Consider the following 72,089-nt stretch of genomic DNA (forward strand, 5'->3'; position numbering starts at 1 on the left):
CATTCGTTTGTGTCCCTCCATTCCCAGTCTGCTCATGTGACTATCCAGATAAGTCTTAAACAATCCCAGCGTGTCCATCCCCACCACCCTCTGTGTAAAAAACGTCCCTCTGATATCTGAGTTATACCTCGCCCCTCTCATCTTGAGGCCGTGACCCCTCATGATTGTCAAAGACCTAGAATTATTTTACAGAAACAGATTTAGGGAACGTCACCTAGTGAAAAAGAACAGCAAAAAACCCTCGCAATTCTGGGCTTATACTTGCGGACGAAGGGAGGGGGAGGAAACCTACGTGCCTGTCAGAGTGAAGCAAAAGGAAAGATTGGCGAGAAAGAGTTAACGTTTCGAGTTGAACGGAGCCACCAGTTCTGAAGTCATATTCAATTGAAACATTGAATTGAATTTTTTCGATAGGGCGAGATTTTACAGCCTCGCTTGACCCAAGACTGGAAAGTCCCGTTACAGCTCAACGGCCATTTCCATTGTCCACCCCTCACCTGCTCACGTTCCGCGGTGGTAGAATTCCAGGGATTGACCGTTTCTCTCTCCACAGATGCTCCGAGACCCACTGAGTATTTCCAACACTTTGTTTCTCTTTCACATCTCCAGCATTCATGGTATTTTTGCTTTTCTTTTAACAAGGAAATTGAGAGACTGGCCTGTGATGTAATCAGGTCAAGACTCTTTGGCTCAACAACTCTGCTGCAGATGGAGACACAAAAGTTGCTCCTTTCACTTGCAAGTATAAGCTCACTACAATTTGGGCCTGTAATTTCGTTACTTGGGAAAGACAGCCTGTTCTTCAAAGTTAAATGTAAGGACCAGCTTCAGTGTATCTGCAAATGCACTTTTTTTGTCGGGAAAAAGATACAAACGTCTGAGGTCACATGCCAACCGACTGCAGAACAGCTTCTTCCCGGCTCCCGTCAGTCTTTCGAATGGACCTACCTCGCATTAAGTTGACGTTTTTCTGCACCCTAGCTATTACCGTAACACTACATACTGGACTCTCTCCTTTCCTTCTCAATGAACAGTACGCTTTGTCAGCACAGTGCACAAGAAACAATGCTTTTCACTCTGTACTAATACGTGATAAAAAAAATCAAATCAGAAACACAGGACTGCAGTGAAATCTGATGCAAAGTGTTCACTATATATTGTAGGGAGACTGCAGTAGGGGTTGATTTTCTTTGGAGGACAAGCAAGTCTAATACAACATTTTCAAAGCAGTGCTGGTGCTGATTGAAAAGCTTCAGAAGGTTAAAGGCTCCTTTACACAATGTCGCTCTCCTATAACGAAAGATAGGATCTGGGAGACATCAAGTGAAAAGCAACTACCATGATATCAACATTTAAAAACATAGGGATTTAGATGCAAATAAACATGGTAAAAATGTATAAAAATGGTACCAAGAATAAAAAAAGGAGTAGAAAAAGGTGAATTATTTAACTCGATTTCTATTCAAACTCATTTGCATTTTAAAAAGTATTTAAAAAAAACAAAGAACAAAGAACAACCCAGCACGGGAAACAGGCCGTTCGGCCCAACGAGCCCGCGCCGCCATCTTAACAAAGCATTTTCCTACACCTACCTTGACCCGTGTGTATGCGTACGGTACCCCTATTGTAACCAGATTCAGGGGAGAATAGTTTAGGGACAATTTGTTACACCAATCAGCCTAAGAGCACATCTTTGGGGTGTGGGAGGAAACCGGAGCACCCGGAGGAAACCCACGCAACCACAGGGAGAATGTGCAAACTCCCACAGACACTGGCCCAAATCCATGCTTCTGCACAGCTAGCAGTGATAGCTGTTGTGGTGCCCATCTGCTGGTCCAGTTTTAAGCACACACCACAACGCGAAGTACTAGGCCACTCTCGAAACATCCAAGAGCAGCCCACGCACGACCCCTGAGTGCGTGCCCCTCGTTTGACAACAAGGTGGACCGACACACCTGTGGATTAAAAGAGACAAAACATTAACGTGTAGCATTACATTTCCAGTATCATCCCGAGGCTCTGACCGTTTTTAAAACTGTCTCCTGTAACCCTCCATCCCTGTTTCACTCATGTGCCTATCTGAAGAAACCTTAAACAAGTCCAGCGTGCCTGCCTCCACCACCTTACTTGGTAGTGCATTTCATATCCCCACGACCCTCTGTGTGAAAAAACCTCCCTCTAGTATTCAAATTATACTTCTCCCCCCTCACCCTTACCTCGTGACCCCTCGTGATATTTGTCTCCAATCTAGGAAAAAGCCAGCCACTGTTGACTCTATCTATACCCTTCATTATTTTATACACCTCAATCAGATCCCCCCTTAATCTCCGTCTTTCTGAGAAGAGCCCCAGTTTACTCAATCTTTCCTCATAACCGAGTCCTTCCATACCAGGCAGCATCCTCTTTCAATGAAAAGAGACACCACAGATCAGTTTCAATTGACGATAAAAGCTATTCTCGTGGTCAGACTGAAAAATACGCACTTGCAGCTGCACTTGTCGATCACGTACGTAAACTCAAGCTTCAAAGACCAGAATTTACCTGCCGTTCGTGCCGGTGGGATTCTCCGGTCCCGCTGAAGTGAACGGAGATTTGGCCGAGCGTCAAATTCTCCATCCTCGCTTTCAGTGACGGCGGGGTGCAAATGGCCAGAAAGTTCCAACTACAAATATTTAACGCCATAAATGAAATGAAACCACTTGACGGGCAAAGAACACAGCTCGAAATAAGTTTACAGTGTGAAAGGTGCACTGGAGTTCTCGTGAACATACAATGGAAAACTGGCTCAACGTTCAGACTGCATGCAAGAGTAGCTGGCTGGAGCTCTCTAAAATGGTAATACAAAATTTAGAACCACAGAAAATTTACAGCTCAGAAACAGGCCTTTTGGCCCTTCTTGTCTGTGTCTTGGCACTGCGATAACCATATGTTTGGTATTTAAATAATGAGTTCGTACTGACTCACTATTTTGGACTAACGAAAGTGTGAATGCAAATGTTTTGCAGAAAAAAACATACAGATAACATCAGAACAGATTTTACTGACTTTATTAATCATTTTTCATACATTTGGCCTTCTATAAAAATCCTAGTTGCACAATTTCCAATGAACAAAATTGTGAGGAGAAGAAAGGGGAACTTTATCGACCACATTGTCTAGAGTTGACGCTGGTCTTGTCGTGAACTATGCCGATGATTCCCGGGAATCTCACGGGACCAGCATGTAGTAACCAGAAACCGGCATAAACAATTGGGGCCAATGACAAGTGCCAATCTCGGATCATTATTTCCTCTTCAAGTCCCTCTTTAAACGTGAAAATTACAAAGTGTGAAAGCACTGTACTATCCATTCAAATTTGGCACAGAATGCTAGAAAAAGGAAGCAATTGCAGAATTTTTCGAATTGTAATGCAACTTATTCTGATATCATGAAGATGCATTCACAGATACAGAAAACATAGCGCTGGGCTCCGTGAGGGAAATAATACAAAAAGGAGTTGCCATTAAACATTGTAAAAATGACTGAGTCTAGTGTTCAAAACTTCTGTGTAAATTTACAGTCATTCAGAACTGTTAAAATTCAGGAACCGAATGACTATTTTTGTGACCTGGGGGTGGGGGAAGGGGGAGAAGTGGGATTATGTTAATGAGTAGCTGAGGTTCAGCCAAACTGGAGCAAAAAGATTCATAAAATTCAAGCGTACAATATGTGCGAAAACCTGGCATCCTGGTGTACTTCTGCTGTCGCAATGTCCGTTTTTGGGAAGATTCTGGGGAATGTGATTTTTAGTATTATGATTTGCTGGACACCCTACAAGATCGAATGTGGATTTAGCCCTCTTCTTCATATTTCAAAGACCAGGCTGCACGTACAACCTGCAGGCAGATGGGTGAGAAATATGGATAGTCTGCCTGGTTCTTCCTCCATACAATGTATTCTAGAAAGAGTAACATGGTAATAGTGTTGGACAAATACGCTCCTAAAACATGGGCGTTTTTAAAAATGACAAAAGCACAGTTTAGAGGCACGTGGGAAACTATACTGTCAATTATGGCAGTGAAGAAGATGCTAAGTATTTAACGAGATTGTTCCACTGCACAGTGTGTTCTGGACATTTGACAGAAAAGCTGGAGTTTCTCCTTTAGATTTCTCTCTAATTGACAAAAATAGTATTTCTACAATTTAGAGCTCATTGCATCAAGTTGACTAAGTATGAAAAAGATGCAAATGATTACTGAAAATGGGCATTCTATTAGGAAACTACTATTAAAGTACTAATGTACAGGGAAGATATGACCAAATACAAATAGAAAATGCTTGCCGTTAAAGTATAAATAGCGATTTGTCTAAAAACAGTGCAATTATGTTTCCAGCTGACAGCAAATAGAAGTGCATCCTTCGAGAACTTGAAAACTGCACCCAATATATGGGGAAAAGTGCATCTGTTGTAATAAGAGAGGTAAAGTATGAAATTTTATTTGAGACATGGATACTTCGTATCCCAAAGGACACTTTAAGCTTTCTCAATTTTATAATTTAAAAAAAATTGGAGTATTACGTCAATCTGATACTTTTACAGCATAATTTTGGCAATAGCAATAATCACTGATTTTAAAGTTATAACTTTTTTTGAAAAAATACATTATTTCAACATTTCACCATTTGAAAACAGAGCGACTCAAACCTATTCTAAAAGAAAAACTTTGCATCTTTTAAACAAACAGCAATGCAGACGTAATACAGGAAATTAGACATAGAAATATTCATTAAGACTGCAGCTTTTTCTCAGTCTTGTTTCTCAGTTTTGCGTTTCCAGGGATAAATCAGTTCCCCGAGGAACAGTTTCTGACACAGGGTTGTCCACGAATCCTTTGGATAACAGCTGTAGGTTGGCAGTCTGTAATGTCTGATTATCATCCCATAGGTCAGGGGATTAATCTGTCATGAGAACAGCACCGATTAATGGAAAAAAAACGCTTTTCCATTTGGTTATTTTGAAAAGTCTGTTTTTTCTAACATTTAATACTCTTTGTCCAGTTTAAAGCTTTGGGGAATGCAAAAATGCAAGTGTCGAGTGATGAAATCAAAAACTCCATCCAATAATTTCATATCCATTTCGGTACAAATGACAGCTTGATGTGAGCAAATAACATGAACATTAAGAAGCTACCACTTCTATTGTTCTTGAATTAACATACTTATCCAAAGTGGTTTCTCGATGACTAATGAGCTTTCAAGGTTTTAACGAACCAATTTGTGGATAAGAGCACTGAAGGGCACCCTAACCTACAATATTTCCTAAGTCTTGGAAGTTTTCGTAACATGCACAGCAACAAAAAAAATTAATATATTGAATTTTTTGAAGTGATTCATAGACATACAATTGACCACACTGTCCAGAAAAGGGTGAGTCGTGGTGCCTGCCTGTGTCAAGAAAGGTGTATGTTTTGGGCAAAGAATTGTGGGGGGCGGGGGGATGCGGGGTTAGACTAAGCACTACGGATGATAAATATGCAGCTGAAGGTACTTTTGAAGTAGAGGGCTCGAGGTAAAGAATGATATGAATACTGAGCCAGAACAGATTGCAGAAGCAGAGGAGACTAAGCCATGGAGGAATAAGGAGGTGAAGACAGCGATGAATACACTGGAGGCTCAGTTCCGAGGGTAAAGCTGTGCAGAGGTGGGATTTAGTGTGGGTAGTAAAGCCTTTGATGTGTTGACATTGTGAAGAGTGAGGCTCAGGAGGAGTCCATTAAATAATCAAGTTTGGGAGGTGACAAAGGATAAACATTTCAGCAGCAAATGGGAGTGAGGTGGGGGAAAAGGCAGGGATTGGGAGAATTGACCTCGGAGAAGTCAGATTAGAAAACGTATAAAACAGATAATTCCTCTGTAAAATTCATGAAACTTCAATTTTAAACAAACAAGCACTGTGGCCTTACTACAATCCTAAAAGGCTGAACCATCTGCCTTGTAGAAAACCAAATTAAGTTGTTTATTGTGGATAAAGTCAGTCACGATAAAACTATTGATATCTGTACCTGCATTAACAAGTGAAGAGGCTTGCCAGCAACCTTCTCAAAAACTTTAAACTTAACACCAGCTGTGGATAAAGTAGACAAAGACAAAATACTGCTGAAATTCATATTTTCAATTCCAAATGATAAAAGTATACAGCAAGTATTTTGATGTGGCACGAAGCTTTCTAGGAAAATTTGACTACTGCCCAATTTCTTAGACAAATTATGAACAATATAACAAGCTCTGAGAAGGAAGAATCCATTGGATTTCATCAAATATCAATCCAGTCATCTGGCAGGGTGGCACAGTGGTTAGCATTGCTGCCTTACAGCGCCAGGAACCCAGGTTCAATTCTGGCCTCGGAACACCGTATGTGTGAAGTTTGCACGTTCTCCCCGTCTCTGCGTGGATTTCCTCCAGTTTCCTTCCACAGCCCAAAAGACATGTGGTTAAGTGCATCGGTCATGCTAAATTCTCCCTCAGTGTATCTGAGCAGGCGCCGGAGTGTGGCGACGAGGGGATTTTTCACAGTCGCTTCATTGCAGTGTTAATGTAAGCCGACTGTGACTAATAAAAACTTCAAAATACATTAAAAAAATCATCAGCATTTCAAAGTAGATTGATGAATTGTGAACATAAGAACATAAGAAATAGGAGCAGGAGTAGGCCATCTAGCCCTTCGAGCCTGCCCCGCCATTCAATAAGATCATGGCTGATCTGTCGTGGCTCAGTTCCACTTTCCCACCCTCTCCCCATAACCCTTAATCCCCTCTCTTATCAAGAACCCATCAGCCCGCTTCTTAAAAATATTTAGCGAGGCAGCCTCCACCACTTCAACGGGCAGAGAATTCCAGAGATTCACCACCCTTTGAGTGAAGAAGTTCCTCCTCAACTCCGTTCTAAACCGCGTCCCCTTTATTTTGAGGCTGTGCCCCCTAGTCCTACTGTCTTTTTTGAGTGGCAAGAGTCTCTCCACCTCTATTCTATCCATCCCATTCATCATCTTATACGTCTCAATGAGATCTCCCCTCATTCTTCTAAACTCTAACGAGTACAAGCCTAGTTTAGTCAGCCTCTCCTCATAGCTCAACCCCCTCAACTCCGTTATCAGCCGAGTAAACCTCCTCTGCACTCCCTCCAAGGCCAAAATATCCTTGCGCGGGTGCGGCGCCCAAAACTGCACACAGTACTCCAGCTGCGGCCTCACCAATGCCCTATACAGCTGCAGCAAGACCTCCCTACTTTTATATTCAATCCCCCTCGCTATGACGGCCAGCATCCCATTCGCCTTCCTGACCACCTGCTGCACCTGCAAGCTGGGTTTTTGCGACTCATGCACAAGGACCCCGAGGTCCCTCTGCACCATCGCCTGCTGCAGTTTTTCGCCACGTAAGTAATGCTTGTGCTTGGTTTAAAATGTGGATTCAGACTTTAACCACCCCCAGCAATAATACCAAACTTCAAAGAAATGACACTTGGCAGAGCTAAGCATTAATCAAAATATCATGCGTAGAAATTTCGAAATAGAAATTAATTTCCACAGAAAGATTAGAAAATGAATAGAGATGTGTAAAATTCTGTTTGTACAAATACTAATGGAACAAAAATGCCAACAGCTGAAAAATCTCAGGATGACCCTTTGTCTGCTCAGATCATCCGGATTCGAAAGATTGGCTCTATTCTCTCTCCACAGATGCTGTCAGACCTGCTGAGATTTCTCAGCATTTGCTGTTTTTGTTTCAGGTTCCAGCATCTGCAGTAATTTGCTTTTATCAGAGTATGAATGGACTTGTGTTTACAACAATAGAGATATCGTGTTGTTCCTGAAACCAAATGAGCTAATGGCCCACGTTTTGTAAATAATGACGGCGAAAGGAACAATCCTCATTGTTATCATGGATTACATTGCACTGCAATTAGTGGAATCCGCAGATGTGCAGTTAAATATACAGATCTGGAAGTTGCTGTCTGCCTTGCTTTTCCAAGAAGCTACACTTGGCAAATCACCTAAAGGCGTGAAGTTGTTCTACTTCATTATTTAATTATTTAATGAAATGTGGACATCGCTGGCTAAGCAAGTATTTATTGTCCATCCCCAATTATTCTTAGGTGACGATGGCGATGTGCTCACCCCCTACCTGCTGCAGTCCGTAATACACCCACAACATCATCAGAGTGGGAGCTCCATGATTTTGACCAAGTGGCAGCGAAGGAAGGGTAACTGGTTCCAAGCCGAGATGGTGTGGGGCTGGAAAGGGAACTTGCAAGTGGTGGCATTCCTACTTCTGTACTAGTTATCCACCAAGTGACTCAGATAAGGATAGGATTGGTGCATTCAGAAATAGATTAACAACATGACACATCTAAGTTATTGCTAAACAATGTCCAGCAATGAAAAATTATTTTTCCAAATCTGCAATTAAGGTATGAGATTATACTATTTAAATATAAAGGGTTACGCATTTAAAATGGATATGAGGCAAATTTTTTTCATTCATAGGGTGGAGAGTCTTTGGAACTCTCTTCGTGTAAAGGAGATGGAAGCAGATTTTGTTTTTAAGGCAGAAGTTTGGATCTCATGTATCGTTCCTCGTTGTCTTCTTTACTAAGTACATATCTCAGAATTAGAGAGATCAGCTATGCAAAGTAGTTAATCCGGATTGGGAAAAATTTCCCTAACTGCTTTTGGATACGTCCTAGTCATAAGATAGCTCCAGTGTGCCAACGATTCTACTTGTGTGAAAATAACAACTTGTCTAAATTCATGCAAAAGCAACATATTATAGATTCTTAGTAAGCAATGAGGTGATACGTTTTTGCGGGGGGGGGGCGGGGAGGTGGGATGCAGGTTTGAGGTCACTATCAGATCAGCATGATCTCATAAATATGGAGCAGGCTTGAGGGGCTGAATGGACTATTCTATTCCTTGATCAGAAAAATTGATTATTTTAGTTTTTAACTTCTGTTTCTTTCATCTCTCAATACCATTTTCTTTCCCTCTCTCCATTTGGTTTTTTGCATACAATTTTACAATGATTTTTCCAATTTATATTCTCGGTTTAGATTCTACTTGCCTCACTGTTGCTTTCCTTAGCCACACACATCACAGATCCCCTTTACAGGGCATTACACTGAGAAAGCTCTGTAAAGGCTGTGGAAATTTCACGGGCAGCTGAAAGTGCGGTGAAAGTGAGCACATTCCTCTATGACTAACTGCAGAATCTAGACCATTGCTTCCCGAAAAACAAAACCACACTTATTCTGCTTTTACCTGCAAGGATGTAAGGCCGGCACAGTCTAAGTCCTAACGCGTACAACGGGAGAGAGTTAATGAAGTCCACGAGCAAGTGAATGAAACCCTGCACGACAACCACCACCAATCTTAACTGTTGAAAAATCAAACAAAAAAGTGTCAGTGGCAGGCAATGAAATCCAAACAAAATACCGGAACAAAAAATTCATCAATTCACATCACAATATGATCAAAACACACAACACTACAAAAAAATTAATCTCTAATCATGCTCAAATACAGAAATATAGTGAAGCATAAACTACAGCAGCTTAAGAGATCCACTATGTAAAAACACAGAAGGCGATTTATTATAGATTATGTGCACTAATGATGTGCATCGCGGTCATGCTCGCTGAAGTACAACCAAAGCTCATTACCAGTGTAAATACAAGGTAGTAGAGTGCTGCAGTTGGCAAGAGGAAGAGGAGAATGGTGAACAGCAGTGTTCCAATAAACAGCTGGAAGTAAAAACAGAAGACGTGACTGTCATACAAAAGACGATTATTTAGCTTCAAAAACAAAAAGGTATTCACTATTAAACATTAGATAAGTTAATAAGTCGAACATAAGCAACTAGAGAGAACTGGTTATTGCAGTAGTTTTACAGTTTCTATATTTAAGTTCTTTATAATACTAAACTTTCTGACAAAAGAACAACAGATCATCTGAATGGGATAACTATGGAATGAGGACAGGTTACAATTTTTCTATACTTAACATTATTCAGATCACGTGAAAGTTTTATCTTCTGATAAAGTCTGATAAAGTTTACAGTTAATACTAAAATTACTGCTAATTTGAAAAATCAATGAATAACTGACAATTGATTGTTATGAAAAGTTTATGTCCCATACTTAGATAGTTGCAAACTTCTGAACTTGGTGCAGTGACTTACTTTTTCAGCTGTCAATGTATTAAAAATCCATTGAAGAAATATAATTCAGTGAAATCAAACAACAACAAACTGACCAAAGAAAGACATAGGCATCAGTGTCAGTGACAAAAACATCAGCTTAACATTGACGGTTCAGAAGATACTGGACTCTTTATTTAAAGGTGCATTAGCAAACCACCTGAAAACTGGGAAAATAATAAAGAATGAATTTTAAGCGGAGGTCACTTTTCTCAACATTCCCAATTCTTTAAAGTAGCCAAAAGACTAAATCTGGGTCATGTACTGGATAGAATCCCTACAATGCAGGACACCGCCCACTGAGTCTGCACCGACCACAACCCAAGCCCTATTCCAGTAACCCCACACATTTATCCTGCAAATCCCCTGACATTAGGATCAATTGAGCATGGCCAATCCGCCTAACCTGCACATTTTTGGAGAATGGGAGGAAACCTGAGCACCTGGAGGAAAACCACGCAGGCACGGGGAGAACGTGCAGACTCCACACAGGCAGTGACCCGAGCCAGAATTAAACTGGATCCCTGGGGCTGTGAGGCAGCAGTGCTGACCAGTGTGCCGCCCTACAATACAACGCAATATACATCGACACACTGATGAAAATACATGAACGTATGCCTTCGATATAATATGCCAGATTTGTGGCTAATTTCAAAGCACGTGGAGTCATTGGCCAGGTAGCAGACTAAGAGCCGCATAGAGACTAACAGTAGTTGTGCAGACGTGGGGAAGGCAATAAATGGTATTCCGTAGGCATCAGCATTAGGACCAATTTACCTTTTTTAAAAATAGTGCACAGATGATTTGTTTAAGTAATTAACACTTTAAATCTTGTTGTGCGGCAGTGCACACTTGGTAACTTAAAGAGGCTGACTTGTGCAGAAATTTATATTGTTGTGCAACCCCACGATCACACAGCTTAGAGGAATCACTGGTTAGGCCGGCTTCCATAAACAATTTGGCAACCGGACGTATTATATCGAAATTTGCACATGGCACCAAATTGAGAAGCATAGTTAAAATGGAAGATTGCGAGAGAATGTAAGAGCATATTGATAAACCTGGAGAATGGACATTCAAATTAAATTAAATAGATACATGTGAGGTGGTACATTTTGGTTAGGTGCTTGCGGAGGCCATCTACTCCACGTGGGCACAGATTTGCAGATTCTTAAAATAGCAACACAGGTGAATGAAGGTATAAAAAAAATGAAAAGCAAAGCAAAACATTGGGGCCCGTTCTCAGGAGAGTAGAATTTAAAAGCAGCGAAGTCATGTTAAATCATATAAAACCTTTGTTTGATTGCAGAATGCTGTACACAGTCTAGTCTCTGTCATTACCCAGCACTCAATGGGAGTGGGGGCATAAAAGGATCGAATTTGACCACACCCTTAAATTGTAGGCAAATTAGATACTCTAGTTCAAAAACCAGCAACTAACCATTTCACTGGGAAAAAAAGTTTCAAATCATTAATTTTATCATACGTGTGCAGCATCAAAGGTCCTGCTATCCTTCCAGACTGAGGTCATGGCTAGATTAATAATTTGTCTAGAACAGTCATACACATGACTACTTTGTTGCCCAACATGCGGACCTGTGCGGTTCTCATTATCCACAGGGAGATATATATTCTATATATTCTCGTTGTGTAGCAACTCATGCACACAAGATATGTGAAATAAACTGCTCACTTCAGACCCATATCCTCTATTTGACTGCACCTGCTTAAACTGCTGCCAACTCGTTGTGAAGTTAATGTTTGTAAAATTATAAAAAAATTAAAAATACTTGTAAAAATGCCAAGTTGTAGAATTGTTTGTTTAAAAGGTGGTTTAATTTTTTACTGTGTAAAAGAGCTGCACGTGCAAAAATCCAGTACAGACTGAAACAGTCCATCAGGCAAAAACAACAGGATTGCTTCAGTTACAGACTTGAGACGTTTGAATCGGAACATGTTTTTGAATTTTAATAATTTAAAATAGGCATTTGAATCACAGCGGCCTATCAAATTTGAATTTTATGTTTTGATAATCTGTAAACCAATCCTAGTATGCAAATTTTAGTACGTAATAGGAGGAATAAAACCAGCTTCAGAAAGTGGCCAGAAAGATAGCGACTGCCACGGTTTGCAGCTCTCTCAAAGAGGGAGAGAGAGAGAGACAGACAGAAAGACAGCAACTTTCTGCCAGTGTAACAGCCACATTTGTGTCTAAAGAAAAAGCCTCATTTCATCTCAGAAGAACAAACCAACGGAGCACAGGAGAAGTCAACAATGAAGAAGGAACATTCTGGAAGGTGATAAACCTGATTGCGTTTGAGTGTGACTAAAAACTCTATTTTCTTTTTGTTAATAAGGGGGAGTTATAGTTATTCCGTTTGTTAATAGTTTAGTTAACCTGTTCACTGTTAATTAGATAAAATAAAGTGTTACTTGGTCCTTTTAAAAAGAGTGTGTCTCAGCTAGTTATTTTGATTTAACCATGAAAAATTGCTGTAGGTAGACCGTACTGTTTCTCACATACTCTTTAAATGGATTATGAAAGGGAGATATTTCTCTTTGAGTGGTTGAGTCTTAGCTCTCAGAGTTCACCCTCCCCTTCATAAGGCTGTGCATAATCATCTGTTTGCACAACACTTGTTTCCACATAGTCATGAATGCTTCTATGCACTCCATGAATGAAATGCACTTTAATATACTTTAAGCCTGTACCCAATATCTTCTCTAAGCTGTCTACGTGCGCAACTGTAAAGTTGCCGTGCAAGTCCATCACAAACTGTCCTCTTTAAGATGTCATGCCAAACATGCATAGCTGCACAACAAGATTTAAAGATTCTGTGCATTGGAATAAAAAGGCCATAAACTTAAAGATTAACGGTCGTACAGTAAATAATCTAATAGATACATCAACCCTGCAGTTTCCCGATCAGTCGAGGATGACAGCAAAACAAAAACTCCACCTGATCTAAGTCGTATGAGCAGGAGTCAACGCGTTGTCTCAGAACATTCCACTTCTTTCCTCTGAACAATCGCCAAAGAGATGATAGGCCATAAATCATCAAACAATAGAGTCTACGTAACAAGAAATGTATTAAAATAGTGTCTTACAAATAACAGACTTAACAATAGCACGTCAATATCTTCATGGAATGCAAGTAGTTTTCAAGAATCAGTTTACCAGCTCAAAACGTTTAAGCATCAAATATCCACAGTTTTCACACAATACATTTATTGCGACACTGTCATGAGAAGGAAACACCTGTCTTATGAGTTCTATTCAAAGCTTTTAAATATTTAGCTTCTCTTTCGATGGACTAACAGATTGCAAGATTAAAGAAATGAGCTGGAATGTGCCAGCTTGTAGGGAGGCCTGTTATTCTCTTGAAAAAACAAATCAATTATTTGATGCTAACATCTTCTACATTCGTTCTATCTTCTGTTTCATTACGTTCCCATGATTTTGCCCTTGAGGTTCAAATGGTTCTTTCCTGCGCAGCATGTTTTCCCCCTTTGAATCAGTTCCAATCATAGCATGTTGACTTGAAACTTAACTCTGTTCCTCTCCCCACAGCTGCTGCCTGACCTGCTGAATGTTTCTATCAGTACTTGTTTTTATTTCTCATTTTTTAACAAAAATGTCCAAAGACGTGCAGGTTAAGCTTCAGGGATAGGGCCTGGGTGAGATTGCTGTCGGTGCAGGCTCGATGGGCCAAATGACCACCTCCTGCACTGTAAGGATTCTACGATTCTTTTAGCTCTCGCACTTGATTTTAATTCCTCGAAATCTCCAGGAGTTTTTGCTTTCTGACTTTACTCATATATAGGAACAGGGGTGAGGAATCGAGTCCCTCGATGAGATCGTGCCATCTAGTCGTAAACATCCACATCAGTGGAAACAGTTTTTATCTACGTTATTTAGTTCATTGTGAAAAACATAGATAAAGTCACCCCTTGAGCCTTTAAGTCACAGGGAACACAACCCTAGTTTCCTTGTAAATTTAGCCTTGAAATCCAGCTATCATTCTGATAAACTTGTGCTGCACTCCCTCCAAGACCTTCTCGTGCATCCTTCTTAAGGCATGGTGGCCAAAACTGCTCAGTTACTCCAGGTATGATCTAATGGTCTATTCCTCTCAATGTTGTCAGTTCTAACATGGACAACTCAATTCTTCCTTTCCCACTCCAATATCCTTTTAAGATGTTCCTGGCACCAGACACACAACATACTATGTGAAACTCTCAAACCTCTTTACAAAGAATGCTACCTCACCCATAATTATTGAACCCCCTACGACCATATTTTGTCTCCACTGTAAATTGCTAATGGTCAGTCTATCTGTCCATCTGACAATCTTTATCCTCACCCTCACAGCTAACAAATACACTTTGCCTGGTGGGCAGCATCATCAGTTTCTGCAGATCCTCACTTTGGTTCCCCTTATACTGTCAGTCACACCAATCCCCATTCTGAACCCGCACTTCTCTACAAAGGCGTGACTGAAGTTTGGAGCAAACTGTTGACTTATTGCTTCCCTTCCTTTACATTGAGAGTCTCCAGCTCCATCTAGCTCAACAACTCTGAAGAGGAGACATCTAGAACGGATGTGTTCACTCTGGTTAGTTGCATTGTCAACACATTTCCACGTACAGATTTCTGATCTACAAGGAAGTCAAGGGCGAAGCATGCACACATACAAGTGGAGTTAAGGCCATAATTAGACCAACCATGATCTCATTAATCAAAGAGCAGGCTCGAGGGGCTGAATGGTTTCCTACTGCTTCTATTTCTTATAGCCTCCTCTTCATATTTTAATCCAGATTATTTATACAGTTTATTGTAACTTTTTCTCTTTTCTACACATTAACTTGCACTAACCACTAAGTTACTGGACTTTTAAAAAAAATACTTACAGCCTCAAAGTTACATGAACGACTACAAGTGCGAGGCACAAAAATTTTCTTCACTGCGTTGAATTCCTTCTTGTGTCAATCTCAACATATACACTCTGTGCCAAACATTCCAACAGTTGTTGCTACTTCCACCTAAAGCACTATTGTACTCACTGTTGTGTTTGTTAAAAATAGATTAAGTGACCAATTTAGCGAATTCCAAACTCTTAACATTCCCCTTACAGACAAAGGGTTCTAAGTCAGCTGTTAATATTGCCCTTTGCTTGTAAAGGTTTCAAAGCTGATCAAGACCCAAGTGTTGAAGTCTAAACATTACTCTATTACATAACCTTTCTAACTGTTAAGACATCTGCAAAACAGAACAATTAGATTCTTTCAAACAGTGGCAGACAGAAGCTATGACATTTCAATTTATAATATTTTCTAAATCTTTATAATGAGGTTTATTGTGTCAGCTGAGTGCCTGTACTCTGCCTCCTCACTTCAAATATGCTTCAACTGCACAAGAACTGGGAGGAATTTGGTGAATTGGATCCACAATATAGTAAAATGTACAGTGAAGCTTGCACAGAAAGGAGGTGGGAGTTTCAGATAGAACACAAAATGACAACACACACACACACACACAAACACAAAGCAAAAAAAAAAGAGAAGCAGAGAGGGAGAGCACAAGAGAGCGAGAATGAGTGAATGGGAAAACAACCAGAGGTTGATTGTTGCAAAAGTTTTATTTTTGAAAAACACATTCACAAGCAATGACACATGAAAATCAATAATAAAACATTGTGACTTTTCACTGCACACTGAAAGCTGAAGTGATGAACATACTGGCTTGCAGCCTGCTTCAGATCAAAATTGGGATGTGATCAAGTGCCCATATGTTTCATGTAGCACACCTCATTAAGAAATGCAAATTGGAATATATTGTATCATTGGACAAAGTGTCACCATACACAATCTTCCCATTGAAGAGCAGCACAATCAGTGATCCTTAAGGTGGTCACTATAGACCGCTCAGAGGCCTAGGAAAGAGGCCATCGATTAATTTCCGGAGTGCTGGGGGAGCATATATATTCCTCGTAGCCACCCCCAAAAATCTTTTGCTCGTTAATGGTCCTTTTGCGCTCCCCACCTCACCTCCATAATTTCTTCCCTACCTCATTACTGCCAAATTCTGATTGAGTGGATCTTCTTCCCCCTTGATCAGTGAGCTTATGATTCAGTACCCCACAGTTTACTAATCACACATGAGGCCCAACCATTGAAATGGACAGCCATCTCAAGGAGGACATCTTACAGTGGCATAGTGGTTAGCACTGTTGCCTCACTGCACCAGGTTCAATTCTGGCCTCAGGTCACAGTGTGGAGTTTGCACATTCTCCCCATGTCTGCATGGGTTTCCTCAGGATGCTCTGGTTTCCTCCAAAGATGTGCAGGTTGGGTGTATTGGTCATGAGAAATGCCCCTTTGTGTTGGGGTATTAGCAAGATAAACATGTGGGGATACAGGAATTGTGCCTGGGTGAGGTTGTGGTCGGTGCAGACTCAATGGGCCAAATGGCCTCCTTCTGTACTGTAAGGATTCAATGATTCTATGACATCAGGCTGTCGCTCTATCCTTCAACTGTCTGTTGTTGGTGCAAATTTAGAATCGGCCCCAACGTTTTATTTGGTGCAAACAAATTATTGTAGCTATTAAAGGGTTAAGTCTGCAAGATTTATTTAACAGATTCTGTGCAATTCTTCAGCATGCAATAGGATGGGTTTGTCAAGCTAAAATTATCAATTTTTTCAGGTATATGATTGGAATATTGCCCCTCACCCATTTTAAGCAAAAATAGTTGGATTTGATGATGCTCGAGAACAAATTCTATGAAGAACTAAAACAGAAACAATGAGGGAACGAAATACATTTTCCTAGTTTTGCTCGTAAGGTTTAAAGTTTATTTCTTAGTGTCACACAAGTAGGTTCACATTAACACTGCAATGAAGTTACTGTGAAAATCCCCCAGTCGCCACACTCCAGCACCTGTTCAGATACACTGAGGGAGAATTTAGCACAGCCAATGCACCTAACCAGCATGTTTTTCGGACTGTGGAAGGAAACCGGAGCTCCAGGAGGAAACCCATGTGGGGAGCGTGTGCAAACTCCGCACAGACTGTGACTCAAGCAGCAATTGAACCTGGGTCCCTGAAGCAGTGAGGCAGCAGTGCTAACCACTGTGCCACCGTGCTGCCCTTTCACAAGTACACAAAGTGGGGGAAAATATTTGCACTGCTCACAATTCATACTTCTAATACACCCACAGTGGAGGCAGACCACAGTCACAAGCTGAATCAAGAAGAAAAGTACAGACAGGAACAGGCCCTTTGGCCATCCAAGCCTATACGATCATGATGCTCCAGTTAAACTAAAGAAAAAAACCTTCTGCCTTTACTTGGTCCACATCCCTCTATTCATGTATCCATCCAGATGCCTCTTAAATGTTGCTAATGTGCCTGCTTTCACCACCTCCTCTGGCAGCTTGTTTCAGGCAACCACCACTCTCTGCATGAAAAACCTCCCCTGCACATCTCCCTTAAACTTTTCCCCTCTTCGCCTTGAACCTGTGCCTCCTTGTAATTAACACTTCCACCCTGCAAAAAAGACTGACTACCCACCTATCTGTGCCTCTCATTATTTTGTAGACCTCTATCAGCCAAGGTTTTATATAGCTGCAACATGATTTGCCAACTCCTGTATTCAATACCCTAGCTGATGAAGGCGAGCACACCATATGCTTTCTTAATCACCTTGGCCATCTGTGTTGCCACTTTTAGGGAACTGTGAGCCTGCACACTCAGATCCTTTGGATCTGTTAAGGTTCCTGAGCATTCTGCCATTTACTGTATAATTCACACCTGAATTTGATCCTCCAAAATGCATCACATTTGCCTGGATTAAACACCATCTAATGTTTCTGTGTCCAAGTCTCCAATCTATCAATATCCTGTGTTACATCCTCTGAAAAATTCCAGCACTATTAGCAACTCTACCAATCTTTGTGTCACCCGCAAACTTACAAATCAGACTCCCTCACATTTTCCTCCAGATCATCATATCGGGGTTCCAGCACTGATCCCTACAGAACACCACTAACTACAAATCTCCATTCTGAAAAACCCTTCCATTGCTACTCTCTGTTTCCTATGACCAAGACAATTCTGTATCTGTTTAGCCAGCCCAGTTCTTAGTCTGTCATTCTTCCTGAAATTTTATACTTTTAAAATAAAATGGAAAGCTCCAACGATGAGAGAAATTGTCCACGTCTATACTTGCTTACTTGTGTAGGATGACAACCTACAAGTTAATTCTTTTTGGAAACTAAAAAAAGTTTCTCAGTCCTTGATGATTATTCAGGACGAACAGATGTTTTATTCTGTTACAGTACATTGCCACAATTAGTTTCATTAGCTGTAAAGTGCTTTGAGGGGGCTGGTGATCGTGAAAAACATTATATAAATGCAAGTCTTTTTTGTTATATCTCCTTTCATTGTATTATCTAAAAAAATCAGGTAATATAACTTTTCTCAAAGACAGCAAAAGCATAGAAAAATTTAACCAAACCAAAGAGTTTTTACTGTTTAGAAGAAAACCCCCAAAACAAATTGTTTTGAGAAACTAGATTTTCTGTCTGTGCTGCTGAACTAACCCTATTCATTTTCAATAAGTTATCAGTTTTACAAATTTAAGCCAAACATGCATTAAACCACAATGGAAGGAAACGGTCACAAAAAGCACAATCTTAGCAAACTATTCACCAAGTTAAACGTTGTGACATTTACACATCCTCAATGTTCACACCCACTGCAATTCCTTCAGCAAGAACAGCATGGGAAAACTGAATATAAAGTGACAAACAACACTTTAATATTCAACACACATCAAGTTAATAACATTGCAACAGCTGACAAACAGGGCCATTCTATGATGAATATGTTTTCTTCTTGGGAACAGTGACTGAAGAGTACCTTTGTTTAAAAATATAAAAATGTTAATTAGGACACACTGGGCGAAACCTTGCACAAACAACAATTGCCTTCCACTCTCCAGACCAAGCCTCCCAGGTCAGGCTCAAGGAAGGCAATGATTGCTTTCAAAAGAAATGTTAATAAGGAAAACATAGATAGCAATATTGTATGAAGCACGATGGCTGATTGTATCACCAATTTGCGGCTGCAATTACAAAAAGCCACATTGTACAAACTATAAGTGCTGCATTTGCAACATCCTTACACGTGTGAACAAACTGGGTTGGTGATAACGTCAGTACTATTTCATAACATGATACCAAAGCAACGCAATAGATAATAAGGCATACGACAACACCTTTAACGTCCGTATTTTCAATATTAACAGAAGAAATTCCCAATTTTATAACTCTGCTCGATAGGATCTAGGTAGGTCGACAGGGGAGAGGTCGGCGGAAGCTGAAACGAGGCCAATAAATTACCGGCACTGATCCCACTGCCTTTCCATCCTGTCCCAGTGTTCATCTGCTCTTCTGAGAAGGCAGATGGAACACCTACAGGAATTAAGCAGAGTCTAGGTAGGGGAGGTGACGGCCTTGTGGTATTTTCGCTAGACTATTAATCCAGAAACTCAGCTAATGCTCTGGCTTCAAATCCCACCACAGTAGACGGTGGAATTAAGTTTAATCGTATGTGTCACAAGTAAGCTTAAATCAACACTGCAATGAAGTTGCTGTGAAAATTCCCAAGTTGCCACACTCCGGCACCTTGGGCACACCGAGGAAGAATTTAGCACGGCCAATGCACTTAACCGGCACATCTTTCTGACTGCGGGAGGAAACTGGAGCACCTGGAAGAAACCCACGCAGCCACAGAGAGAATTGTGCAAACTCCACACAGACTGTGACCCAAGCCGGGAATCAAACCCGGGTCCCTGGCGCTGTGAGGCAGCAGTGCTAACTGCTCTGTTGAATTTGAACTCAACAAAAAAAATCTGGAATTAAGAATCTACTGACGATCATGAAACTATTGTCAATTGTTGGAAAAACCCATCTTGTTCATTGGTGTCCTTCAGGAAGGAAATCTGCCATCCTTACCTTGTCTGGCCTACATGCGACTCTATTACCACAACAATGTGGTTGACTCTCAACTGCCCTCCAAGGGCAACAAGGGATGGGCAATAAATGCTGGCCAGCCAGCAGTGCCTGTGTCCCATGAATGAATAGAAATAATGTAGTAGATTGAGTCACACAATGGCAATAACATAATCAGCAGCTTAAAACACAGGAAATACATGACTAACAGAGTTACAGAACAAACTGATCTAGGGAGACACGTTCATTAGCTCCTTGAAAGTGGAGTTACAGGTGGACAGGGTGGTCAAGATGGCATTCGGTCAGAACATTGAATACAGAAGTTGGAATGTCTTGTTGAAGGCATACAAGACATTGCTAAGTCACATTTGGAATACTGTGTAAATTCTGGTCACCCTATTATAGAAAGGATATTGAACAGAAAAGATTGACGAGGATGCTACCGGGATTTTATAGATCGCGTTACGAGAGGCTGGATAGACTGGGACTTCTTTCCTCTGGAGCGTAGGAGGCTGAGGGGTGATCTTATAAAGATCTATAAAATAATGAGGGGCACGGTTGACCTAGATAGTCAATATCTTGTCCCAAAGTTAGGGGAGCCTAAAACTAGGGGGCACAGGTTTAAGGTGAGAGGGGAGAGATACAAAAGTGTTCAGAGGGGCAATTTTTTCACACAGAGGGTGGTGAGTGTCTGGAACAAGTTGCAAGAGGTAGTAGTAGAGGTGGGTACAATTTTGTCTTTTAAAAAGCATTTAGATAGTTACATGGGTACGATGGGTATAGAAGGATATGGGCCAAATGCTGGCAATTGGGATTAGTTTAGGGGTTCAAAAAATGGGCAGCATGGACATGTTGGGCCGAAGGGCCTGTTTTCATGCTGTAAACCTCAATGACTCTACGAGCGCATAGTTGAGCGATTTCTTCCGAACTGCCGGGATCTGTTACGGCGGGCAGGACAGGGCAAGCCAACAGAAGAGTGTGAAAGATATTGTTTTAGGTTTTCTTGTGGGCCTGCAGGAGCAAGAGTAGTCCTCCAGGTCTGGCAAGGATGCCTTTGGCTATCTGTTCATCAGGCTCTCCACCAATACACCTAATTTTGGATAGGACCGTGTCTACCCACTCCCCCTCCCCTCCCAACCCCCTTGCGCCCATCCTGAAAACAATAGCTCTGCCGGGGAGTCGGAGAGGATTTATTCAAGCAAGACTTCCATTGCTCCAACTTGTGGGTGTGCCAACCACTTTGGAGCTCACACGCACCATTCCCATCCCCTCCACCTTCAAAATTGAGGTGAGTTTAGCAAGAACATATTTAGTTACAATCTCAGAGGCATCAATGTGGTACCTCTCAGTGAGGTGCTGCCAGCCAAAAGTAGCAATCTAACTGCCAGTAAGTTTCGAAACCAATTTTGCTTCCTAGAACATTCACTAGAAGTAAGTGAAAAAAATGGTGTTGCGAGCCGAGGATTATGACACTGTTGGTATTTTTACCATTGTTTTCACAGCAACATTGAGGACACTCATTCATTATTGGAAAGTTCATCATATAACGATACAAATAGAAGACGTATCATGATTCTTATGCTGTGACCCAGACCGTAAATCCAGACTTTTCGCAGTTCTATTGTTGCTCTCCGTTAGTCAAGTATAAAAAAAAACAGCAAAAGTTACAGGAAGCACGATGAATATAGATTAGACGTCAGAGGCTGATGCATTTTAAATTTTGCTTCCTGCTGGCGGGGAGTACAATCAGAACCAGGTCAGACACGTAGCACAGAATCATATAATCCTACAGTACAGAAGGAGGCCATTCAGCTCATTGAGTCTGCACTGACCACAATCCCATCCCCATAACCCCATGCATTAACCCTAGCTAGATCCCCTGAAACTAAGGGGCAATTTAGCATGCCCAATCCACCTAACTGACACATCTTTGGACTGGAACTGGAAAGTAATTCATGCAGTGTACTGTGACACGGTGGCACAGTGGTTGACTCTCAGTGCCAGGGACCCAGGTTTATTCCGTCCTCAGGTCACTGTCGGTGTGGGGTTTGCACGTTCTCCCTGTGTCTGCATGGGTTTCCTCCGGGTGCCCCGGTTTCCTTCCACAGTTCAGAGAGGTGCTGGTTAGGTGTGTGTGTGAGACCAAATATCTTCTGGCAGCTCCTGCAGCCAAACAGGTGCCAGATGTTATGCTTTGCACTCCTCTGGACACACTAGCAAGGCTGAGAGGGGTTTCTGACCCTGGAGCAATCCAGAATGCCCATTATTTTATATACATGCCGCATCATGGAGGTCACTCCAGTGATCTATTGGCACATACCCATTATCTCTTGAGAAAGGGAGGATATTGTAGCAGAAAAAATGTTCAGTTAGAAACATTAGTCACTAGCTGTTGAGTCAATGGATTTTGTGTTTTTATTGTAGACCACTTATAAAACTGTTGCCAAGCTGAAGGAAGGCCTTTTTGTTAACTTTTCTGTCTTCTCCACTTTAAAGGGCAGCGACTCTTTTTGACATGTGGTTTCACAAGCACCTCTATACCTCACCCAAATGTCCATTATCCCAAATGAGACAAACAGTGGGAGAATGGGAACATAAGGTACAGCAGCAGGATTAGATCACATGGCCTCTGTAGCCTGCTCTGCCATTCCATACATTCATGGCTTACTTTTGCTCTCAACCTCAGTTTCTTGCCTGCGCCCCCATGTCTCTTACTGTCCAGTGACGTGAAAAGTTCGTCTGAATCATGATGGAGCATCCACATCCATACTGGGAAGAGAATTCCAAATATTCACAACCTCTGAAGTTTCCCACTTTAGTCCAAAATGATCGTCCCCTCATCCTGAAGCTATGCCCCCTCGGCAGCGCAAACAACTTTTCAATCTTCACCCCGTCAAGCCCCTTCAGAATCGTGGATATCGCTCAGTCTTCTAACCCTTGGAGAGTATAGGTCCAATTTACTCAGCCTTTCTCTGTCCGTTCAGTTAAAGAGTCTTTAATTTATTTTTTGATCACTATCCTTTGCATGAACTGCTGGGACAGAAAATCAAATTGCAGCAGAGTCTGATCCCATTCGCACGGATAGTCCAACAGCATTTACGAGATAGCAACTGGTGCAAGAATCCTAGTCAGGCTTTTCAGGCATGAGGAGGTAGTTTCCAATCCAAAATGGATACTCAGCATAGATCGAGAATTAATTCTGAGACTTTTTAAAAGATTATCAAGGGAGCTGCAATGATTCAACATTGATAATTTTACTTTATAAATAGTTAAAACGGATCAAGAAAAAAATTTTCTCGATCCAACAGAGTCTTCATTCGTAATCGGTTTTACTGGCAATGTCTAGGGATACAAACTATTAGAAAGCAGTTTAAATTTAAAATGTACTTTCAATTCACTGCTGTTATATTTTAGTTGATTCAGGAGATACTTCGAACATTGTTAGACGGAAGTTGGAAGACAGTCAGTCTTCTAATTTGAATTTGAGGGCAGCCTGGTAACTTCAACAAATGAAGTCTGCAAACTAGCCTTGTTGGGACAATGTTGTTTCAAATTGCTATCATGTAAAAAAAACCATATTGAGTTGTACAGGATAACTCTTTCAGTCCGATGACCTTGTGGGTAAACACCGTTCATGGTGTGTGCTAAATTACAGTACTGAATTTCTGCGTGTGAGCAATTATGGTGCGAGAACTCAGCCTCAGCCGGCGCCTTGTGCATCTGCGTGTGAATATTTGCGGGAAAGGAAGGAGGACAGAGGTAGGCTCGTTTTGCTGCGCCACTATGGTTGAGTAGTTCGTCAGTATTCATGGTCTACACTGTGAATGTCAGGATAGTCACTTGGACAAGGTATTCGAGCAGATATTGGCACTTCTGCAACAAGGTTGGCCATTTTGAAGTGTAGCAAGAAAAGAAACCTGTTTACAACAAGTTAGGCTTTTAAGCACTGAACAGAGAGAGAAGGATTTTTAGTCAAGAAATCTAAGGCAAGGCAAATTGTAAATGTAAATCTTTTTAAGAAAGTACCTAAAGCTTGTTTGAAAGAGTCCAAGTACGCCTGTTCATCAAATATTGCACAAATACCGTTGCCAGCTTTTGTAAAGTCAAAAACTGGACAGGGAGGGAATCAAAGTTTAATTCTGTGAAGATTATATTAAAAAAAATCATTTCCCATCATAGCGCAAAATTGGAAAACGCGATTTGTTTTTAAAACCAGAATTTAGGTACCAAGCATCAAGTATTTTCTTTTTCACATTTCTGGACTGCCTACTCAAAAACTGGATGAGGTAATCTTCCGTGAATGGTTCTGTCAAACTCTAAAGCACAAGTTGGCAAGACTAAAAATTTTGGGATTTAGAAACAGATCCAGAGATGACATTCGGGGAATTACACTGAGACATCATACTAGAAAGTACTATGTCTGCTTTTTAATCTCACCAATAAACCTAAGTTGAATTGTTTGGGCAGGAAGGTCTCCTATTCTACCAGACTTGCATTCTTAAGAAATTTGAAGTTGTGGAAATTTCTAATTAAAAAACTTCTAATTTATCTGGAAACATAACAATTACAGTACCACTTACTTTGATAAATAATACAAAGAAAGAAACAGAAAAAAATGTGTTTGCGTAGCACCTTTCATGATGACAAAACATCTCAAAATGCTTTGAAGCCACAAATGCGGTATTTTTGAAAAGGCTCCATTGTTGCAATAGAGGAAAGGGAGCAGTCAAGTTGCACACAGCAAATTCCTAGCAAACAGCGATGTGATAATGACAAGATAATCCTGTTTTTGAAGGATAAATTTTGGCTATGACACCGGGATAACTCCCCTGCCCTTCTTACAAGTAATGCACTACAGAGAATCTTAGTGTCATAACAGTGCAGACTAATTAACTGACAACTAAAATTAACTTTCAACTATTTCTGAGAAAATGCAGCATTTCGAAATGCATGACCCATAGAATCCCTGCGGAGCAGAAGGAGATGTTTGGCCCGTTGAGCCTGCACCGACAAGATCCCACCCAGGCCCTATCTCTGGAATCCCATATATTTACGCTGCCAATCCCCCTGACACTAATGGACAATTTATCGTGGCCAACCCACTTAACTTGCACATCTTTGGACTGTGGGAGGAAGCCGGAGCACCCGGAGGAAACCACGCAGACATGGGGAGAACGTGGAAACGCCTTCCAGTGACCCAAGCGAGGAATTGAACCCAAGTCCCTGGCGCTGTGAGGTAGCAGTGCTGTACATCATTGTGCCGCCATAAGTATCCAGGGCCAAATAATTTACAAGTGATCTTTAAAGAAATAGTATAAGTGGAGCGAAATGCAGACAAACTCTGCTCATGACATTTGCTATAAAACAACTAATTTGAACAAATTCCATTGCCAGTGTAAAATGCTGATGCAATGGTAGATATAATCTTTCATTTTAGTATTTCCTGTTCATACGAACTAAGACCAGATAAAAATAGACTTGCAGTGAAATATTTTTGTTGCATTTAATTGTGACGTCAAGCATTCCCTGTCAGTTAAGGTTTAGGTCAAAGGCAATAAAGGATTTTAACTGAAAACCAATTTATCCAAGAGTAAAATATATTTTTAGGCCCAAATGAATGATTCCTGCCTTTAGATAGACTTTCAGGCTAATATTCAGTCACAGAACATATCTTAGTTAGTTATTCTTTAAACAAATGTTGCAAAATTAGTTTGGGTGCAGAAAACATTACTACAATCTGCAAGAATTTAAGTAAAAGCATGCAGAGGTTTAGTTCAGTAACATCGGTGATATCCAAAATGACAAAGGCAACAACCTGTTTTTGTAGTTAATGCAGTTTTCCATTATTTTGCTTCAAATTATTCTGCATCAGTTTCTGAGTAACTTTTCTGACAGGAAAAACCTTTCATTTTCATAAGTGCAAAACAAATGTACCCTCATTTAAATGCGACTGACTATAAATTTACTCAACTGAATTATTTTCTAGTTAAAAACAGAAGATAAAATTCCCCAAACCACTGCCATTTATTTGGTTTCTAAAAGTCCATAAACTGGAAGTAGTAATTTTGAGGAAATTGACACTTCAGACACAGCAAAACATGTTTTAGCACCACCTACTGAGCAAGGCAGATTTTAAAATCAGTGTTCCTTATGCTGACAGAAGAAAATAGCAAATTATTCTGCTTCTCGGGAAGAAAACAATTGGTGATTCCAGTTATACTGGCTGTGCGTAAAGTAACAAATCATGAATTACTACAAACATTATTAACAATCTACAATGCTACAACGTTTCCTACTTTCGGATGCTTATAAATTCCAATTAGAAATATTTGGAGTTGCGGTACAGGATTTACAAAATAAATATTTGTTTTGAAAGCTTGTTTGGAGGAATGGGAAGGATATAAACATTACTGAAAAAGTGCCCAACTTGTGTTAAATGCAGTTGTGGATATATTTCAAAGAGATAGATCTTCCACTAAGTACAAATTTTAAAATTGAAATAGTCAAGATGATGCACCAAACATTGGTCCTGATCACTTCTGATGCTGAGGAAAAAATGACTTAACACAAGAGGTCAAAACAAATCAAATCAAGTAGTGCCTTTTTGCATTACCTAGCTGTTTCCTAATGATCTTGAGAGGGATCTATGAGAACTATCCGCTCAATTACAGGTGATGAGTACCAAGAAAATTACAGCACGGGAACAGAGCCTTCTGCCCTACAAGACTGCACCAACCTTGCCGTCTGACTGAACTAAAATCCCCTACTCTTCCGGGGACTATATCTCTCTTTCGCCATCCTTTTCATGTATTTATCAAGACACTCCTTAAATATCACTATCATTTCTGCTTCCACTGACAGCAAGTTCCAGGCACCCACCACCTTATGTGTAAAAAAAAAACTTGCCTCGTACATGTCCTTTCAACCTTGCCCCTCTTCCTCTGGTAATTGACTCTCCTACCCTTGGAAAAAGCTTCTGACTATCCACTTTGTCCATGCCCCTCATAATCTTGTAGACTTCTATCAGGTCTCCCTTCAACCTCCACCATACCAGTGACAACAAACCAAGTTCTCATAGCTAATGCCCTCCATACCAGGGCTAATGCCCTCCATACAGGTAACATCCTGGTAAATCTTTTCTGTACCCTCTCCAAAGCATCCACACCCTTCTGGTAATGTGGCAACCAAAATTGAACACTATATTCCAAGTGTGGCCTAACTAAGGTTCTCTCAAGCTGCAACATGACTTGCCAATTTTAGTGCATGATTATTGGAAAATACGTAAATTATTTTTAACAAAATAGCCTTTTATAAAATTTGGTTTTTGGGGCATGAGCAATACTAGCAAGGCCACTTTATTTTCTATCCCTGGCTGGCCCGAAGTAGCGTTAGGAGCAGCAGAATCAGGCCTTTCCTTGTGATGAAGGCAATCTCAGAGGACTGGCAGAGTGACGAAACCTGCTGGTAGGAGAACGTAAAAGTCTACCTCAGATGTTGGAAAGGTTGGAGTGGCAGGAACACCAGTCAAGTGATCTGCCCTGTCCTTAATGGTGTTGAGCTTTAAGGCGTTACGTCAATTCTTACTCGAATCTTATAGGCGATGCAAAGGTTTCGAGAGGTCAACAGATAAATGATTCATTGCTGAATGCACACATTTGCTATCATCAGTTGTGACACTAATCACTGTTGTGATTTCCAATAATTCACTTATTATGGAATAAAAACAAAACTTTTTGACAATGTTCTCTGCTTGAGGGGAAAAATGTGCATGAAACAAACTGTGCTCACTGCAACAAACCACACTGCTTGTTACTTGTACCAACAAAGCTGTTATAAGGGCTTTTTAAATCTTAATCAATCATCGAATAGAATTTGTACAACGCAGAAGGAGGTCATTCAGGCAATCAAACTGACAACAATCCCACCCAGGGCCTATCCCCAAAGCCCGATGTACTTACGCTGTTAATCCCCCCGACGCTAAGTGCCAATTTAGCACGGCCAAGCAACCTAACCCGCACATCTTCAGAGTGTGGGAGCTTCCCGGAGGAAACCCTTACAGACACAGGGAGAACGTGCAAACTCTACACAGGCAGTCACCGAGGACGGAATTAAAACTGGATCCCTGACGCTGTAGGGCAGCAGTGCTAACCACTATGCTACCCTACTGTTCTGAACATTAAATATATAGCTTCTTTCACGAGTGCAGGATTCCTCAAAATGTTTGAAGTGTAACAGTCGTGCTGTTTGTGCAAGATCCTACAGATTGTAACATCGTAACGACGAAATAACGTGTTCATTAAACGTTGGTCGAGGGATTCAATATTGATCAGGGCACTGGGGAAAATCTCCCAGTCTCATCAAAACACTGTCATGCGATCTTTTACATTCAGAGGATTTATGGGCCTCCGTTTTAACACTTTATCCAAAAGATGGCACCCCCAACAATGCAGCACACCCTCAGTACTTCACTGGAAGATCAGTCTGGATTTTATGCTCAATTGAACTCATGATCTTCTGACACAGAAGTGAGACTTTCACTGATATATAGCCATCCTCTGGATACAGACATCGTAAGTCTATTGATTCTTGTACTCAATGAGACCTGCCTGAGCTCTAAGGGGCAAGCAATCGTCTCTGAGCTCACCAAAATACAACCATTTACACAGTTCAAATTTTCTGGTCCTTAATCTTCAATTATTTTATTACTAGCTAGTAATCTTCTGCAAGTCCTTGGTTAAATGTTGACAACTTACCTGGCCCCATATACGTAAAAGCAGTAGATGTGAAAAGTCAGCAGAGCAATGATGTCTGAAACAATGGATAAGGCAACTGTCAGGCCGAGACATGCCGATAGGCCAACGTACCACAGGATCATCTCAATAAATGGAGACATCAGATGGATATAACCTATGAAATAAATACTTACTGTTACAAGATGCTTTGGCAAAAGTTCTAAACAAGCATCATTTTACAAACAATCAAACACTGGGCTGCAATCGTGAAGCAGAGTTTCACGAGCATCAAAACTTATCCTCGAATCACTTTCCACAGCCATTATCGCGATTCGATATTTTGCTGTTATGCAACAATAATTACCATTATCACATTCTTCCCAGGAATTACCAGGGAGAAATTCTGTGGCCTCTGCATATTTTCCAGCAGCAATGGTTCTCCGTAGGGAGACAAAAATTGAGGAGAATCAGGTTGATAATAAAATGTTTGTTTCCTTGTGAGCTCACCAAGGGCAAACTAAACATCTCCTCCAGTTTGTGAATAGCATCTCCAGTCTACCCATCATGGTAAGGAATTGCCCGATGACAATTCAAGAGTAATTTTAACCTCAAACTGCAACAAATAAAGAATGCCACATGTAAACCTCACGAACAATGACAGTGACATTACAGCTGGTATTGTGACCTCTGGTACCAACTTTGCCCCTAACTTACTGCAGCATTGGTAAATTTGCTATCTCAAATCCAACAGTGCCTTGGACTTGTGTCTTTTGATAGAAGAGTGAGTATGATTACCATAAAGATGGGGTACAATAGTCTAATTATTTTTAGCTAGAACTAAAATTGCCAATAGCTAAAATGAGGTGTGAGAAGAAAAAGAGCAAATTTATGTAAGAAAACACTCAGTATCTAAAACAAAAATTATTCTGTGCTGCTATACATGAGTTTCAAAGGCTTGATCAAAGGAAATAGTATGACTTTAGAATCTTAAAGCACGAAGAAGAACGAATTTCAAATCACATCAGTGAGATGGCAATAAAATGCTTTGACAAAATGCTGCCGCCACAGGCGTTGCTGAGGGTTTCCCAACATTTTTGTCTTTTGTTACAGAGATTTTGTATTTTGCTCAAGAGAAAGTGTATTTTGTTTGCTTTGTAACTGTGAAAATCTAAACCATCTTTGTCTTCAGAGAACAGAAGAACAAACCAGTACATCCTGAACCACTTACTTTTGAAGTGTATGTGCACTGTTGTGGAGACAAGGTGATGCTTTCAGGAGGTGCAGGAACATAGGATTACTTACTTATCCAAAGGTGGATGTGGTAAAGGAAGAAACGCCCCAGCACTTCATCAAGCGCTTTGTTCATTTTCAAACCAGCAGGAGCACCCATCAGCCACTCCAGCAGTTCCTGTAACTCCTTGGCAACATGCTGGTATCATAAAAATATACATGTTAAAATCATAGAATCATATAATCATGCAGTGCAGAAGGAGGCCATTTGGCCTATCGAGTCTGCACTGACCACAATCTCACTCACAGCCTATCCCCATAACTCCATGTATTTACCCTAGCTCGTTCCCCTGACACTGAGGGGCAATTTAACATGGCCAACTAACCTAACTTGCACATCTTTGGAGAGAGGGAGGAAACCCATGCAGAGACAGGGAGAATGTGCAAACTCCACATAGGCAGTGACCTGAGGGTGCAACTGAACCTGGGTTCCTGGCGCAGAGGCAGCAGTGCTAACCGCAGTACCACTGTGCCGTCTTATGTCATGGTGTGCATGTGTCGGCATTGGGCTGGGGTAAACACAGTAAAAAGTCTGACAACTCCAGGTTTTAGTCCAACCGATTTATTTGACAGTAAACTCACTAGCTTTCGAGGGGACTGCCTCTTCGTCAGGTGAATGGAGAATTCTGGCCTTGGACAGAGCATATAAAGCACAGACAGTTTAGAGATTACTGATTAGAATGCGAATCTTTACACCTAACCTGCTGTTCAAGTCCTAAAGTGGCCGACAATGTGTGTGGAAGGAGCGCTGATCACAGGTTAAAGAGATGTGTATTGTCTCCAGACAGCACAGTGTGAGGTTTTGCAAACCCAGGCAAGTCACAGGGGTTACAGATAGTGCGACATGAACCCAAGATCCCTGTTGAGACCGTCCTCATGTGTGTGTGGAACTTGGCTATCAGTCTCTGCTCAGCGACTCTGCGCTGTCGTGTGTCGTGAAGGCCGCCTTGGAGAATGCTTACCCGAAGGTCAGAGGCTGAATGCCCGTGGCCGGAACTCTCCATTCACCCGACGAAGAGGCAGTCCCCTCGAAAGCTAGTGAGTTTACTATCAAATAAATCGGTTGGACTAAAACTTGGTGTTGTCAGACTTTTTACCGTCTTACGTGCACAGAACTTTGGCATGGAAAATACTCCACAGGCTTAGATTTCACACTGCATGTAGTATTACTCCAGTCAATCAAGCGAATAACGTCAAGCACTTATTGTCAATGTTTTTATTTTTAGACAGGCAGTAAAGATTCAGCCATGCTCTTTTAGCATTAAATGTTAACTGAATGATTAGTAGCCCACTGCCACGGAGCCTGATGTACTGCTGTTATTTACGCTACTTACTCTATTGATATCGTCTGAGACTAGTAACTGTACTGTAATTGTAACACAATTTAGTTTCAATCCACGACTAATAGACGTTAAATCATAAATTTAATAGTCTTCACAAAATTTATATCTGATTTTTATGTCCAATTTAATGTCTTCTTCCATGTGTATCATGTCTACCAGTTGTCCTTCACTGCTGTATACCATCTGATTAAGCATGCAAGCAGCCAATGGGCAACTCGACTGCTAAAATTTCTCTTGCTCTAGTCATATCGCTAAAAGTGGACAATTGAATGGACTGCTGACATCATCGAAGGATATTCTGCACTCCTTATTGCTGAGTCAAAGCTGCTCTCCTCTAAACTCAGCTTAAAGGATGAACTCAAACCACAGGACGACTCCTATGTTGTAATTATGAACTGCCACTTCCCCTATTTATTTATTTATTATTTATTTATTAATATCACAAGTAGGCTTACATTAACATTGCAATGAAGTTACTGCAAAAATCCCCTAGTCACCAACACTAGAATGTTAGTGAACCAGATCGGTGTTGGCAACAATCAACAATGATTTCATGGTCATCATTAGACTCTTAGTTCTAGATTTTTTTCTACTGAGTTCAAATTCCACCATCAGCCACGGTGGGATTCGAACCTAGGTGCTTAGAGTGTTACCCTGGGTCTCTAGATTACTGTTTGAGTGATAATATCACTATGCAATCTCCTCCCTAAAACATTCTAAAGAAAGTGGGGGAAAGGCAGGATCAGAATATTGAATTTGATGATCAGCTGTGATGAAAATGAATGGCAAAGCAGGCTTGAAGGGCTGAATGGCCTAGCTGTGCTTCTGATTCCAATGTTAAAACAGATAGCCATTGTCCAAGAGGCCATTATTTATGCCTGATACTTGACAGTAAATACCTATGATTACTTGGCCATAAAAAGCGGTTGATAGTATTTGTCAAACGTAACCCTCTCCACATCTAAGTTTTTCCAGCAGGGGTTGTTGGGATAGCAATCTGGAGTAACACTGCTTTTTTTTACATAGCTCGTAAATTATCCTCTATGCAGCTGGAAGTCAATTAACCCAGGAGGCTGAGGGAAGACCTGATAGAGGTCTACAAAAGTACGAGTGGCACTGAAGGGGTGGATAGAGTCTTTTTGCCACGGTGGAAGTGTTAATTACGAGAGGGCACAGATTCAAGGTGTGAGGGGGAAAGATTGAGAGAGATGTGTGGGGTAAATTTTTCCACACTGGAACGAGCTGCCAGACAAAGTGGTAAAACAGGTACGTTAGTAACATTTAAGAGGCATCTGGGTGGATACATGAATAGGGTGGGAATAGAGGGATAAGGACCTAGTAAGGGCACAAGGCTTTTAAGTTTAGTCAGAGTATCATGATTGGCACAGGTTTCAAGGGCTGAAGGGCCTGTTCCTGTGCTGTACTTTTCTTTGTTCAAAGATCAGAGATTAAATCTCAACCCTCCCTATTCGACCCAGTCTCTTACCAATAACCAAGTTATTAGACATCACTCAGAAAAAAAGTTCACAAATTAAAATCTGTATAACAATGCCAAAGTGGCAAAGCTTCTCTCAGCAGTTCACATTTTTCAAACCAATAACATACACAAAATTTCTTACATCAGCGACTGGAAGGAGGGCGTCCGCTAACTGGCCAATGCGGTTCTTCTGATAAAGCCAAGAGATGAGCAACAATCCAAGACCCACATCAATGAGGAATGAAACAAAGAGGTTGGCTTTTCTAGAAGAAAATATAAAATGTTTTCCAGCATTTAGAACATGCTGTCTTATAAAATACAAGATGCAGGGGTTCAATGACTAGTTGAGGATATAATGCCAAATAATGATACTGCCTTAATCTTGAAATCTACCTCAGCTTGTTTGGAGACCATAAAATAGTTCTTCAGACCATTCAAAACACTTCAAGGACAAATAAAAATACACAAATGGCAAAGCTGTTGATAAACACAAGGTTAAAATTAAATAGCTTAGTCCCCCACATACATGTGATTTTGCCTCCAGTTTCTTTGCTTTATAAAAACTTTTCGTGGATACAGGCTTCACTGGTAATGCCAGCATTTGTTATCCATCCTTAATTAAATGAGTGGCTTGCCAGGCCATTTCAGTGGGCAGTTAAGAATCAACCACGTAGCTGTGGGTCTGGAGTCACATGTAGGTCAGATCTGGTAAAGAAGGCAGATGGGTTTTAACGACAATTGATGGTACTTTCTAATCATCATTACTGAGGCTAGCTTTCAATTCTAGACTTTTATTAATGGCGGATGGTGACTAGTGGAGTGCCCCAGGGGTCGGTGCTGGGGCCTCAGCTATTTACCATTTATATAGATGATCTGGAGGAGGGAACCGAGTGTAGGGTGTCGAAATTTGCTGATGACACCAAAATTGGTGGAAAGGCAAATTGTGCGGAGGGTGGGGAGAGTCTACAGAAGGATCTAGATAGGCTGGGCGAATGGGCCAGGAAATGGCAAATGGAATTTAATGTTGGCAAGTGCGAGGTGGTCCACTTTGGTAGGAATAATGGTAGGAAGGATTATTACTTACGTGGAGAAAAACTGCAGCAGGCGACGGTGCAGAGGGACCTCGGGGTCCTTGTGCATGAGTCGCAAACACCCAGCTTGCAGGTGCAGCAGGTGGTCAGGAAGGCGAATGGGATGCTGGCCTTCATCGCGAGGGGGATTGAATATAAAAGTAGGGAGGTCTTGCTGCGGCTGTATAGGGCATCGGTGAGGCCGCAGCTGGAGTACTGTGTGCAGTTTTGGGCGCCGTACTTACGCAAGGATATTTTCGCCTTGGAGGGAGCGCAGAGGAGGTTTACGAGGCTGATGCCGGAGTTGAGGGGGTTGAGCTATGAGGAGAGGCTGAATAGATTAGGCTTGTACTCGTTAGAGTTTAGAAGAATGAGGGGAGATCTCATTGAGACGTATAAGATGATGAATGGGATGGATAGGATAGAGGTGGAGAGACTCTTGCCCCTCAGAAAGGATAGTAGGACTAGGGGGCATAGCCTCAAGATAAAGGGGGGGGCGGTTTAGAACGGAGTTGAGGAGGAACTTCTTCACTCAAAGGGTGGTGAATCTCTGGAATTCTCTGCCCGTTGAAGTGGTGGAAGCTGCCTCGCTAAATATTTTTAAGACGCAGGTTGATGGGTTTTTGATGAGAGAGGGGATTAAGGGTTATGGGGAGAGGGCGGGAATGTGGAACTGAGCCACGACAGATCAGCCATGATCTTATTGAATGGCGGGGCAGGCTCGAAGGGCTAGTTGGCCTACTCCTGCTCCTATTTCTTATCCCAGCAGATAAGACCCTCCATCCATTTACTGACAAACATATTAACAGTGGCCAATTGTCACTTTATGGTCCAGGTTTGTTAATGTGCTGAATGTATCATCGACAAAGGAGGAAGCTGAAACCAGCCTGTCTAAAGGATAGTTGAATTTGCTGCATTTATACATTAATTAGCAATTATACTCACTGCAGAAAGGGCTGGTATTAACCGTAAGGACATTTTTAATACCAAGATTTACCTTCATTCAATGCCACTCGAACAACAATTGAAAATGTGAAGCCTTCATCCCGCAGGTAGTAAATTGCTCTGAGATGTTCAAAATTTTATTTCCCTTTGGTTAATATAAACGTCTTTTTCCTCACATCACTTATTCCTCTATCCAGATTTGACTCTAAATCACCTTTTTCCATCGGTATCGTTCCTCAAGTTTCTTTCCCAATCCTTCAATCTCATGGATTGAGGAGATTGGTCCCAAACACCAAGATCCCAGATACTCATGTATCAGTTCACACTACCAGAAAATTGCAGCAAAAAAAGTTTAAGCACAAAGTCAAAATCCTGAAACTGCACTTGGCTATTCCTACAACACGTGGACAGCAGTGGTTCAAGAAAGCAGTTCACCATCACTTACTCAGGGGTAATAGAAATAGCAATAAATGTTGATCTAGCCCACAACGCCCATATCCCTGAACAAATATAAACAAAAGATTCCGTTTCCCTTATATGCAGTTTTCCCACATAGGTGGAAACTGGTTCCTGTGCCCTCACCTTTCCCTAGTTCATATCTGCTTCACTTATTCACAACTAGAGGATGCACTCAATTGTCACAGTATTTGGGTTAGGCGTCAGATTTCTTCCCATTATGGAAAAAAGCTAAACCTACAGTACCTCATGAACTCAGAGTGATTTTGTGCTTTTGTAGTACTTGTAATTGTCTGCAAGTGATCCAAGCGATGTGTGAGCTGTACACAGGTTGAGAGCTTGCTCCATAGAAAATGAAGGGGCCATATATTTAACGCTCTAGAGCAAAAGGACAAAAAGAACATTCTTTAATCTCTAATGCATAATGTAAATACAGTTCAGTAAACTCAGCATCAAAATGTTCACCTGTCCTTGAAATGTCAAAAATCAGAAACGTTTACTTTATGATTTATTTCAGCCGTGAACTTTGTAGCTATATGAAAATAAAGCAATTAAAAAAGCAAATTGTGCAACTTAAATGACTTTAGCACAATGGTTTCTTTGCCGACTAAATTAATTACATACAACACTAAAAGCAGTACTAAGATTAAATTTCTACCTTATCAAGATTGTGTCGATAAGTGGCCCGATTTTGCTGGAATCGGGTATCTCGCTGTACACCACTTGCTCGTGTACCTTCAGGTTCTAATTTTTTTTGTTCACAAATTAGATGGGTGTGTGAACATACAATACAGCAAGGACAACAGGGCATTAGATACCATGGTGAAAAAGAGTGAACCACCTAACTTCTTAAACAGTGAAATTGAAGGATGAAAAAAAGGGTGAGATGGAAGGTGAATTAAAGTGAGTAAATTTAACATCCAGTCAAGTACAGAAGAAAAATAAAAGAGTGAAAGAAAAATGGGATTAAGAGAGAGGTACAGAGGCGAAGGGAAAAGTAAGTTGTTAAAATATTGATTAGCTTTTATGGAAACAATCTAAAAGAATGAGATTCGACACTTGCAGTATGTTTCGTAAGACTATCTCTCATTCTACCGCTGCCAGAGACCCGGGTTTGATTCCGGGCTTCGGTCACTGTCTGTCTGCACGTTCTCTACATGTTTGTGTGGGTTTCCTCCGGGTGCTCCAGTTTCCTCCCACATTCTGAAAGATGTGCCGGTTAGGTGCATTGACCCGAACAGACGTCGGAATGTGGCGTCCAGGGGAATTTCACAGTAATTTCATTGCAGTAGTTAATGTGAGCCTTACTTGTGATAAATAAATGAACAAGCTTTAACATTTTTCAAATATAGACCTAACTTGCTCAACATTTCTCTTTAAGACAACACTTTCATCCCAGGAATCAGCCTAGTGAAGCTTCACTGAACTGCCTCCAATGCAAGTATGTTCCTGCTTAAGTAGGGGATCAAAAACTGCCTGCAGCACACGAGGTATGGTCTCACCAATGGCCTGTGCAGTCGCAACAAAACTTTCCTACTCCATCTCCCTACAATAAAGGCCAACTTTCTACTTGCCTGCCTAATTACTTGCTGTACCTGCACGCTGACTTATTGAAAGCCATGGACAAAGACACCCACATCCCTCTGTATTGCAGCATTCTGAAGTTTCTCTCCATTTAAATAATATTCTGCTTTTCTATTCTTCTCGTCAAAGTGGACAACCTCACATTTTCCCACATTATACTCCACCTTCTTTAAATCTATAGGATATAATTCTCCTACTTGCAAGCCTGAAGTGTCTGACATGAAATTAGTTGGATCAGTCTCCATTTTGTAATCATACCAATTTGACACACTCACTACGACTGATTGATGTGGGAAATTTCTATTATACTGGTACAGTAGAGGATATTCTGCTCAGGCTACATCGAAGGCACATTTTTGTGCGAGAGGAGGAAGTTCTACTTGCGCTGTACCAGAGGTACAGGATGTGGACAAAAAGGGAAGGTTTCATTTAAAGGAAAATCTATTTTACCTCAATAAACAAAAATCAAAGAATCCCTGCAGTGCAGGAGGCCATTCGGCCCATTGAGTCTGCAGTGACTCTCTGAAGACGATCTTAAACGGACCCTCCCCTCCACACTATCCCCGTAACTCTGCACATTTTACCATGGCTAATGTGTATCTTTTGGACATTAAGGGGCAAGTTAGCATGACCAATCCACCTAACTCACACATCTTTGGAGTGTGGGAAGAAACCAGAGTACCCGGAGCAAACCCGTGCAGACGGGGGGGAGAACGTGCCGACTTGACAGTCATCCAAGGCCAGAATCGAATCTGGGTCCCTGGCGCTGCGAGGCAGCAGTGCTAGCCGTGTGCCACCCAAAACCCTCACATCTCAAAAATTGAGGTGATCCAACTCCATGTGAATTTTTGAAGACCGAATCATTTTGATTATCAAATTTGTGAAGACATCCAACTTTGAAATGTGACTAACTCTTACATTACAAATAGACCAATAATTATTTCAGATTATTTAATCTGGGTACAGTCAGGCTGCCAGCATCAAATCAGGCAACACATTTTGCAGTCCTGTTTTGGCACATTACAGGAGAACCTAAGAAACAAGGAGGAGACCATGTTGCCTGTCACGCCTGTCTTATCATTCAGTAAGATTTCAGCTGAACTTCTACATCAATTTCACTTTCCTCCCCTATCTCATCCTTGATTCTCTTTGTGTCCCAAAATCTATCAATTTCAGTCTTCAGTATAAACGATTGAATGGCCACAGCCCTCTGGATTGCAGAATTCTAAAGATTTATACTTCAGGTGAAGAAATTTCCCCTCACCACGAATCCAGCCAATGAGAACAGTTTCTCAGCCTTTCACCTTCAAGCCCTCAGATGAACCTAATATGTTGGGAAATAGGTTGGGGCTTTGTGAACTTTTGTTTTTTAACTTTAGACTTGCTTTCGTGACACTTTTCTAATCCCGTGAGCAACAGCAGTTACTAATAAAGGGACAGCATATGCTCAATGCAAAGTAAAGCTCCTCCACTCTGCGCCAACACCGAACCATATATTTCCCTCCCCACATTTCCTTAATTTCTCGTTCCAAAATTTATAAAGCAGGGTTAAAAATTTTAAGTTTTAGTGTCACAAGTAGGCTGACATTAACATTGAAGTGAGTGTGAAAATCCCTTAGCTGCCGCACTCTAACACCTATTCGGGTACACAGAGGGAGAATTTAGCAAGACAATGCACCTAAACCACACATCTTTCAGACTGTGGGAGGAACAAAGAACAAAGAACAACACAGCACGGGAAACAGGCCCTTCGGCCCAACGAGCCCGCGCCGCCATCCTACTATCTCAGTGACCTATTCATGATTTTAGTCTACGCCTAACGTGCGAGGATCAGGGAAGTCCAATTTAGGGACAATTTAGTACCCAATCAATCAGGAAATTGGAGCATCTGGAGGAAACCCATGCAGACATGGGGAGAATGTGCAGACTTTGCATAAACAGTGACTCAAACTAGGAATCGAACCCGGGTCCCTGGCACTGTGAAGCAGGAGTGCCACTGTGCCACCCAGAAAGTATTAAAATACAACTACTTTTATAAAGTGAAATCAAACATGAATACGTAAACACTTTGGTGGGCAGTGACTGCAATAAAAATGTTCTCAGTGCAAATGTTTAACCAGGGGACATCTGGGTCCAACAAAATCTGCAAAACAAACTCCTGAAATTAGTCTACACATTTTCAGTTTCCCTCCAATATAAATTACCTGCTTTTGCGGATACTAGAAATAAAGGACAGCAGGAAGGAAAGTACCACACACACAGGTACTGATGCTTGCTTCACAAGTTCCACAACAACACTAGCTTCGCGACCTTCTGACTGCCAGTGTGTAAATTTTATCGGCGTGTCGTCATATTTATCAATCATAAACAACAGCTCGCACTTAGCGACAGTATCAAATATTGTGGCAAAATCCGAGCTAATAGCTTCTGACTTTACTCCAGCATTATGGTTGTCCTCTGTAGTTTCAGTGTCCAGACAATGTAGCTTTGACAGCATAACCTTGCGTTGATCGTAGTGGATTAAGATAACGTTTTCCTTGTTGTTCTTACTGCCTTGCTGAACCAGTTGATAGTCGAAAACCGATTTGTTCTCTTTCTCCTGCGTTAACTGGAACCAAAGATCATGAGGAAAGATGGAACTCAGATCTTCCAGAAACTGGCTGAGGTCTTCCTTTGCCTGAGAGTTGTGGCTGCTCCAGGACCCAAGCACAGAAACATTTACCTTTGTCACCTCCCTAATCTGCACAAGGTATTGTTTCACTTGGCCGGGGATGAAAGGATAGTGAATAACGGCTAGGACAACTGCAGCGTTCTGCTCTGGAATCCAACGGCCTATCAGTAGGCCACTTTCTGCTTCGGGGCAGCAACTTGGAAAGAACACCTTGATAACCATCTTATAACTTCGCGAATCCCTGGCTCTGTGTCTGTTAAAAAAAAATGTGGTTACTTAAATATTGATCTGCAATGAGAATTAACAATCACTTTTTGTTGAATGCACTTCATGCTGCACGAAAGCTAACTATCAACAGAATTAAAATGGCATCCGACCCCAATCCTAATTTGTTATCACAGTGTCAAATAGCCAATATTTGCATAGTACCGTCTGTGCCCTGGGCAAAATCAGCTGGATCATTGGTACTCAATGATCTCCGGTTTATGTACAAACATGAGCAGAAATAGGCTTGACTGTTAACACGTGCCCTCAAGAACATATGAAAATAACCTGCCAATTTCATGCTTATAAATATATGTCAAAGTTTACCCGAGAGGGCAAAGACAAATCTGTTCTGAATGATCAAATATCGCACCCGGCCTCTACCCCTCCTGCAATGTCGAGTGCAAGGAGCTAAAGTCTTCTCCTGCCCAATTTCCTCCATCCTCAAATTTCCCTGCCACATGCATCATCTACAACCACTTTTTCACCGTGGACATTCATTCCTTTGATGAGAATTATCCTTCATTCTTTCCATCCTCCCCAACCATCTTCTGATTACCAAATCTGCTCATCTCCAAGAAGCTTGCTGGAATCATTGCAATCCAGCTGTCGTCTTCACACCCAAAATGGCCACTTCAAATAACTGCATAGAACAATCTATGTTTACAGAGAGTGGCTACTTCTTCCACTGCTCCTTACTTATTCTTCATTTGAGCAATCCAAAACAAATCCCATTGCTCAGTTTGCTCCCTGTAGCCCCGTAATTCTCTTCTGATAAACGTTTTGAAAGCAAAGTGATGGTGTCTAGCTCAACTAACCCTTGTGGAAAAGCATTCTATGACTTAACACTATTACATGAAGACACTTCTCTTAACCTCTCATCACCCTTGATAATTTTAAATCGGGAACTCCCTCATCAATGACCTGCCAAACACAAAAAATAGCCTTTCCGATTCTCCTCATTAAAACACAACATAGTTTTCAATCTCTCCTGTGCCTTCTCTGTTCCAGTGGAAACATCTCATGTCCACTTCTAACTATAGTTTCTACTCTTGGTTTCAACTTGATTTTTCTACTTTGTAATCTCCTATCCAGTCATCCTCTTTGCTGCATCAAGGTCACCTTTGTTAGTCAACATGGAATTCTGTGAGAACTGAGATTCATTATTACCTCCTCAATCTGTGTGGTTTGTAAAATAGTCAAGAAATTCACTTCCGTCTCTCTTCATCTGTCTCAAATCGGTGACCCCTTACTTTTAAACAGTGATCTCCAGTTCCAGATTCTCCCAGAAGAGAAAACATGCTCTCCATATCCGCCATTTAAAAACCCCTCGGGATCTTAAAGGTTTAAATCAAGACAGCACTTACTCTTCTAAATCCCAGTGAATGCAAACCTAAATTGTCCAATCTACCCAAACTTGGTATGAGTTTAGAAAACTTTCTGAATTGCTGCTAATACATCTTTCCTTAAATAAGGAGGTCAATAGTGGACACAACACTCCAGATGTGGCCTCACAAATGCCCTGTACAACTGAACCATAAGTTCCTTGTCATTGTAATCAATTACTCTCTCAATAAATGATAAATTCTATTAGTTTTCTTAACTACTAGCAAATCTGTATACAATATAGCACCAGAACCATTCTCAGAAATATTTTCTACAACTTCTCCACTGTTTTCATATCCTTCCTAATTTTGGTGCTCAGAATTCAACTTGAAACTCCAGCTGAGACTAAACAATAGTTCCATCAAAAAAAAAATCACCACAACTTCCTTGCATTTAAATTTATTCTAAGCTTCTATTTATATAGCTCAGGATCCTGTACACTTTATTAAAGCTTTCAAAAGCTGCTTACCACCTTGAATGGTTTGTGCATGAATACCTCCTCCACCCCTGCACCTCCCACCCACCTCTCCCCCCAAAAAAGGTCCCTCTGCTCCTGTTTTAAAATTGTATACATGATTTTGTATCGCCTCTCTTCATTCTTTCTGTTCTGGGCAATAGGGAAAAGGCAGGATTTGCAACTACTTGAGTTACTCCTGCAGAGTGCCAGCACTGATACAACAGACCAAATAACTTCCATCTGGACTAGACCCATTCCATCTGCACAATAACTGAACCATTCCTTTGCAAACACAGCACCGGTGCACACAGATTTCCACTTACAAGGTCAAAAACCTTTCCTTACAAGAAAAACCTCAGCAGGTCTGACAGCATTTGTGGATGGATAACAGTGCTAATGTCTCAAGTCTGGATGACTCTTCATCAGAACGCTCTCCACAGATGCTGTCAGACCTGCTGAGATTTTCCAGCATTTTCTATTTCAGATTCCAGCATCTGCAGTCATTAGCTTTTATCCACTTACTAGGAGATTGGTGCTGCTTCACTGCATCGGGGACACATTGCCCTCTCTTTCCATTGGTTTAAAATCCAGCATTAAACACTCTGGTGCAGCAAATAGTGGGATCCGAGAGTGTGGGGCATGATACCCGGTTAGCTTTAGGGGTGTGGAGGTGGTTTGGATCGAAACAATGAGGAGAGGAGGAAGGGGGAACAGTTAACAAGAGGGTGGCTTGGTTATCAAGGGCAGTGGGGGAAGGAGCACTGGGTAGTTACACCAGAATGAGGGGGCAATAGTTGCACCAGAAAGAACCTAGAACCCTACAGCGCAGTACAGGCCCTTCGGCCCTCAATGTTGCGCCGACCAGTGGAACCAAACTATTCCAATGTTATCTATACGCCTATCCAATGACCATTTGAATGTCCTTAAAGTTGGCGATTCCACAACTGCTGCAGGCAGGGCATTCCACGCCCTTACTACCCTCTGAGTAAAGAACCTACCTCTGACATCCGGGGTGCGCAGATAGAGCCGGGGGGGTGAGTTAGCCTGGCGGGGGAGGTCGTTCCACCCGGAGGGGGTAGTTTGACCGGGCGGGCGGGGGCGGTTACACCAGAAGGTGAAGTGACGGTGGTGGTTGGGAAGAGGTCAGGGAGCAGAGGGTGTCTGGGGATTACAGGGGAGTTGGGCCTGGTGGGGGGATTACCTCGTGTGTACAGGTCGGGGGTCGGGGGGGGTTAGTGGGTCGGGGGGGGTTAGTGGGGTGGGGGGTCGGGGGGGGTTAGTGGGGTGGGGGGATTGGGTCGGGGGGGTTAGTGGGGTGGGTGGGGGGGCTGGGCCGGGGGGGGGGTTAGTGGGGTTGGGGGGGGCTGGGTCGGGGGTTATCCGGAGGTTACCGCGCTCTCGCGCTCTCTCTCCCCGCCCCGGGCTGCCGGCCGCCGGTTGCTATGGAGACGGAGCCCGGGCCGCCTCGCCGACACACCGAGACCGCCCTAGAGCCCATGGCGGCCCCTCCTCATACTCATCCCCTCAACGGCTGTGAGGGAGGGAGAGAGAGAGAGGGAGAGAGGTTCAGAGCCGGGACACCATGACCGACACTGGCTGCACCAACGCGGGGGGGGGGGGGGGGGGAAACAACCCACAGCCCACTTCCGCCGGAAGTCAGCTCAACCCCGAGAGCAGTCCGGGCTGCCCACGGGCCCTCGGCACCAGGGTCCGGGCAGGAGCAGTCAGTGAGTTGAGTGCAGGAATGTCCACAAACCCCAGCAAACCCACACCACCTGAATATCGCTGAAGGAACTGCCTAATCCAGAAACTCAGCTAATGTTCAGGCGTAAAAACAAAATACCGTAGATGCTGGAATCTGAAAGAAAAGCAGCAAATGCTGGAAAATCTCAGCGGGTCTGACAGCTTCTGCGGAGAGAGAATAGAAGGCGGCCTTCGCGACTCACGACAGCGCAGAGTCGCTGAGCAGAGACTGAGAGCCAAGTTTCGCACGCATGAGGACGGCCTCAACCGGGATCTGGGGTTCATGTCGCACTATCTGTAACCCCCATGACTTGCCTGGGCTTGTAAAATCTCACTTACTGTCCCGTCTGGAGACAATACACATCTGTTTAACCTGTGCCCAATGCTATCTTCACTCACATTGTCTGCATCTTTAAGACTTGAATAGCAGGTTAGCTGTAAAGACTTGCATTCTAATCAGTATTCTGAAAACTGTGTGTGACTTTATATGCCCTTCTCTGATCAGAACCTTCCATGCACCTGACAAAGAAACACCGTTTCCGAAAGCTTGTGGGTTTACGATCAAATAAACTGGTTGGACTTAAACCTGGTGTTGTGAGACTTTTTACTGAGAGAGAATAGAGCCGACGTTTCGAGTCTGGGTGACCCTGCGTCAGAATTTGGGGGACCTGGATTCCAATCCCACCAGGTGGTGGAATTCGAATTCAATAAAAAATATTCAGAATTAATTGGAATTAAGATGACCCTGAAGCCATTGTCGATTGTCAAAAAAACCCATCAGGTTTTGAGGGAAGGAAATCTGTCACCCTTACCCGGTCTGCCCTACATGTGACTCCAGAGCCACAGCAATATGATTGACTCTCAACTGCCCTCCACGGAAGGGCAATAAATGCTGGCCAGATCGTGACAAACAAATGTCCCATCAATGAATAAAAAAAGTGAGAGACAAATTGCTGAAACTTTTCCCCATGCACTTATCAGGACAAACACAAGAATACCAAATTCCAATGATCACAATTATTTAGACTGCAGGAGCAAGGTGAAATGATTAAGGATGGTTTCATGAGGTACACTGGATACTTGACTTCAGTGGTCAAGGACTAGCGTACAAGAGTAGGAAGTTTATGTTAGATCTGAAAAGACATGGATTAGATCTCAGCCAGCGTGCTAAAGTTCTGGTCATTGCATTACAGGAAGGGTGTGATCACACCACAGATGACACACAAGAGATTTAAAGGATGTTACCAAGAATGGATAATTTTAGCTGTGAAGAAAGATTGGCAGCTGGGGAATGTGGGGGAGTGATGCAGTTTGGAATAGGAGGAGGCTGAGGGGAAATTTAATTGAGATGTGTAAAATTATGCGGAACCTGGATAGAGTGGGTGAGAAGGACCCATTCGCAGAGAGGTTGATACCTGGGAAGCATCAATTTAGAATAGAGGGGAGTTGAAAAATGGTTATTACACAGAAGGTGTTGGGATTTTTGGAACTAACCACCTGAAAGGACAGCAAGGACAGGAACCCTCATTTCATTTATAAATAAAACTTGGATATGAGGTACTGTAATGTAAAGATCAAGGGCCTGTAAAATGGTATAGCTGGCCTTTGGCATGAACATGATGGGCTGAATGGCTTCCTGTGCTGTAAATTTTCACAAATTTATTAAGAGTGTGCAATATTAGGTAAAATTTATACAAACTAAACAGCAGTGAAATAGCTCATTTCCTCAACCTGTCTATGCTGCCCTTTATGATGTGTTTGAGCTTCCTCCTTTCTAATGTTATCAGCATTACATAGAACATACAACACTACAGCACAAACAGGCCCTTCAGCTCACAAGTTGCGCCGATCATATCCATACCTACCAGGCCTATCTATAACTCTCAATCCCATTAAATCCCACGTACTCATCCAGAAGTCTTTAAAAAGACCCCAGTGAGTTCGCCTCTACCACCACTGACGGCAGCCGATTCCACTCACCCACCACCCTCAGAGTGAAATACTTACCCCTGACATGTCCTCTGTACCTGCTCCCCAGCACCTTAAACCTGTGACCTCTCGTAGCGACCATTTCAGACCTGGGAAATGGCCTCCGAGAATCCACCCGATCTATACCTCTCAATATTGTACAAACCTCTATCAGGTTGCCTCTCAACCTTCGTCTCTCCAGGGAGAAGAGACCTAGCTCCCTCAACCTATCTTCATAAGGCATGCCTCCCAATCCAGGCAACATCCTTGTAAAACTGTATAAAACCATAACTCAGTTGCTTCTCCCTCATACACTTATCTAGTGTTCTCTTAAATGCTCACTCTTTTTTAAACGTGATTATTGTGATGGAGTAGCTGGTTTTCAATTTGGGATATTTTTTATTATTATTTCAAGATTTTCTGACATCATCGTACATATGTTGAATTATTGAGTGTACGATTAGCATGTTAATTTAATTGCTTTAAATTGCATTTTGGTTTCTGTTTTCGTTAAATCAATTGAATATTTAAAGAATGATGTGGATGTGCCGGTGTTGGACTGGGGTAAACGCAGTAAAAAGTCTGACAACACCAGGTTTTAGTCCAACCGATTTATGATATTTGTGAGTTTACTATCAAATGAATTAGTTGGACTAAAACCTGGTGTTGTCAGACTTTTTACTGTATTTAAAGAATCACAGGAATGGGCTCCTAGAGTTGAAAGCTCGTACTTGGCCAAATTTGTCTAATTTTTATTTCAACAGCATGGTGGATCTCGTGATACTCAGAGTGATTGTAGATTGTTGTGTTTTATCATGCAGACCTATAAAGCAGCAGTCTCCCCGCAAATGAGCAAAAACAGACAAGCTTCTCCCAAAGGGGTAGGAGTGACGTAGTGGTATTGTCTGCCTACTCAGTTCAAGGGCAATTAGGGATGGGCAATAAATGCTGGCCCAACCAGGGATGCCCACGTCCCACACTGAATTAAAAAAACCTTGCAAAGCAGTGTGGTCCTCTACCTCCTATATTTACATGTTGTCTCTCCTGAAGAATATGCAACTCTTCTCATGTAACTCTGAAGGGTCGTGTCCCTTATTGGATGTGATCTCTCTGTTCTCCCATTTGGGGTCCCGAAGAGGAATTCATTGTTTTCCCCCCCAGTCTTTATTTTATGCATGGCATTTTTCGCGTTTTAAGTTCAAATGAGCTTTCAGTGTAAATTATATAAGAGACTATCTGAACTGCAATTGCCATAAATGCAACAGATTTGCTGGTAAAATAACAGAGAGTTTAATGAGCTGAAGAAGCATTGCCATGCCACAAATTGCCGGATGATTAGTTCCACTCTACTATTAGCTTTGTGGAAACTGCAGCTTCTTCTCAACTTTCCCATGAATTAACTACATTTACGCATTAATTAGTAATTAAATTTGCCGCAGAAAGGGCTGATATTTAAACGTAAAGACATTTTCAATGCCGAGGTTTACATTCATTCAATGCCACTCAATTTTTCTGATCTGAGAAAAGAAGCAATTGAAATTGTGAAGCCTTAATCCTGCAGGTAGTAAATTGTTTTTTAGCAATGTCCAAAATTTAATTCATTTTCTTCATTTTTTTTTCGTTTTTGCCTCTTTTTCCTCATCTGGGGCAGCACAGTGGTTAACACTATTGCCTCACGGCGCCACGGACCCGGGTTCGATTCCAGGCTGGGGTCACTGTCTGTGCAGAGTCTGCACATTCTCCCGGGACAGAATTTTACTGCTCCTCCCAGAATTCTGCATCGGCCTTGGTGGGGGTGATTTTCTGAGCCTTGCCCAAGCGAGGTGGTAAATTACCAGCTCCTGTGTCTGCATGGATTTTCTCCGGGCGCTCCGGTTTCCTCCCACATTCCAAAAGACGTGCTAATTCGGTGCATTGGTCTCTTTCTCAGTGTGCCTGAACAAGCGCTGGAGTGTGGCAACCAGAGGATTTTCACAGCAACTTCATTGCAGTGTTAACGTAAGCCTACTTGTGACACCAATAAATAAACTTAAAACTTAGAGCAAATTTTTTCTCCCTCAATTTATCTATTTCTCTGTTTCAGATTTGACTGTAAATCACCCCATTTCTATCCCTGTTGCTCCTCAGTTTCAAACCATGCAAAAGCCCATTGACCTCGGGTAGGACTTTCTGGTCCTGGGGCGAGCGTGGCTGGAAAATCCTGCCCTTAGTCTTCAGATAGCCCCACAGTGAGGAATAGAACAGGAGCCAAGTCTTTATACAGCTTTTAAGAACATCATAAGAAATAGGAGCAGGAGTAGGCCATCTAGCCCTTCGAGCCTGCCCCGCCATTCAATAAGATCATGGCTGATCTGAAGTGGCTCAGTTCCACTTTCCCGCTTTCTCCCCATAACCCTTAATTCCCTTGCCTACCAAAAACCTATCTACCCGTGACTTAAATATATTTAGCGAGGCAGCCTCCACCACTTCAATGGGCAGAGAATTCCAGAGATTCACCACCCTTTGAGTGAAGAAGTTCCTCCTCAACTCCGTTCTAAACTGTCCCCCCCTTACCTTGAGGCTGTGCCCCCTAGTCCTGCTGTCCTTTCTGAGTGGGAAAAATCTCTCTACCTCTACCCTATCCATCCCTTTCATTATCTTATATGTCTCTATAAGATCCCCACTCATCCTTCTAAACCCCAACGAGTACAGACCCAGTCTATTTAGTCTCTCTTCATAGTCCAACCCCCTCATCTCTGGTATCAGCCTAGTGAACCTCCTCTGCACTCCCTCCAAGGCCAAAATATCTTTGTGCAAGTGCGGTGACCGAAACTGCACACAGTACTCCAGCTGTGGCCTCACCAGTGCCCTGTACAGTTGCAGCAAGACCTCCCTGCTTTTATATTCTATCTCCCTCACTATAAAGGCCAGCATCCCATTCGCCTTCTTGATCACCTGCTGCACCTGCAGGCTGGGTTTTGCGACTCGTGCACAAGGACCACCAGGTCCCTCTGCACCGTAGCATGCTGCAGCTTTTCGCCCTTTAAATAGTAATCCCTCCGACTATTATTATTTGGAGATGAGATTACAAACAGGCTCTCCAAACCCCAACAAGTGCAGCTCCAGTCAGCTGCTATATAGGAACACAAGCGAATCCCCAATTAATGCCACAACCTGAATACAATTAAATACAAATCATCTGCAATGAATATACAGTGGGCTGGAATGTTATGCTGAACATTATGTCATCACTTCAGTTTTTCAGTTCCCCTCCCTAACTTGTGGGAAGGCAAATTAATATTAAAACAAGATTTAATTTTATTTCACGAGACTAATCTTACAATGTTATCCATTTCCTCTATAAGAGATTCTTTACGAGTGTGAGAAGACCCTAAACACAGCACCAGATCCTGTTACATGGATGAGCTCAAAGAAAAGAAAATAATTATAAACAAACGCAACATTAAGCTTACTAAGAAATAGGGGCATGAATTGGCCATATATCTGCGAGAGCTTCCTTCGTCATTCAATAAGAGCGCGCCATATCTGTCAACTCAACTCCACTTTCCCGCCTTATCTCCATTCCTTTCATTTTAAAGAACGTTTCTGCGACACAAACATTATTTTCTTAGTATGACAGGTTTGAGTACAGAGAAAAGAATCCAGTGTATAATTACCAAGAGTGAATGCGGGAAGCTTGGCTCGAAGGGAGAGCTGCACTTGTCAAATGTGGCATCACTTTGTCAGGCAAGGTTGCTGTATCTGTAAGCAACATTCGAGTTATGATGATCATGCATTTGGTGATGGGGTAGATAGGATGGGTGTGATACTGTGTCTGAAACAGCACATGGTGAAGAGATACAAGAGGGAGTGGTTGGATTGTTAAAAATTTTATCAAATTCCAAAACCCCACAAATTAATTTAAATTTGACTGCACTCTATATATTAAGACCTTGCTTTCTGTACATCTACTCTGACTCAGATGAAAACCAGGAGCAGATTTTGCTAGTTAAACACTTAAGCTGTGCATTTACAGTGAAACTGTTTATTAGCAAGGGAATTACAACAGAATGAGGATAGAGCGAGCTGAAGTGGAGTGGGCGGATAGATTAACAAGAAAGACAGTATGCAAGCAGCAGATGTTTCAGGAAGTAATTCATGACTCTCAGCAGAAATATATCCCAGTAAGGAGGAAAGGTTCTCAGAGAGAGATAGGACAACAATGGCTAACCAAGGAAGTTAAGGAGAGTATTCAGTTGAAAGGAAAAGGAGATAAATAGTGATAGTCCTGAAGACTGAGATAAATGTTAGTGATTCGCACTGCTGTCTCACAGCGCCAGGGATCTGGGTTTTACTCGGGCCTCGGGTCACTGTCTGTGTGGTGATTGCACATTCTCCCCATGTTGGCGTGGGTTTCCTCCGGATGCTCCGGTTTCCTCCCACACTCCAAAGATGTGCGGGTTAGGTTGACTGGTCTGGCTAAGTTGTCCCTTAGTGTCAGGGGATTAGCAGGGTAAATGTGTGGGGTGACGGGAATAGGGTCTGGGTGGGATTGTGGCTGGTGCAGACAAGGTGGGCCGAATGGTCTCCTTCTGCACGACATGGATTTGATGATTCCATGAAATTCAGAATCCAGCAAAGGAGGACTAAAAAGATAATAAAGAAAGAGAAAATAAACGAGCAAGGAATATAGCTGAAGGATGGCAGATTTCCTTCCCTAAAGGATGTTTGTGAACCAGATGGGTTTTTATGACAAGTAATCATAGTTTCCAGCAATGAGACTGGCTTATAATTTCAAAGTTTACTAAGTGAGTTTAAATTCCACCAGCTGTCTCACTGAGGTTTGAACCTGTATCAGCAGGGCATTACCCTTTAAGTTTATGTCTATTTCTTAGTGTCGCAAGTAGACTTACATTAACACTGCAATGAAGCTACTGTGAAAAATCCCTCAGTCGCCACACTCTGGCACCTGTTTGGGTACACTGGGGGAGAATTTAGCGTGGCCAATGCATCCAACCAGCACATCTTTGCACTGTGGGAGGAAACCCACACAGACATGGGGAGAAAGTGCAAACTCTACAGAGACAGTGACCCGAGCCGGGAATCGAACCCGGGTCCCTGATGCTGTGAGGCAGCAGTGCTAACCACTGGGCCACTGTGCCGTCCACGTACTTGACTTTGAGCTGGAGGAGATAGGGAGGAGGATTTTAGCAAACGGTTTGCAGTAATCTGTGGCTAAGCATCCAACCCGTGACCCTACGCCAGAATACATTGACACTGGGGCGGCACGGTAGCACAGTGGTTAGCACTGCTGCTTCACAGCTCCAGGGACCTGGGTTCGATTCCCGACTCGGGTCACTGTCTGTGTGGAGTTTGCACATTCTCCTCGTGTCTGCGTGGGTTTCCTCCGGGTGCTCCGGTTTCCTCCCACAGTCCAAAGATGTGCTGGTTAGGTTGATTGACCGTGCTAAAAATTGCCCCTTAGAGTCCTGGGATGTGTCGGTTAGAGAGATTAGCGGGTAAATGTGTTGGGATATGGGGGTAGGGCCTGGGTGGGATTGTGGTCAGTGCAGACTTGATGGGCCGAAGGGCTTATTTCTGCACTGTAGGGTTTCTATGTTCTATCTGTCCTGACCATGTGTTGACCTACCAGCGACACCTCCAGAACACCGGAGGCAGGATCAGGATGGGAGTGATTCTCGTATAGAGCCTGTCAGATAGCACCTGGGTTGCAGGGTCACACACTATGTGTTCTCCCCTTGGCCTGGCTTCCTGCGTCGGTACACATTGAGAGTCCTGATGTACGCTAGGTAAGCCTCCTCCTCCTCCTCCTCACACAGCACTGCTGTCTCACAGCTCACGCTCGCACTGATACAGGACCGCAAAGGGAAAAAACACCCACCCACACAAATCCTGACCTTTCTTGACCACATTCTGGGCCCTGTGTGGAAATAAATCCTAGGTCAGGATATTACCCTTCCCCCATGCTGGGTTTGTGGGCAGGGAGAGTATTGTAGCATCACCAGAAGTGAGATGGGAATACCATCACATGGACGGCATTCCCTCCGGATCCCCTCCCTCCCCCCAACAGCTCACAATTCTACTTCAGGGCGGCAGGCCCTCGGAGGCGGGCGGGTGGGGGGTGGGGGGTAGTCTACCCTTGCACCTGTTCAGGCCCTCAGGAGGCCAGTGTGGAGTCTGCCCGTGTCTGCGTGGGTTTCCTCCAGGTGCTCCGGTTTCCTCCCACAGTCTGAAAAGACGTGTTGGCTGGGTGCAATGTCCGTGCTAAATTCTCCCTCCGTGTATCCGAACAGCGCCCAGAGTGTGGCAATTAGGGGATTTTCACAGTAACGTCATTGCAGTGTTAACGTAAACCTACTTGTGACAATAGTGAACCAGCTTAAACTTTATGAAGGGCCTTTTCCTGCCTAACCTCAATTTCTAGGTGATAAATCTAGCAAAAACCCGAAACTGAGCTATGCTTGACCTTGGGTGGGAAGAGGATTGGTGGGGGAGGGACCTTGGGAGGAGCTGGGGGAGAAGTGGGTACTCCATCAGAAGCCCCTTCCCTTAGGGGGCACCCTACCCTTAGGGTCTGATGATCTCCAGATCTCCCTCCACCCTGGACCTGTCACCCAAGACCCAACGACCCCAATCTCCATTCTCCCCTGGTTACACTCCCCCCCGCCAGGCCTTCCCTACAACGCCCCAACTCCCCCATCCCACCACCGTCACCACCAGATCCTCCACAAGCCTAACAACGCCATGGAGATCCCACACTCCCTGCAAAAACAAAAGAGAACACGCTGCCCAAAGGATCTAAGCAGGGTTGAGGAGCAAAGGGACCTCGGAGAACAAATAAACACGTCACTAAAATTCGGATTGCAGTTTAATAAAGTCACTGGAATAATTTTAGCACAAGGGTTATTTCTAGAGAGTTAGAATTGAAAAGTAGAGAAACTGGCGCTGAACTTGTAGCAATCCTTAGTGGGCTGTACTGACAGTACATTGTACAATGTTCTCCTTGTAAAGGAGATGTGGAGGCACAGCAGGCAGAAACAGAGGTATACAAAAACAATCCCAGACATGTGTATTATTCTTGTCTGGAAAAGATAACAAGCCAGAGCTTTTCTCTTGAGAAGGTTTAACAGGTGACTTAGAAGCAAGGAATAGAATCCCAACAGTGCAGAAGGAGGCCATTCGGACCTTCGAGTCTGTACCGACCACAATCCCACCTATCCCCTTAGCCCCATGCATTCACCCTGCTAGCCTCCCTGACGCTAAGGGGCAATTTGGCACGGCCAATCAACCTAACCCAGACATTTTTGGACAGTGGGAGGAAACGGGAGCACCCAGAGGAAACCCACGCAGACACGGGGAGAACGTACCAACTCCACACAGACAGTGACCCGAGGCTGGGAATTGAACCTGGGTCCCTGGCGCTGGGAGGCAGCAATGCTAACCACTGTGCCACCGTGCCACCCCATCGAATAAAAGTGTTGAATTCTAAAAGATTTTGAAGGAGTAAACAGATTGTTTCTACTTTTGGGAGAGCGTGAAACTGGAGAAATATAAGGCAGTCACTGAAAAAAAAAATCACACGGGGAATTCAGAAGAAACTTCCTTACTCCAAAAAGTGGTGAGAATGAGGATCCCATGTGCAGGGGGTTATGAGAGGAGGGATGGGAGAAGGGACTGGACTAGATTGTTCGAATGGTCTGTTCTGGTGCTGTACTGGACAAGGGTGCATTTGAGTATCTTATCATGGGGCGGCACAGTAGTACAGTGGTTCGCGCTGCTGCTTCACAGCTCCAGGAACCTGGATTCGATTCCCGGCTCGGGTCACTGTCTGTGTGGAGTTTGCACATTCTCCTCGTGTCTGCGTGGGTTTGCTCTGGTTTCCTCCCACAGTCCAAAGATGTGTGGGTTAGGTTGATTGGCCGTGCTAAGAAATTGTGCCTTCATGTCCTGAGGTGCGTTGGTTAGAGGGATTAGTGGGTAAATATGTAGGGATGGGGGGGTAGGGCCTGGGTGAGATTGTAGTCAGTGTGGGCTCGATGGGCTGAAGGGCCTCTTTCTGTACTGTAGGGATTCTAATGATTATCCAGCACAAGAGCAGGAAATCACAGTGATTACGAGATCTTTATGGCAGCTCTCTTTGACGTCAGCAGCAAGCGTTATAACTTATTGCTGACAACAGGATCTGGGGGTGTTACAGTGGTTAGATTTTGGATTTTCAATTCTCTTCACCATTTGGTGATCTGGGGAATCAAGGAAACTCCGGCTTATCTCACTGTTAAATGGGTGCCAGGGAAGTCGTGAAGAGTCCTCAATAAAAAGAATGCCTTGCTTGCAGGAATTGAATATATAGGGCAATGAATTGTTGACTGATGCTGCCTCTGACCACACGATGGCTGTGCCGTGTTTTTAATACTGCTGAATGCACAGTGAAATTTTGACTTGAAGAATCTACCTCATGCAGAGAATCAGTGTTGAATGTTTTTCACAGTGAATCAATGCTGCCACCCAATGGAATATTTATTACATTGCAGTGGTTAGTTTTTATTGAACAGATTCCGCTGGTCACCTCGAAGTGTTACTGCTCCATTACTTTTATAGTATAATTTATTGATTAGAATATATTTTAATTTGATTTTTCCTCCTGTTGTGGTATGTTTTGATCACCCACTTACAAATGTAAGCTTTCTCTGAATTAAAATAAGGGTGGCACGGTGGGTTAGCACTGCTGCCTCACAGTGCCAGGGACCCGGGTTCGATTCCCCATTTGGGTCACTGTCTGCGTGGAGTCTGCACGTTCTCCCTGTGTCTGCGTGGGTTTCCTTCAGGTGCTCCGGTTTCCTCCCACAGTCCAAAGATGTACGGATTAGGTTGATTGGTTAGGCTGAACTGCTCAGTGTCGGGGGACAAGCTAGGGTAAATGCAAGCGATTATGGGGATAGGTGGGATTGTGGTTGGTGCACATTCAATGGGCTGAATGGCCTCCTTCTGCACTGTAGGATTCCACGAACATCAGAAATAGGAGCAGGAGTAGGCCATCTAGCCCTTTCAGCCTGCCCCACCATTCAATAAGATCATGGCTGATCTGAAGTGGCTCAGTTCCACTTTCCCGCTTTCTCCCCATAACCCTTAATTCCCTTGTCTATCAGAAACCTATCTACCCGCGACTTAAATATATTCAGTGAGGTAGCCCCCACCACTTCAACGGGCAGAGAATTCCAGAGATTCACCACCCTTTGAGTGAAGAAGTACGTCATTTGGACTGTGGGAGGGAACCTGGAGGAAACCCACGCAGACACAGAGAGAACGTGCAAACTCGACAGAGACAGTTGACCCACATTGGGAATTGAACCCGGGTCCCTCAAGCTGTGAGGCAGCAGTGCTAACCACTGTGCCGCCCACAACATGGACTGGCCAATCCACCTAGTCTATCTCCGATTATCCTGTAAGGGTCGGGCGTTGCAGAAAATGGTGCAATTTGAAGCCAGCTGTTTCACTCTACAACTATTCAACAGCAAAAAGAATGACATTCGCCACGAACAGGTTGCTGCTGTTAAACCGAAAGGACACATTTCCTCTCACACAAATGAGCAACGTGGTAGATGAATTCCAGTGCTGGTGTGATGCCGGGTATGTGGTCCTAATGAGCGGGGGAACATATCATAGTTCCATCGTTCGTAGCGGGCAAAGGACGGACCTTACCCCATCAGCCCGTACTCAAAACACAATGTCCAACATTAGGTGTGATTCCACATTTAGACAGCACTTGCTAAAACAATCCCAATTGTGCTAAGAATTGCACTGAAAACCAAATCAGCTGGGCCAAGAATCATAGAATCCTACAGTGCAGAAGGAGGCCATTCAGCCCATCAAGCCTGACATCAATCCCACCCAGGCCCTCTTCCCCAGAACCCCATGCATTTACCCTTGCTAGTCCCTCTGACACTAAGGGGCAACATAGACTGGCCAATCCACCGAACCCGCACAGCTTAGGACAAAGGTTTGGCTCATTCACGTGTGCGCTGGGGTGGGCCAGCCAGAGAACTGCGGTGGAGGTGGAGGGACTGGGACTGTTTGGGGAGGGCTAAAGGTTGGCGGGGTGGGGCGGGGGGTGGTTTGGGCTAGCCCGGAAATGGTCGGGGTGTGCAATCGGGCAATTTGCAGGAAAACTGGCGTAAATCACGATTGTTTCTTCGCAGGGGTTGTGGGGCTGGAGGGGCAGCACTGTGGGGGTGCCAGGCTGGCGAGCGATCGAACCTGCCAACAAACTGCAGGCTGATAGATCGGGGCCACTGCGCGTGCAGAGAGTTCCAGAACTGTCAGACTCCAACGCAAATAGGATTCCCCCCCACCCCCCACCATTACGATATTCAGGCTGGTGGCATCTACATTGCACAGAGTGTGGGAGATTCGAGTCTGAACTCCCACTGAAAAAATCAATCCTGATTTACACCAGTTTTCGTGCAAACTCAGCACTTAGAACTTTTGGGACATTAAAAAAAAAATCACAGGCCGGAATTTTCCTGACCATTCATGCCAGCGGGATTTTCCCATCCTGCTGCAGTGAACGGAGATTCGGCTCGATGCCCCGTTCTCTGTCTTCGCTGCAGCTGGAGTGTGGCGTGAACGGGCAATAAGACCGCACCCACAGCAGAGAATGCGTAATCACCAGATCACCAACAATCTGCCCTGGTTCCCCCCTATGCTGACACTATAGTTAAGGAAGCCCACAAACGCCTCGACTTTCACAGGAGACTAAGGGAATTCGGGATGTCAGCTATGACTCTCACCAACTTTTACAGATGCACCATAGAAAGCACTCTTTCTGGTTGTCTCACAGCTTGGTATGGGCTCCTGCTCTGCCCAAGACTGCAAGGAACTACAAAAGGTTAAAAACTGAATGGGGTGACACAGCATCTGTTTTAAAAAGTGAGAATCCGGATCTAAGGAAGAACAGGAGAAGTTGCTGCAGCTCCTGAACAATTTCAGTTTCAACAGCCTCCGTAGGCTTTCCTGAAACCACTGGAGACAGCAGTACCTTATCCCCAACCAAGCCATTCCTAATAAGAAATCAGAGGGTTTTTACTTTGGATTCCAGTTCACAGAATCCAGAAGCCAGATGGGTTGCCAATGATTAGCATTGTTGTTCTTGACTAAGTTAACCGGGGAGAAGAAACTCTCAAATCTTTGGACCCATCATGAATACTATCCCAGGATCCCGACTGTACAAAGCCCATGACATGTTATGGAAAAAGCAGCATGAGGAGAGAAAAACCAGGGGACTAATCTATATTGAGCACAGCCTGGAAAGGTTCAAAGCCAAGAACTATTGTTTCGCAGAACAGAATCAGAAAATCCCAACAGTGCAGAAGGAGGCCATTCGGCCCAGCAAATCTGCACTGATCACAATCTCACCCTGGCTCCATCCCCACAACCCCATGCACTTGCCTCCACTAGTCCCCCGAATACTGAGGGGCAAATTAGCCTGACCAATCCACCTAACCCACATGAGACAGAGTACAGGAAAGAGATAGAGAGTCTGGTGAACTGGTGCAGCGACAACAATCTCTCCCTCAATGTCAACAAAACAAAGGAGATTGCCATCAACTTCAGGACGTGTAAAGGAGAACATGCCCCTGTCCACATCAACGGGACGAAGTAAGAAGAGTCGAGAGTTTTAAGTTTTTAGGTGTCCAGATCACCAACAACCTGTTCTGGTCCCCCCACACCAACACTATAGTTAAGAAAGCCCACAATGCCTCTACTTTCTCAGAAGACTGAGGAAATTTGGGATGTCAGCTACGACTCTCACCAACTTTTACAGATGCACCGTAGAAAGCATTCTATCTGGTTACCCCACAGCTTGGGATGGCTCCTGCTCTGCCCAAGACCACAAGGAACTATAAAAGGTCTTGAACGTAGTCTAGTCCATCACGCAAACCAGCCTCCCATCCACCTCCTCTGACGACACTTCCTGCTGCCTCAGCAAAGCAGCCAGAATAATCAAGGACCCTATGCACCCTGGACATTCTCTCTTCCAACTTCTTCCTTCGGGAAAAAGAAGTCTGAGGTCACGCATCAACTGACTCAAGAACCGCTTCTTCCCTGCTGCTGTCAGACTTTTCAATGGACCTACTTTGCATTAAGTTGATCTTTCTCTACACCCTAGCTATGACTGTAACACTACATTCTGCATTCTCTCCTTTCCTTCTCTACGAACGGTATGTTTCATCTGTATACCACGCAAGAAACAATGGTTTCCACTGTATGTTAATACATGTGACAATAATAAATCAAATCGAAAAAACCTTTGGACTGTGGGAAGAAATCGGAGCACTTGAAGAAAACCCACTCAGACACGGGGAAAATGTGCAAACTCCACACAGACGGTGACCCGAGCCGGGAATTGAACCCAGGTCCCTGGCGCTGTGAGACAGCAGTGCAACCAGCTGTGCCACTCTGTTTTGATGTTGCAACTATTGACACTTAAAATTACCGGTTTTGTCAGCCAAAGCAATGTGATTGCAGACATCTTGTCCATAAGGAATGGTGGTAATGTCTCAAAGTTAGGTTTATAATGTTGTAAAATACACCGTATGTTTATAATGAAGCTCTACCGTTAATACAACCTATCATTGTTGACACCTCTCCAGCGTGTAATATCTCTAAATGTTTACGATGTTAAAAAGTTGCAGTATTTTGAACGTGGTGTAAAGAAAATGTTATCGTGGTAATGCGTCCTTTTTCCAAATAGGAGAAGTTACCGTTTGACCTGTAAGCAACGCAGCGAGGAAATTTCTTTAAGACGTCTGAGAATTCGATTACATTGGGAATATTTGAAAAGGAATTTTAAGAGTTTACATTATTGTGGAATGATCAACTGCAATTTTCTTGGATAATAAGGAATACTGGCCCATGCGTGCTGGCTTGGAAACAGCAGGAAGTAAAATATTAAAACCATGCGGCTGCACTGCACGGGAAAAGGAAAAGCGCTGCAGCAGGGGGCAGAACAGAGGAGGCACATTTACAATGAGACCTGCATGTGAAATACAGTCAAACAGGATTGAGTGCCCAATACAGATTTGGAGCAGGGATTGCGAATAGAGCAATTCTGATGGTGCTGCTCCTATTTTGCCAGAGCAGAGCAGACCAATGAACTGGATTTATTAAAAGAGTAAATTAAAGACCTTCCTGGGGAATCAGGGTCTTTAAGACTGTCGTCACACTGGCTAAGCAGGTTCTGCAGGAGTCTGACGCACATCTCCGGGGAACTCTGACAGAATACAGCTGATGATGAACACATTTGAAGGGTAGGATTGATTAGGGGGAAAGGAGAAGTCCCTACGCACCAGAGGCCAAGTTAGAGGACTTTGAAATTGCAAGTGGTGCCGGGAGTGATGCAGGCGCTTGTGGCTGTGAAAGACAAAGCTTTGTTGCATCAAAGTTTGTAGTTGAAGGATCATTTGTCTGTGAATTAATGGGGCGACAGGGAGAACACTATTTTTCTTTAATAGTTGTGGTACAACAAAGACCATTTTGAAATGCGATTATAGATTAACGTGCTGACCTAAGGACTAAACCACCCTTCTGATAGTCGAGCGGGCCTGGGAGCTGAGCATCGAATACGATGATGAATACTTAATGAACGCTTGAGTGAAGAAGCACAACTAGCATGGTTTAGAGTTCAAGGAAGGTAGCCAGCTCTTTGTATTGCAGAACCAACAATCCATTGAACAAAGAACAGCATAGGAAACAGGCCCTTCCCCCCTCCAAGTCCGCGCCGCCCATTTTGACACTCAGTGAGTGCCTTACTCAAGTCTTCCATCAATCGATGATGTTTTTGTCGACCTCTAGTGGACTCCACAATAAAGGGGGTGGAAATTTAGGGAATTTTATGTGCGCCAGATTAAGGGAGATCCAATTCAGGGACAATTTATTGACAATTCATTGTCAATTGATTTGGTGACTGCTAGACAAAACCTGCTTGCATCTAAGTGTCCTTTTCTTCCGGCACAATAGGAGGTCTGGGACTGGATGGGCCACTTTTCATGGAACCATAGTGGGGGGTTACTCTGTACTTGAAGACTTTCACGCAGTTGTCTCCGGTGTCCACAACAAACAGTAGGCCGTAGCTGGAACAAGCCAAAGCAGTTGGTGTCCTGAGGCCCGTAGACACAACGCAAATGGGAGAGCCACATTTTGGGAACAGCATCACGTTCCTGTTCTGTTCATCCACGACCATTATGTTCCCTTCCGTATCAGCGCAGATCCCAGCAGGGTTGCCAAACCGGTGGCCGTATTTGGCGCCCAGCGAGTACATTAGCTTGAGGTCGCTGCCATATACCTTCACGTCACCGCATTCTTCGCTCACAGTGATTCCGCCGTCGACTGCTGAACATAGGTACCTGGGCCCTCTTAATCCTGTGATGGCCTGAACATTCAGCACCTTGAAGGCGTGGTCGATGGAAAAAATAAGAACCTGGCCTCCAGTGTAATCAGCTACCAGGAGCTTCCCAGAAGGGTCCACTCCGATGCCTCTGGGGCCATTGATTTTTCCAATTTTTATCCATTCTGAGAATTTGGAACGGGGATTGAAGATTCGAATAACTCCAGCCACCATGTCGGTAACGGCCACCGTTCCAGCCCTGGTCAGGGTCACGTCTTCCGGCAGGAAGGGCTCTCTGCTCCTTCCCTGATTCAGAACGCAGTGCAGAGATTGGAATACCTGACCAGATCGGTTTAGTACGTGGACCCAGGGGGAGCTGACACTGACAATATAGACGGTGCCATCGAGAGAACAATGGATACCACTCAAACCATCCGAATGCGCCCCGGCCGGATTTTCCATTTTATGCATCAGCTCGTTCTGACGGAAACGGACCAGATTCTCAATATCCTCAAGGTCCTGACAGACCTGCGACGCGGTTTGAGACAGATGATTCAAATGCTGCACGGTGACCATCCCCATCCCCCTGTGACGGTTCAGTAACGGGCTCGTCTTCTGCAGAGTGTTCCCCGACTTAACCTGGAGGTTGCGCATTGTCCGCAGTAGCTTCTCTTTGCGTTTCGAGGTTTCCAAGGAATGGTCCATTTTAATCCCCAGCTGGAAGTGAAAAAAGAAATCGGTTTCAAAATACTGACACGTGGGACTCAGCTGAGAATAGATATTGGAATCGAGGAACTTGATTTTCCTCTGGGTGGAAGAATTCATCATCACCCTGATTGTGAAACACCACCTTCTCATCAGCTGTCCCTCAATGGAAGGATGGTGTCGATCCAGGAATGGACCAACACACAAGACTACAGATTTTCCAAACTACCTGTCTCCGTGTTTTGTACCGAACAAAAGGGAAGATTGACACTCAATTGGTGGCAACGGAAGTGAACAGCACCTATCCTAGTATCCCGACAGTGCAGGAGAAGGCCATTCGGCCCATTGAGTCTGCACCAACCACAATCCCACCCAGGCCCTATTCCCGGAACCCCACACATTTATCCTGCTAATCCTCCGACTCGAGGGCCAATCTCGCATGGCCAATCAGCCTAAGACACACATCTTTGTAGTTTGGGAGGAAACTGGAGCATCCGGAGGAAACCCACGCAGACACAGGGAGAATGTGCAAACTCTGCACAGACCTGAGGCCAGAACTGACCCTGCATCCCTGGTGTTGTGAGGCAGCAGCGCTAACTGCTGTGTCACCGTACCTTCTCAGAGATTGAAGGGCCAAGAATGCATAAGAAGATCTTCCATTTTTTTTAATAGCGCAGAGTGAACATGATCCCAAAGAGAAATCCATCTGCCCACTCCAACATTGAACTTTATTAGGAGAACACTAATAAACTCTGCATTGAAGCTGAAGGTACAAAGAACCAAAAAGATGCTCTCTGGAGAAAGTTCCAGAAAGGGAAACAAGGTTGATCAGAAATGGTCTCCTCTCTGTCGTGTCTACTTCTGGATAATGCAGTGCTGTTAATGCCACACCTTTATAGTTATAACCATAGAATCCCTGCAAGTGCAGGAGGAGACCATTCCACCCATCGCGCCTGCACCAACAACAATGCCACCCAGACCCTATCCTCGTAACTCCAGGTATTTACCCTCCTAATCCCCCTGACACTGAGGGGCAATTTAGCAAATCAATCTAACCCGCACATCTTTGGACTGGTTAGTAGGGCAGAGACACAGAAAGGGGCAGCCATACGGTCAGTCCGCCCATGCTGACCCTCTCTGTTTACTGGGTCATCCGATACATGACTGGCAGCCGCCTCAGGGGAACGTACAAGTGCCCACTTTCTGGATTTGCGATGATAACGCTGAGTGTTACAATTCACTTTTTTACGACAGTCCCCAAACAACTCGGCTTTGACTTTCTAAATGCCTCAACATTTGACTTAACTAAAAAGGTAATGTGACAAGGGGCGATACTCACGATACGCAGTTCCAGCAGAGTTACCTGACCTGTATTACTTTGTGCAATGAACAATATCCAGGTCAGCACAAGGTAAGTGTTAGAATAAAGCAGGGAGCAGTGTTGGATTTTTTGTTGTTAGTGACAGAACCACAGTTGCCAAAGTGCTTTCAAACTGATTTACACTGGAACCACGTGTCAGTGTGCCTCAAAGACAACACTGGAGCGAGCTACTCACGCTGTTTCTTTGGCTACACAGCTAACGAAGAGATTGGGACAGATTTACAATAAAACACTGTGTTGTGGCATGGGACCCCCCCCCCCCCCAGACAATGGGGTGGGGAACAGAAATGATGAACAGAACTGTTGGAAGTGCCTTTCAACCGAAAGGTACGCTGTCTGCTCAGCAGTGTACAAAACATCTCCTGGAACACTACCCCCCCCCTCTCACCTTCTCAAGGCACTAAAGCAAACCGTTACACGATTTGTGAAGGAGAGGAAGATCTTGTTTATTTATTTTGTGTCACAAGTAGGCTTACATTAACACTGCAATGAAGTTACTGTGAAAATCCCTTGGTCGCCACACTCCGGCGTCTGTTGGGGTACACTGAGGGAGAGTTTAGCATGGCCAATCCACGTAATCAGCGTCTCTTTGGACTGTGGGAGGAAACGGGAGCAACCGGAGGAAACCCACGCAGACACAGGGAGAATGTGCAGACTCTGCCCAAGTCAGGAATCATGGGGCCCGATTTTACCATCGCGTTGCGCCTGTTTTCGGGTGCGAAAATTTGAAGTCGGGCGTGAGGCGAGTAGTGTGATCTGCACCAGTTCCCCCTCAACCAGGCCAAAAAAGATCGCATCGGCCATTTAAACGCATTTGCATGAACTTCAAGTGATTTATTGGGCTGCATACCCAACTTTACCAGCACTTCCCCCTTTAACACTGTGTTTGCCAATCAGGAGTCAGCGCAAAACAGACACGTTCCATATAAATCCGATTCGGGTGCTTCATCAGTGAGGGTTAGTGAGGAGGTAAATGTCCAGCGTCTGATGGCTCTTTGCTACTTATGGGGGTCCTTTTGCTGCGACCATTTAGTTTCTCAGGTTGGAGGGGGATCTGAGAGTGTGTGTGGGGGTTGGGGGGGGGGGGGGGGGGGGCTGTTGCTCAGCGGGGCCTCCGATGTCTGAATTGCAGCATGGACCCGGGTCTCAGTACTGACTTCAGGTCTTGAGGATGCTGCTGGGTCCTAGTGCACTCAGCACTCTGCCAGCTGAACGATGTGCACAAAGCCCTTGCAAATTGCACTGCTGCAGCCTCTGAACATTTGAAGGGGCTGTGGTTCTGGAGCATGCGGCTGGGGGAATGGAGGGGGGTCTATGATTTCTGGGGAGCATGTGGGTGGGGGATTGGGCAGTATGCACACTGACTGTTGATGGGCTAAGGGCAAACAGTGTTCCTTAACCTCCACATATGTTTCTCTGCATCTCCAACTCTCACACACATCCCACTCTTCAGAGTGACGAGATGGCTTTTGCGATGCAACAGATCGATCTTGATGTACTTTTGGTTGCTGCTGGAGCTGAGGAGGAGGAGCAGGAGGAAGAATTGTGGGCACAGGAGGGCCAGGTCTTACTGCTTGCAGTAGTAGAGGAAGGCGACCACCAGAGCCTATTTTCACCCAAGATCTTGTAGGGCTGAGACAGTTGAATCCCTTTGTGAGATTTTTATGAAATAGGTTTGTGTCCTCTTCCCTACACTTCTCTTGTAACTGGCATGTCCACATTAGATCTGCCAGCACGGTAAACCACACCGTTTTTCCAGATACACTCAGAATGCAAATAGTCTTCTAAGTGTGGGAGAAAGAAAATTCAAATTCAAGTATCTCCTAAAATCACTTATTCTTTCCACATGTATCACAGCTTGGTATAGCTCCTGCTCTGACCAAGACCACCAGAAACTGCAAAGGACTGTGAACGCAACCTAGTCTATCACGCAAACCAACCTCCCATCCATTGACCCCATCTACATTTCCCGCTGCCTTGGAAAAGCAGCCAGCATAATTAAGGACCCCTTGTACCCCGGACATTCTCTCTTCCAAGTTCTTCCATTGGGAAAAAGATACAAAAGTCTGAGGTCACGTACCAACGAACTCAAGAACAGCTTTTTCCCTGCTGCCATCAGACATTTGAATGGACCTACCTTGCATTAAGTTGATCTTTCTCTCCACCCTAGCTATGACTGTAACACTACACTCTGCACCCTCATTTCCTTCTCTATGAACGGTATGCTTTGTCCGCACAGCATGCAAGAAACAATACTTTTGAATGTATACTAATACGTGTGACAATAATAAATCAAATCAATGCTTCCAGTTGTATTAAAAGTTCTATTCTGTAGTATAAGTTGCCGACAAAAGTAATGGGTGGGACTTTCCGGCTGCGCTCACCCTGAAACTGGAAAATCCCGCCCAAAGTCAACGGACCTTTGATTAGTCTTCCCCCGCCATTCCCGTGGTGGGTGAGACGGGAAAACTCCGCCCAATGTTTAATCAATTGTGCTTTTAGTCATTTTGTTACAGTAAACATCTTAAAAACGTGAGACCTTGTTTTATCACATGTCCAGCTAGAGACAGAAATTTGGATTTCTTTATAAAAGCTTGAGCTTTTAATGTAATTTAATCGTACATTGTAGTTGGAGCGGTGACCTGAACATACACTCGAATTTGAACTATAGAAAGCCCCACCTCCCCCCCCCCACCCCCACCACATATTATTCTGACAGTTGAAAATGACTGTGTATGACAAGACAAGACAGTAGTTACAGAACAATGCTGCAGGCAATGACCTTTACTGCAATATGTGAGTACAGGTAAAAACATATGCAGATCCCTAGCTCCTGGGAGATCTTCACCTTTCGCTGCATTTGCTTGTGTCACAGCTGATTCAGATGCTCTTTAAGAATCTGTCATTTTGTTTACAAAGGGAAGCTTGTGGTTTTGTTTCAATTCTGAGGAAATCCAGGGTTTTATCTTAAGGTTTGCAATTGAGCAACGTAACTGTTAAACCAGTGGCAAAAACAATTTAAAACGATTCTATTCAACCTCCTCGACATATTTTTCTTGCTGAGAGGCTTGGTTTCGGATACAGTTGCAGCTCCTTGTTCGTGTATAAAGGCTTTTTGGAATGGAATTAAAATAGCAACGTCCTGTTAAGCCAGACTTTGATGCCACTTCTACAGCTGGCAAAAGAAAGCTCATTTTCATTTCTGCTGTCCTCTCAAAGGTCTCTCAGGAAATTAGGTAGCTATTTAACCAGATTTGTCTTTAGAAAGTTTGATTATGACACAGGTGGATAAGGTGGCCAAGAAGGCACACAGCACGCTTGCCTTCATTGGCCAGAGCATCTATAATAAAAATTGGCAAGTTCCGTTACAGCTGTATAAAACTTTAGTTAGGCCGCGTTTGGAATATCGTGTGCAGTTCTGGTCGCCACACTATCAGAAGGACGTGAATGCTTTGGAGGGGGCGCAAGCAAGACTTACCCAGGATGTTGCCTGTTCTGGAGAATTTTAGACGTGGGAGGGATTGGAGAAATCGGGATTGTTTTCACTGGAAAGACAGAGGCTGAGGGAGAGGTCTACAAAATTACGAGAGGCATTGATAGAGTGGATTGTCAGAGGCTTTTTCCTAGGGCATGATGGCACAGTGGTTAGCACTGCTGCCTCACAGCGCCAGGGACCCAGGTTCAATTCCCGGCTTGGGTCACTGCCTGTGCGGAGTTTGCATATTCTCCCCGTGTCTGCGAGCGTTTCTTCCGGATGCTCCGGTTTTCTCCCACTGCTCAAAGATGTGCGGATTAAGTGGGTTGGCTATGCTAAATTGCCTCTTCGTGACAGGGGGACGAGCTGGGTAAATGCATGCGGTTAGGGGGAAAGGACCTGGGTGGGATTGTGGTTGGTGCAGACTTGACGGGTTGTTTAGCCTCCTTCTGCACTTTAGGATTCTATGATACAAGAAGACACAGGGTCGAGGTAAGTGGGAAAGTTTAGGGGAGAGTGCAGAGAAAGGTTTTTTTACACACAGGGTGCCTGGAACACACTGCCAGTGCAGGTGGTGGAAGCAGGCCTGTTAGCAACATTCAACGCGTATCTTGATAGACGCATGAATGGGAGGGGGGATGGAAACCATGTGTGGGTCTGAATAAGGATTAGGGATCAATGCAGACCGAAGAGACTGTTCCTGTTGCTGTATTGTTCGACAAGTCACTGAATTGACAAGATTTTTGTCACCAATGGTGATGGAGCGACAATTGCTGCTGACTTCACGGAAAGCTGCGTGAGCGTCGAAGAATGAGGGGAGATTTGATCGAGGTGTATAAGTTTATGATGGGTATAGATAGAGTGAATGCAAGCAGGCTTTTTCCACTGAGGCTGGAGGAGAAAAAAACAGTGGTCAAGGGTGAAGGGGGAAAAGTTTAAAGGGAATATTAGGGGGGGCTTCACGCAGAGAGTGGTGGGAGTGTGGAATGAGCTGCCAGATAAAGTGGTGAGTGCACGCTCACTTTTAACATTTAAGAAAAACTTAGACGGGTTCACAGATGAGAGGGGTGTGGAGGGATAGGGTCCAGGTGCAGGTCAGTGGGACTAGGCAAAAAATGGTCCGGCACAGACAAGAAGGGCCAAAAGGCCTGTTTCTGAGCTGTAACTTTCTATGGTTCTATGGACCTCTATATTGCAGTTTTCCCCTTTCCAGACAGCAGAGTTCAAACCTAACGTCAAGCCAGGGAGATTCCGTGATGTGTAGGAATAGTGATACCACCAAACAAAGCGTTCACGCACTGAAACCAGCAGTTTAAATCACTGAATATACTTCATTTTTAACTTAAATCTTCAAATAGGGAAATAACTGATTATGATTGGATTAGAGTTAAAGGCTCAGCTAAAAATAAACAATCCTTAAACATCTTTTTATTTTCTTAAAAATAAGTGGAATTTAAATAAAAAATACTTACCGAAGGATCTGATAATCCACAAATACAAAATTAACGTTCCAGGGTTTTAACAGTAATTATGAAATTATTATATAGTCCATTCAATAAGGTGTAACTTTCTCAGTGGCTTTTCCAACACCAGCAATTGATCAGGTTTCCTGATGATTGCAGTCTGGGTGGGGTGGTGCCTCAACAGCGGACTGTCTGGTGAAATATAGAATCACTTCAAGTTGGCGCAGGCTTGGAGGGCTGAAGGGCCTGTGCCTGTGCTGTAATTTTCTTTGTTCTTTGACTCCTGGCTCAGCTGGTGAACCTTCCTGTAAGCCATTCCACCCAAGCTGGCAACTCTAACGCAGGCATGTCATTAACTTAGTGCGATGTTGCCAGGAGCTGGGGGATTGCACAAGGTGGAGTGGAGTTCTTTTAGTTCAATAACTCACAGTCGCCCAGATACAATATAAAGGCAAACATTTATTTACGAGGCTCCAGCCACTCACCAAAAAGGAAGCAAATGCCTCGCTCTTCTCGATCCTAACTTCATACACAATAAATCCTTTGCTCTCCAAGGCAGCCACCTCTCATTCATAAATAGGCTTGTTTTCTATCAGGATTCAGTACTCTGCTTACATAGTCTGACAAGGCTACACAGTTGATCCTTGTTACACCGATTCTTCATCGCTCTGCTATGTGACTTCCTGTGGCCATCTTGGTCAGGAAGGCCCTTATTCAGAAACTGAAGGATCTTAGGAGGGGAACACTGCCCTTCCAGTGACATTTCGGTTTACTGTTAACTTACTGCCATCGTACAGTGCGAGGGAGCCACTGGGTTCAACTCAGCTGCTCCGGTTTGTCACTCTTCGCGATGGACGTCCATTGGCCCTGAACTCAGTGAATTCCCAGACACAACTGGGATCAGTGACAACGCGTTCTTTGGATTCCCATTTGGCACAACACATTCGCAGATGAGACAGTCAACCTATTTACACAGTCAGACAATAATCCTGTGAAATTGGCCATGAAAAGGAACATCCATGTGGCAGCATCGTTAATGTCCCTCTTCTCTCTCCCTCACCTCCCTTGAATAAAATGACACGTGACTTTTGCCTCCGATTGAGGAATCCTGGTTGGAATCAGAGCTGTGTGTCGAATCAATGTTGTGGGGCTCAATATTACGATTACATTGTGGAGAACAGATGGCCAAGTGGATTTTGGGAATAATGTTGGGTACAAAAGGTGTCATGTGTTGGGAGCGTGGGAGTTCTCCCTCCGAGCGCAGGCAGACACAGTAAGTCCAACCAGTTTATTTGTCCTCTAGAACCTGGTCAAATAGTCAGGATCCAAGCTGCACGTGGCCCCAACAAGCTGGTGGTGGTACACAGTCAGGGCCCACAACCAAACTGCTATGTGGCTTCCTCAGACCATATCCAGTATGTACTAAACCAGCATCACCTACTGTGGGTATTACCCCATGCATCTGACCTGCAATCCAGGCTCTCCACACCAATGGAAGAGGAGGTTAATGCAGAAAGCCCTGCGGGGTACACTGCAAGGACACCTAATACCATTCACACTGAAGACCCCAACACCAGTGTACGTCCAGCTTCACAATTGCACGCTCAGGGAGTCTGAACCACCCAAATCCATGGTCCAAGAACTACGCGATGAACTGGTCTACGAATGGACTACATTCTCAAAAGGCAGGGCGGGGGAAGGGAGGAGAGACACGTGTTCACTACAATATAAATAGTTGTGTACTGTTAGCTCTGTTTAATTTTATATGTTGTAAATAGTTTATACTTTGTGACTGTTCTACACTGTTACACCTCAGCACTACCTGCTGTCTCAACTTTCAAGCAGGGAAAATATAGACTGGGAGACAATGTGGATGTTGGGTTGATGGGGGTACAAAAGGGGTTACGTGAGTGCCGGAGCTCCCTCACAGTGTGAGCAGAGACACAGCATGTATAAGCTGCTCAGTTCCTGCTAATAAACATTGACTGTTGTTAGTCACTGGTCACCAGTTTTTGGAACCTGTACGCGGCATGGTGGCACAGTGGTTAGCACTGCTGCCTCACAGTGCCAGGGATCGAACCATAGAAAATTACAGCTCAGAAACAGGCCTTTTGGCCCTTCTTGCCTGTGTCGAACCATTTTTTGCCTAGTCCCACTGACCTGCACTTGGACCATATCCCTCCACACCCCTCTCATCCACGAACCCCGGATCTGGATTCGATTTCTGGCTTGGGTCACTGTCTGTGCAGTGTTTGCACATCCTCCCTGTGTCTGCGTGGGTTTCCTCCGGGTGCTCCAGTTTTCTCCCCCAATCTGAAAGACGTGCTGATTTAAGGTGCATTGGCCGTGCTAAATTCTCCCTCTGTGTACCCCAACAGGCGCGGTAACGTGGTGACTAGGGGATTTTCATTGCGGTGTTAATGTAAGCCTACTTGTGACATTTATAAATAAACCAAAACTGTAACTTTAATATTAGTTGGGAGTTTGTGCTGTGATAATGGCACTGACTGCCCTACTGAGAGTTCAGGGAGAAACCCATCTGTGTGGCTGGGAAGCTCCGAGCGGATTTTATGACCTTGCCGTGTGGTGTACCTCCCCCGCCCCCATATACCCGCCTGCTGGTAAAATGTCAGTGGGGGGGGAAAGAGGCTCTTAATTGGCTACAAAGTAGATTATTAAGGACTTCGATCAACCCGTGTGCAGTCAGGACATCTGATTCCTTGCTTGGCATTGGGATGGACACCCACCATGGTGCCCGATCCGCCCAGCGCCGGGTTTAACAGAGAAGGGTATACGGTTGCAAGTTGGTGATCAAGATACGTTAATGAGGCTGACGGCATCTGCTCTAAGGCTCTTTGCAGGTTTTACTGTGGGCTGCCGATTTCGCCAAGTTTTAGAAAACTCCCAACAGCTTCAGGGAGGAGGAGGAGAGCTTCGGAATGAAGCTTAGTGCCTTCACAGCACGGCTTCTGGGCCGCATGTTTCATTTTGTATTGATCACCATTCAGCTGGTCAGATTCACTGAACGGCTGCGTCATTTTAGAACCTGAGCTCACCATTTCAGTACAGCTCTAATCGATTTATCTATCCAATGGGTCACATTCTCTAACCCTCAGTGATGGGGAGTGGCGGCTGGTATATCTGTTGCATTATATCAAATGCAATGGTTTCTATCTTGGATGGAAGCTTAATGTTTTTTATGGAAGGTGCCTGAGATATCAGTTTCCATTATAGATCTGGGCATGAGGAGGGGGTGGGGTGTAGGGTTTTAATGTCCTGGATTTGTGTTTGTGCTGCGTCTTGGAGGCAATATCTGCTGCTGTACTGAACTCTGAATGTTCTAACGGGAAGCACGGTGGTTAGCACTGCTGCCTCATAGTGTCAGGGACCCGAGTTTGATTCCCGGCTTGGTTTACTGTCTGTGTGGAGTCTGCGCATTCTCCCCATGTCTGCATGGGTTTCCTCCCACACTCTGAAAGACGTGCTGGTTAGGTGCATTGGCTGTGCTAAATTCTCCCTCAGTGTACCCTAACAGATGCCAGAGTGTGGGGACTAGGGGATTTTCACAGTAACTTCATTGCAGTGTTAATATCAGCCTACTTGTGACACTAAATAAACAAACTTCATTCGGGGCTGATGGCTAAGGTACCTCGCCTCCTTTGTGGGTCAGTGTGAGGAGACCCAGACTCTGATAGTCAGTAAGCCTTCTGCTGTTGAACCTGTGCACCAGTTACATGTGTTCTCCTTCGACCAGAGTCCCCTCTAACCCTATCCCATTCTGCACTTCAATCGCTAAATCGATTCAGACATTCATCCCTGGTATGGAGCCGAATGCACAGAAAATGACAGATGTTTTGGAAAGGAAAATAAAATGTTGGCAGCTGGATCCTATTACAGCCTTTGAAGATATTTCTGAAGTTTCTCGTAAATGTAGTAACCTCATCCTTTTGTGCGATAGGTAATGATGACATTTAAAGAGTAGACAGCACGTGACTATGAATGAAACGTTTGCGCAATTACAGATCTAAGTTCTATATATTCTGATGGAAACCTTCTGGATTTTATTTATTTATGTCTCATTTGTTCCAGTAACGGGTTCCTGGCTACCAGGTAGCTGAGACCACATCTGCCCCTCCTGCCCAGCATACTAATGCTTTCCCTCTGCTTGGGGTATCTGAAGAAATATCAAATGAAATAAATGGTCAAATAAAAAATTAAATCCCCAAGCAATTCTTTGATTTTTCTCCAAACGTTCTACCTCTGATTCATGTTCAGCAGGAGAGAATTAGGTACGAGAACATTTTTTTGTCCCTTTGGGTGTTTAAGGTCCACTTTGAATTGTACTTAGTCCAAGTGTCTATAAATTGTAATAGTAATTTGTTGTCATGACTGCAGAAGTGGGGGGGGGGGGTTTTTATATATTTAAGTGGTTGTACGATTGCTCTAAGAGCTGATCACATGATTCGATGGCAATTTCATTGAGGTATTGCGTAGGTTCCTGTTTAATTTCATTTTCAGTTCTGTGCGGAGAGAGTCTCTTTCAATAAATGTTAATCTTCACGTGTAAACCACATCTTTTCTTTTTGTTTAAGACCCACAACCCCAAACATAGTTAGGGCATTAGAGTAACATGCAAGATTGGAGGGGAGTTTTGATGAGTTCAGAATTCAGATATCTCCCACGATTAGTGCCCCAGCCACAAGACAGGGGAGGAGAATATATATATCTGTCAACTTGGCTACTCTACAAAATAATTATTTTTCTTTTCAAAATGGGCAATGCTTTACCCTGACTAACCGTGGCTCAAACCAGAGGAATTTCTAACCTGCAGAAAACAACAAGCAACCTCATTATCTTTAAAGAGGTGTTAATGCCCTCTGCGACTGCCGACAGTCCAATTTTAAAGAATTCGGCATAGCGCTTAGCATTGCTGCTTCACAGCACCGGGGACCCGGGTTCGATTCCTGGCTTGGGTCATTGCTGTGCGCAGTCTGCACATTTTCCCCGTGTCTGCACGGGTTTCCTCCGGATGCTCCGGTTTCCTCCCAGAGT

At 43.6% G+C, this 72,089-nt stretch overlaps 1 protein-coding gene across 1 annotated transcript; it reads right to left on the reverse strand.

Annotated features, from left to right (window-relative positions):
• Positions 1-3,031: 3,031 nt before the first annotated feature.
• Positions 3,032-42,806, reverse strand: pigq (phosphatidylinositol glycan anchor biosynthesis, class Q). The gene is made up of 11 exons (XM_080206299.1): positions 42,442-42,806; positions 39,346-40,065; positions 35,804-35,935; positions 33,229-33,349; positions 30,279-30,405; positions 28,998-29,151; positions 13,190-13,301; positions 9,694-9,774; positions 9,293-9,407; positions 6,042-6,103; positions 3,032-4,938 (listed from the first exon to the last, which is right to left on the reverse strand). The coding sequence occupies exons 2-11, from the start codon at positions 40,032-40,034 to the stop codon at positions 4,786-4,788; spliced, it is 1,746 nt and encodes a 581-aa protein (XP_080062425.1). The 5' UTR covers positions 40,035-40,065; positions 42,442-42,806; the 3' UTR covers positions 3,032-4,785.
• Between the last annotated feature and the right edge of the window lie 29,283 nt (positions 42,807-72,089).

This window comes from Carcharhinus amblyrhynchos, chromosome 18 (genome assembly GCF_965287045.1).
Source record: "Carcharhinus amblyrhynchos chromosome 18, sCarAmb.v2.hapA, whole genome shotgun sequence".
In the NCBI taxonomy this organism is placed as follows: Eukaryota; Metazoa; Chordata; class Chondrichthyes; order Carcharhiniformes; family Carcharhinidae; genus Carcharhinus; species Carcharhinus amblyrhynchos.

Coding starts and splice junctions, on each gene's coding strand:
- pigq (XM_080206299.1), bottom strand. CDS start 40,034: ATGGTTATCAAGGTGTTCTTTCCAAGTTGCTGCCCCGAAGCAGAAAGT. Junction 33,350..35,803: donor AATCACTCTGAGTTCATGAG/GTACTGTAGGTT, acceptor ATTTTCTTCTAG/AAAAGCCAACCTCTTTGTTT. Junction 6,104..9,292: donor CCGGCCTTACATCCTTGCAG/GTAAAAGCAGAA, acceptor CTTTATCCACAG/CTGGTGTTAAGTTTAAAGTT.